This window comes from Neoarius graeffei, chromosome 4 (assembly GCF_027579695.1).
Source record: "Neoarius graeffei isolate fNeoGra1 chromosome 4, fNeoGra1.pri, whole genome shotgun sequence".
NCBI lineage: Eukaryota > Metazoa > Chordata > Actinopteri > Siluriformes > Ariidae > Neoarius > Neoarius graeffei.
This window is the reverse complement of record NC_083572.1, coordinates 76,815,602-76,887,690: the sequence shown is the minus strand read 5'-3', so window position 1 is coordinate 76,887,690 and position 72,089 is coordinate 76,815,602. Positions and strand designations below refer to the sequence as shown.

General features: G+C 41.7%; 1 protein-coding gene across 2 annotated transcripts; it reads left to right on the top strand.

Moving 5' to 3' along the window:
• The first annotated feature begins 28,553 nt into the window (after positions 1 to 28,553).
• Positions 28,554 to 47,468, top strand: lrrc8c (leucine rich repeat containing 8 VRAC subunit C). Of its 2 annotated transcripts, XM_060919740.1 has the most exons (4): positions 28,554 to 28,640; positions 37,197 to 37,338; positions 42,692 to 43,258; positions 43,685 to 47,468. In XM_060919740.1, the coding sequence occupies exons 2-4, from the start codon at positions 37,201 to 37,203 to the stop codon at positions 44,936 to 44,938; spliced, it is 1,959 nt and encodes a 652-aa protein (XP_060775723.1). In that variant the 5' UTR covers positions 28,554 to 28,640; positions 37,197 to 37,200; the 3' UTR covers positions 44,939 to 47,468. The 2 variants fall into 2 exon arrangements, with proteins under 2 accessions (XP_060775723.1, XP_060775722.1); XM_060919739.1 differs by having other exon boundaries at positions 42,692 to 47,468.
• The last annotated feature ends 24,621 nt before the right edge of the window (positions 47,469 to 72,089 follow it).

Here is a 72,089-nt window from a genome sequence, read left to right as displayed (position 1 = left end):
GCCAAAAAACAAAAACCCTAAAGAAGAAGAAGACCTCCCCCCCAAAAAAAAGCAACAAAATATGGAATAAAAGTATTTGATGGTAAGAACATCTAATCTCATCTCATTATCTCTAGCCGCTTTATCCTGTTCTACAGGGTCGCAGGCAAGCTGGAGCCTATCCCAGCTGACTACGGGCAAAAGGCAGGGTACACCCTGGACAAGTCGCCAGGTCATCACAGGGCTTGGTAAGAATATATCTTTTTTTTATTTTTCAAGAATTATTATTATTATAGCATTTTTCACAAATTGCTACTGTCATTTTGCCAGTTTGTTTACATTCTAAGGAGAATTTATTTTGTCAGACATTTTGTATAAAGTTTTTACTGTATTTATCGAATTTGCAAAAAATAAAAATAAAAATTCTCTGTTTCTCAAAATCCAATGAATGTATGCAACCCCGATTCCAAAAAAGTTGGGACAAAGTACAAATTGTAAATAAAAATGGAATGCAATGATGTGGAAGTTTCAAAATTCCATATTTTATTCAGAATAGAACATAGATGACATATCAAATGTTTAAACTGAGAAAATGTATCATTTAAAGAGAAAAATTAGGTGATTTTAAATTTCATGACAACAACACATCTCAAAAAAGTTGGGACAAGGCCATGTTTACCACTGTGAGACATCCCCTTTTCTCTTTACAACAGTCTGTAAATGTCTGGGGACTGAGGAGACAAGTTGCTCAAGTTTAGGGATAGGAATGTTAACCCATTCTTGTCTAATGTAGGATTCTAGTTGCTCAACTGTCTTAGGTCTTTTTTGTCGTATCTTCCGTTTTATGATGCGCCAAATGTTTTGTATGGGTGAAAGATCTGGACTGCAGGCTGGCCAGTTCAGTACCCGGACCCTTCTTCTACGCAGCCATGATGCTGTAATTGATGCAGTATGTGGTTTGGCATTGTCATGTTGGAAAATGCAAGGTCTTCCCTGAAAGAGATGTCCTCTTGATGGGAGCATATGTTGCTCTAGAACCTGGATATACCTTTCAGCATTGATGGTGTCTTTCCAGATGTGTAAGCTGCCCATTCCACACGCACTAATGCAACTCCATACCATCAGAGATGCAGGCTTCTGAACTGAGCACTGATAACAACTTGGGTCGTCCTTCTCCTCTTTAGTCCGAATGACATGGCGTCCCTGATTTCCATAAAGAACTTCAAATTTTGATTCGTCTGACCACAGAACAGTTTTCCACTTTGCCATAGTCCATTTTAAATGAGCCTTGGTCCAGAGAAAACGTCTGCGTTTCTGGATCATGTTTAGATACGGCTTCTTCTTTGAACTATCGAGTTTTAGCTGGCAACGGCACATGGCACGGTGAATTGTGTTCACAGATAATGTTCTCTGGAAATATTCCTGAGCCAATTTTGTGATTTCCAATACAGAAGCATGCCTGTATGTGATGCAGTGCCGTCTAAGGGCCCAAAGATCACGGGCACCCAGTATGGTTTTCCGGCCTTGACCCTTACGCACAGAGATTCTTCCAGATTCTCTGAATCTTTTGATGATATTATGCACTGTAGATGATGATATGTTCAAACTCTGCAATTTTACACTGTCGAACTCCTTTCTGATATTGCTCCACTATTTGTCGGAGCAGAATTAGGGGGATTAGTGATCCTCTTCCCATCTTTACTTCTGAGAGCCGCTGCCACTCCAAGATGCTCTTTTTATACCCAGTCATGTTAATGACCTATTGCCAGTTGACCTAATGAGTTGCAATTTGGTCCTCCAGCTGTTCCTTTTTTGTACCTTTAACTTTTCCAGCCTCTTATTGCCCCTGTCCCAACTTTTTTGAGATGTGTTGCTGTCATGAAATTTCAAATGAGCCAATATTTGGCATGAAATTTCAAAATGTCTCACTTTCGACATTTGATATGTTGTCTATGTTCTATTGTGAATACAATATCAGTTTTTGAGATTTCTAAATTATTGCATTCCTTTTTTATTTACAATTTGTACTTTGTCCCAACTTTTTTTGAATCGGGGTTGTATATATTTAACAGTTATTCCACTCAATCTCATTGTACATGGCTTATAGCCAACTCGGCACTGTTAGGACTGGGGACTGTTTTGGCCTCTAGAGGCCGCTGTTATTGCTTTATCTTGTCATGTTTGTTTTGGCCTCTAGAGGCCGCCACTGTTTTCTGTGTTTTGTGTTTGTTTTGACAGCCTTTGTTTTCATGTGCTTTTGCCTCACCTGTTCCTTATTTCCTGCCCCACCTAGTTCTAATTGCCCTGTGTATAAATACTTCCTCAGTTTGGTCCTTAGTCATGGAGTCTTTGTGCTGTTATGTTATCACCTGACACCTCTGTTCTGTGTTCCTTGCCTATGTCTTTGTGGTTTTTGTACTTTGCTTTCTTTTGGACTTTTTTGGACTTCGTATTTACTATTTTTGGATCTTCTGAGCGTTTGAATTTTTGCCTCTTCTTTTCTGGATTTTGGCTCTTTGTTTTGATTTTGAACTTTTGGTTTTTTCCCCGGTTATCTTCTGAGCGTTTGGATTATACTTTTGTTTTTGCCTTGGATTGTAAATATTGTAAATAAACTGTTTTTTTTTACTCTACTTTTGCCTCACTCCTCTGCACTTGAGTCACTCCCCTGGTGGCCTAGTGGGGGTTTGCTGGATCATTACACCAGCGACCCGGGTTCTATTCCCAGCAAAACCCTAACAGAAAGATTCCGTCATGACCGACTCAGCAGAGGCGTCGTCAACGGTCTACCTGGCTAACCTTCAGGGAATTATGGCTGCTTTAACACACTTTGGAGCTACCATGGACACTCATGGACGAACACTTGCAAGCCAACGTGAGGCCCTTGCTCACCACGAGGTACTGCTTCAGCAAATTGGGAAAACCCTGGCACAGCTGACACCTCTGCCCGCATCTCCTCATCCTGATCTGGCTCCTGCTCCACCATCTGCTCCCGCTCCAGTGCCTCCCGCCACGCTGTCTCCTTCACCTCGCGAACCCAGCCTTCCTGCACCACAGAGGTATGACGGCAAGCACGGTGAGTGCCGGGAGTTCCTTACCCAGTGCCAACTCACCTTTGAGCTCCAGCCTACCACCTACACTACAGATCGCCGCAAGATTGCCTTTGTGATAACCTTGTTAGCTGGTAAGGCACGAGCTTGGGCAACGGCCATTTGGCAGAGACAGGGACCCGAGTGCTCTGATTTCAAGCTGTTTATGGAGGAGATGCCTCGTGTCTTCGATCAGGCGGACATCAGTAAAGACGCAGCCAGAAAGCTCATGTCCATCCGGCAAGGAGGAAGCATTGCAGACTACGCCATCTTGTTCCGGAAGCTCCCAGCAGTCAGCGGATGGAATGAGACTGCCCTGGTTTCAGCCTTCCACCATGGTTTGTCTGACCCCATCAAAGACGGCCTGGCCTCTATCGGATGCCCAAAAGACCTCGAAACTCTGATTTCACATGCCATTCATCTTGACAACAGGATTAGAGAATGCCACCAAGTCCTGAGCCTCCCCGGCTTCACTGCCTCAACATGGAGCCCGTCTACCTCCTCCAGTGACTGTCCAGAGCCCATGCAATTGGGCTGTACTCGCCTCTCCGCATCTGAGAGGGAGCGCAGAAGGAGGGACAAGTGCTGCATCTACTGTGGCAAGCCTGGCCACTTCCGAGCATCATGTCCCGAGCTCTCGGGAAAAGGACCACCCCATCCAGCCGAGGGAGGGTTGTGACGGGGCCTACCCTCTCTCCTGAACTTCCTGGACAAGGAGTCTACATCCCGGTCTCCATCTCCTGGGGTGAGTCCGTCCACTCTTGTCAGGCTTTGTTAGACTCCGGGGCGGCTGGAAACTTTATTGATGTCCACTTCGCCTGAAGTATCAATGTCCCTACTGCACCTCTTGAAGTCCCGTTGTCTGTGTCTGCTCTGGATGGCCAAGCTTTAGGTGACGGAAGAGTCACCCAAGTAACTTCTCCAGTCTTCCTCCAGTCTCAAGGTCACAAAGAAGAGATATCCCTGCACCTGATTCATTCACCAGAGTTCCCGGTGATTCTAGGCCTTCCTTGGCTTACCTGCCACAACCCTTGCATTGACTGGGTAACAAGCCAGGTTGTGGAATGGGGCCCTGCATGCCATGCCTCTTGTCTGTTCTCTAGCTCTCCTGTGTCTCCTGCCGAGCCTCCTGATCTCACCGAGTTATCTCAAGTTCCCACAGAGTACTGGGATCTTAAAGAAGTTTTTAGCAAGAGCAGGGCCGCCATTCTTCCTCCGCACCATGCCTACGACTGTGCCATCGACTTGCTCCCTGGGGCTACCCCTCCTCGTGGCAGACTGTTTTCCCTCTCTCAGCCAGAACACAAGGCCATGGAGGAGTACATCAAGGATGCTTTGGCCTCTGGGTTCATTCGACCCTCCATCTCACCCGCTGGTGCTGGCTTCTTCTTTGTCAGCAAGAAGGATGGGGGGCTCCGGCCGTGTATTGATTACAGGGGCCTGAACAAGATCACTGTGCGCAACCGCTATCCCCTTCCGCTGATGTCCACAGCGTTCGATCTGCTCCAAGGCACCACTGTCTTCACCAAGTTGGACTTACGGAATGCATACCACCTCATCTGCATCCGACAGGGAGATGAGTTGAAGACTGCCTTTAGCACCCCGTCAGGGCACTACGAGTACCAAGTTATGCCCTTCGGACTCACCAATGCACCAGCAGTGTTTCAGGCCCTTATCAATGACGTCTTGAGGGATATGATCAATCAGTACGTTTTCGTCTACCTCGACGACATCCTAATATTTTCCAAGACCATGCAGGAGCACCGCCACCATGTCCGCCAGGTTCTCAAGAGGCTGCTACAGAACAATCTGTTTGCCAAAGCCCAGAAATGTGAGTTCCATGTTCCCGAGGTCTCCTTCCTGGGTTTTATTGTACGGCCGGGACAACTCCAAATGGACCCAGCCAAGACCCTGGCCGTCCGGGACTGGCCTAATCCCAAGTCTGTCAAAGAAGTTCAGCGGTTCTTAGAATTCGCTAACTTCTCCCGCAAATTCGTCAGGAACTTCAGTTCCGTAGCAGCACCCATATCGGATCTCACCAAAAAGACTGGTGGATCTTATGTCTGGTCTCCTCAGGCGGGAAAGGCGTTCAGGGACCTCAAGCACTGCTTCTGCATGGCACCCATCCTGGTCCTCCCAGACACATCGCAACCATTCGTCGTCGAGGTGGATGCCTCAGACAGTGGTGTTGGCGCGGTCCTCTCTCAGCGTTCGGAAGGAAAGCTGCACCCCTGCGCTTACTTCTCCCACCGCCTGAGCCCTGCGGAGTCCCGGTATGATGTGGGGGATCAGGAACTGCTCGCAGTCAAACTGGCCCTTGAGGAGTGGAGGCACTGGTTGGAGGGAGCACAACATCCATTCCTGGTTTGGACGGACCACAAGAACCTGGAGTACCTCCAGCAAGCCAAGAGACTGAATCCATGACAGGCTAGGTGGTTCTTGTTCTTTAGCCAATTTAATTTCACCCTATTGTACCGCTCTGGCTCTAAGAACACCAAACCAGACGCGCTCTCCAGGCTATTCTCGCCCAACAACAGGGAGAGTGAAGTTGGGCCTATTATCCCTGTGTCTCGGATTGTGGCCCCTGTCCTCTGGGCTGTTGAGGAGTCCGTCCGACAAGCTCAACGCCAGGACTCCGGCCCTTGGACGGGGCCACCGGGCCTCCTGTATGTCCCCCGTCAAGCCCGGGCCAAGGTTCTTCAGTGGGGTCATTCATCCCCTCTCACCGCCCACCCGGGAGCCCGGAGGACCCTGGACTTCTTGAAAAGACGCTTCTGGTGGCCAAGCATGGAGAAGGAAGTGAGGTCATTTGTCCTGTCCTGTGAGGTGTGCACCAGAACCAAGAACCCACGACAGCGTCCCCAGGGCCTCCTGCATCCTCTGCCTATTCCCCGGCGTCCCTGGTCCCATGTGGCGGTCGACTTCATCACGGGTCTTCCCGACTTACAAGGTAACACTGTCATTTTGGTCATTGTCGACAGATTCTCCAAAGCCTGCTGCTTCATACCACTGTGCAAACTTCCTTCTGCTCTTGAAACAGCCAAAATTATTTTAACCATGTCTTCCGAGTCTTTGGTCTCCCGCAGGACATCGTCTCAGACTGAGGGCCCCAGTTCTCCTCCCGAGTGTGGCGGGGGTTCTGCAAACTCATTGGGGCCACTGCCAGCCTCTCTTCTGGGTTCCACCCCCAGTCCAACGGCCAGACCAAGAGGCTCAACCAGGACCTGGAAACCACCCTGCAAGGCCTGGCGATGGATAACCCGACATCTTGGAGCACCTGGCTGCCATAGGCAGAGTACGCCCACAACACCCTGCAGTCATCTGCCACCAGGTTGTCGCCGTTCCAGTGCCAGTTCGGGTTCCAGCCACCTCTGTTTCCAGAACAGGAGAAGGACGCTGGGGTGCCCTCGGTCAACCAGTATGTGAGACGGTGTCGCAAGACCTGGAACAAGGTCAGGAGGACCCTCATCCAGACTTCCAGGGCCAACCAGACTCAGGCCAACCGCCATAGAAGGCCTGCCCACATTTTCCGCCCTGGGCAGCAGGTTTGGCTGTCCGTCAAGGACCTCCCGCTGTGGGTGGAGAACTGCAAGCTTGCTCCTCGCTACATTGGCCCCTTCAAGGTTGTGCGCAGGGTGAACCCTGTCGCCTACCGGCTCCAGTTGCCCCGGACTCTAAGGATCAACCCCACATTCCATGTTTCCCTGTTGCGGCCCATACTGTCGTCCACGTATGCCCCTGCCCCTAGGAACCCCCCGCCCCCCCGCATCTTCCAGGGTCAGACTGTGTTCACTGTGCGCCGTCTGCTGGACTCCCGCCGGGTCCGTGGCAGGCTTCAATATCTTGTGGACTGGGAGGGCTATGGCCCTGAGGAACGCTGTTGGGTCCCCGCCCGGGACATTTTAGATAAAGAACTTTGCCGGGACTTCCATTTGGCCCATCCTGAGTGTCCTGGGAACGTCAGGAGACGCTCCTAGGGGGGGGGGGGGGGGGGGGGGTCCTGTTAGGACTGGGGACTGTTTTGGCCTCTAGAGGCCGCTGTTATTGCTTTATCTTGTCATGTTTGTTTTGGCCTCTAGAGGCCGCCACTGTTTTCTGTGTTTTGTGTTTGTTTTGACAGCCTTTGTTTTCATGTGCTTTTGCCTCACCTGTTCCTTATTTCCTGCCCCGCCTAGTTCTAATTGCCCTGTGTATAAATACTTCCTCAGTTTGGTCCTTAGTCATGGAGTCTTTGTGCTGTTATGTTATCACCTGACACCTCTGTTCCGTGTTCCTCGCCTATGTCTTTGTGGTTTTTGTACTTTGCTTTCTTTTGGACTTTTTTGGACTTTGTATTTACTATTTTTGGATCTTCTGAGCGTTTGAATTTTTGCCTCTTCTTTTCTGGATTTTGGCTCTTTGTTTTGATTTTGAACTTTTGGTTTTTTCCCCAATTATCTTCTGAGCGTTTGGATTGTACTTTTGTTTTTGCCTTGGATTGTAAATAAACTGTTTTTTTTACTCTACTTTTGCCTCACTCCTCTGCACTTGAGTCATTCCCCTGGTGGCCTAGTGGGGGTTTGCTGGATCATTACACCAGTGAGCCGGGTTCTATTCCCAGCAAAACCCTAACAGGCATTGCCGTACATGCCTCGTCGGCTATCGGTTCATGTATGACTCGATTTAGTGGAATAACTGTTAAATATATATATACATTCATGCACAGTTGATATAACCACATGGGCTCAGGATTACTTTGGCAAACCTTTGTCAAGCATTATGATACAAAGTTACGTCCACAAATACCGGTGAAAACTTTACTGTGCAAAAAGTAAGCCTTATGTTAACTGTGAATGGTTGTCTGTGTCTATGTGTCAGCCCTGTGATGACCTGGCGACTTGTCCAGGGTGTACCCCACCTCTCACCCGTAGTCAGCTGGGATAGGCTCCAGCTTGCCTGCGACCCTGTAGAAGGATAAAGCGGCTAGAGATAATGAGATGAGATGAGATGTTAACTGTGTCCAGAGGCACTGTCAACTTCTCTGGGCTTGGAGGCATCTGGGATGGACCATCACACAGTGGAAATGTGTATTGTGGTCAGATGAATCAGTATTCCAGGTCTTTTTTGTAAGAAATGGACCCTGTGTGCTCTGGACCAAAGATGAAAAGGACCATCCAAACTGTTACCAGCAACAAGTCCAAAAGCCAGGGTCTGTCATGGGGTTGTGTCAGTGCCCTTGGGAAAGGTAACTTACACTTCTGTGATGGCAGCATTAATGCAGTAAAGTACATTGAGATTTTGGAGCAACATATGCTACCTTCAATACGACATCTTTTCCAGGGAGATTTCAACAAGACAATGCAAAACCACATTCTGCACACATTACAAATGCATGATTGTGGAAGAAGAGGGTGCCTGTCCCCTCTGTCCCCAACAGAGAATGTATGGCCAATTTTGAAATGAAAAATATGACAATGATGACTCTGTACTGTTGCACACCTTAAGACCTGTTTGCAGGAAGAATGGGACAAAATAACACCTGAATGTTTCATCACTTGGTGTCTTCAATCCCTAAACATCTTTTAAGTGTTGTGAGAAGGAATGGCAACATTACAAAGTGGTAAATGCTTTATCATCCAAACTTTTTTGAAATGTGTTGCAAGAATCAAAATTGAAATGTGTTTATTTTAAAAACAACAATAACATCAACAACAACAATCAAACTCATGACCTACAACATCAAATAATATGCTGTTATATTATTTTGAGTGCAATACAAGTCAAAGATCACTTACAAATCATCGTTTTCAGTTTTAATTTCAACTTCAGCATACCGTCCCAACTGTTTCTGATTTGGGGGTTGTACTGCTTTTCCAGAATTCTTAATTTGCACCCACATAGTTAAATTGTCCACTTTTATTTAATGCAGAATTCATTAGACCCCTGATTTATTTATGGATTAAATCCACATAAATCCTGAAGGGCAAGATCTAATGGATTATCCCAGCTCTGCTGGCCTTTCGAGTCTATTTATCAAAATTAAACTGAATTCTTTATGCCTCAGATTTTAATTTTCTCTGTGGTACTTAATTTTTAATTGACTTCCAGTCAGGACTGAATTGTGAAAATTGCTCTCTGCCAAGATAAGGGTATCCTGAATGCATTTGGCAGCCTATGATTTAAAAAAAAAAAAGGAAAGGTGATTTGTATTGTAAAAGTTTCCTGCTGGTTTCCATCAACTTAATATAATGATTTTCTTGTTCAGGCTGCTGCGGTGCTTTCAGAAGACAATTTGCAGATGGTTGTCATTTTTTCATACATGGTCAGATGTCTCCTGTCTTCTCTTCGATTTACTGTTCATGATTACCATGCTGGGAGAAATGCAGATGCCGTGTGAAAGATCATATTTCGCCCATGTAGCATATTTGTAAACAGTAGCATCACAAATACAACTACAAGCTTGGCCTGCAGGAATACAGTTTGATGTATGTTGATGCTGTACTGTAGGCTATGAACACTATTTACACAGGTTTACTAAATTCCTCCTGCATGTAGTGACGCTGCAAATATTAGATTTGGTGATTAGAAGCAACTTCTAGATTTAATATCAACAGTATCACAAGGTATAGGCTTTGGCATTTTGTCTCCATTCTCAATAACCCTTTCAGACACAAGGAAAAATGCTATGGAATTTCATGTGTACAATTGTACACATTATGTCCAAAGGGGATAAGAGCTCTTTTGGAAACCGGAAAAAGTCTGAACTTCATTGACCAGTTGATTCTGAAAGAGAGGCATCCTTTCCCAATAATAATAAGAAAACTGATTTCACTTTCTTAAATCAATCTTATAATAAATCTTTGGATCTTTTTAGTGTTCTGGACAAGAACGACAGACAGCAAGCTATATTTGAGAAGGTAAAAAAAAGAAAAGAATTTGGAAGAAAAATGTATTATCAATTACATTTACATGAAGCAGATAATTGTTAAAATGATTCTTTTATTTTTCATGCTCTTTGACATGCCTTTGGTGCCCACATGGATGTTACTTGATACTGAATGAAGTGTAAATTTGCATGTGTTTGTTCTATATCAAATGTTTTGCTGTGTCTACTCCTTAGCCACCGCTTTTGGGTTTCTCTCCTTGGTTTAGACAGTACTGGTGATAAAATAGATTTTTTACTTGCTTATATTCCTTGGTGTGAATGATCAAAATTTACTTGACAATTTATGTTTGTGACCCTGTAGAACAGGATAAAGCGGCTAGAGATAATGAGAATGAGATGAGAGAATTTATGTTAAGAAAGCAGCTCCAGTGGTATTCCACATGTAAGTAGCGTCTTTCACCCTTTCATTGTTCTGCAAGTGATTTGCAGTGTTCTGCGCTGAAACCGGTGTAAATTACTTGTGGCAAGTGAACCTAAACGAGACCGTCAATAATGGTGTAGCTCACTCCAGCCCTGTCTAGTCCAGAAGGAATGATCTAAAGTGGGCCACCTTACACAATAAATGTTGCAAGCTATATACACTATATAGAAGCTATATCCACCCTAAGAATACCGACCTATTTTCCAGAAAGAATCCAAAATGGCGAGGAATTGACCGAGAAGGAGTAATTTTTGTTGAACTGCTCATTAAGGTTTAATTAGTCCATAACTTCATTAATAATTGTAAATAAGCGAATCTGGGTAAAAGTTATATGCACCCTAGGTACCCCTATCTTCATGCCTGAAAGAATCAAAATTGGTGAAGAATTGAGGGAGAAGAAGTGATTTGTGTGGAAACTGCTCATTAGGGCTTAATTGCTCCCATATCTTCATTATTAATTGCAATTATGCAAATTTGTGTAGAAGCTATATGCACCACAGGCAGACCTACCTTCCTGCCAAAAAGAATAAAAATCGGTGAAGAATTGATTTTCGTGAAATGTGGACGACACCAGATAGAAGACAGACAGCACACGATGGCATAAGCTCATTGCCTGTCAGCCAGATGAGCTAATAACCATTGGCCCCTGAAAATGTAGCATGGCGAGTAGTAAGTAGCGCTCAGAAGCAGATGGAGCCCCACCTCTTTCTACTTCGTGACATTCCAGATGTTTTTGAGATGAGAGATCTGGGTGTTTTAATGCGACAGTTGGTGCCAAGGTACCAAGAAAAATAATGCCCTGCAATGCTGCATAGTGAATCTTCATCTTGAGGAAGTTAAGTGAGCTGTACTTGTATGGGAAAATTAGCTTTCTATCAATTACATGTCCAAGCCTCAGCAGGGTTGCTATGGGTTTTTCATGAAGTGCAGTATCCATCATATACCAAAGTGATCACAAACTCACTACAGTCCCTTCAGAAGCTTTCTGTGAACAATGAAGTAACTCAACTCAGAAGAAACCAGTCTGAAAAATAGGACACATTGTGCTGCTTGCAGCTTCTGAACTGTGACCTACAAAGTTTCATCTTCACTATGACAAACTATCCTCAAGAGGAACAGACTCAAAACAATTGAAGAAATCATCACCATTTGCAGCACCTCCCAATACTTTTTATATTAAAGCTCAAATGCAGCAAAATTCCCCATTCACACAGGGGATTTAGGAATCCTGGAGCAGCTTCACCTCAGTCTGAACTCATCTGCAGATTACCTTCACAATACTTGTTATTTGATGTGAGTCACAACAAACTGTCTGCCATCCATAATGAAATACGAGCCCTGAAGCACCCACAGATTTTATATTTCTCCAACACGGTGATTCATTAAAATTAAAATGTTTTAATTTGTTTGAGGATATATTTATGCTGCAAGTGGCATTCCTTGGGATCCAAGCACTATTTTTCAACTAGACCCAAATTTGCAATTACTGCCATAAGGTGACATATTCATCTCTGTCCACCAAAGTTTGTACACCAGATAAAGCTTTCTTGAGTTTTTGTTCATGAATTCAGAACTGATGTAAACTAAAATACTTTTATTGCCTGTACAATTTATTTGGCATAGTCTGAATATTACCTGACACAATTTGGTAATTAAGACACAGGAGGAGTAGCAAAAAGAGTTTTTTAAGCTAGGAGGACACTCAGTAGAGTGTATACCTCCACCAAGCCACAGATTATCAACATCAAAACCAAATCACTTGAACCTACTGTATGATAATACTAATGCTGTCCATCAAATTTCATCAAAATCCATTCACTACTTTTTGAGTAACATTGGGAAAAGTAAAAAAGTCCTGCGTCTGCATACATACTCGGATTTGCATCAAAATCTAATCAATTGTTCCTTGGCCCATGGTCCACCTTCCCTTAAAATTTCATCAAAATCCGTTCACTACTTTTTGAGTTACATTGGAAAGAGTCAAACAAACAAACAAACAAACAAACAAACAAACAAACAGAGGCAAAAACATAACCTCCTCCAACAAAATTGGCAGAGGTAATTTTTTGATAGTGGACTTCCTGCAACAATGAACTTAAAAAACAACAATGTTCAGGAATGATGACTGTATGCCAAATAACAGCATACAGCATACACTTTTCTGGGAAATAATTATTAGCTCATTCGGCCGACGAGATGAGCTTATGCCATCATGTGTTGTCCATCGTCTGTCCGTCATCCGTCTGGCGTCGTCCACATTTCATGAAAATCATTGCTTCTCTCTCAATTCTTCACCGATTTTTATTCTTTTTGGCAGGAAGGTAGGTATGTAAATATGTATGCCTGGAGTGCATATAGCTTCTACCCAAATTTGCATAATTACAATTAATAATGAAGATATGGAGTAATTAAGCCCTAATGAGCAGTTTCCACACAAATCACTTCTTCTCCCTCAATTCTTCACCAATTTTGATTCTTTCAGGCATGAAGGTTGGGGTACCTAGGGCGCATATAACTTTTACCCAGATTCGCTTATTTACAATTATTAATGAAGTTATGGACTAATTAAACCTTAATGAGCAGTTCAACAAAAATTACTCCTTCTCGGTCAATTCCTCGCCATTTTGGATTCTTTCTGGAAAATAGGTCGGTATTCTTAGGGTGGATATAACTTCTATATATAGCTTACAAAATTTATTGCGTAAGGTGGCCCACTTTAGATAATTCCTTCTGGACTAGACGGGGTCGGAGTGAGCTACGCCATCATTGACGGTCTTGTTTGAATGTTACAGCATCCCTTATTATGTCAAACCTGGTAGGCTACTTCAAAGTCATAAAGTTTGCATACATTTCAATGTTTCAGTTAAATTTCACAATAAAATGTGATACTGCATTGCCAGTGAACGCCTCTGAAAACATTTGAATGATAAAAATCTATTTGATGACATTTGTCAGTCTCAAGCTGAATATTATCTAACTTAAGGTTGATTAAGAGTGTATGAAATTTGTATGATGAGTAGAAAAAACATATTAAAATGAGATACAATTCTGAGTGGGTTGTTCTTAATTGTTCTTGAGGTTTTTTTTTTAATTTGGTTGAATAAAATAATCTGTAGAACTATGAATGTAGTCTCTTTCTCACTCACTCACACACAGTAGAAGAGGTATGTAGTCTGTTTTCTATACTTTTGTAAAATTCAAGTTGCAGAATTCCGAATGAGCTGGGGATGAAAGAATGTGTAATGAGTTTCTCTCATACTTGGTTAAGACTGTCATAATTAACAATATATTTATCACCACAGGCGGCACAGTGGTGCAGTGGTTAGCCCTGTCACCTCACAGCAAGGAGGTTCTGGGTTTTGAACGTCGCAGCTGACTGGGGCCTTTCTGTGTGGAATTTGCATGTCCTCCTCGTGCCTGTGTGGGTTTCCTCCGGGGCTTCTGGTTTCTTCCCACAGTCCAAAGACATGCGGATTAGGCCAACTACTCTAAATTGCCCATAGGTGTGAATGTGAATAGTTGTTTGTCTCTGTGTTAGCTCTGTGATAGATTTGGCAACCTGCCCAGGGTGTACCCCACCTCTCACCTGAAATCAGCTGAGATTGGCTCCAGCTTCATCATGACCCTGATGGATAACTTTGGCTGTGGATCAAGGCCAGTGGTCGAGTTGTAAAATCAAACCAGGGGGGATGGTGAAATTTTTATTCGTGTGTCGACCCATCGGTCGGTCCGTCGGTGGGAAACTGGTTTGTTTTTAGGAGGGTTTGCACACAACGTAGGTCTGTGGACCTTGTTCATTTACCAGACATACAGTATTTTGTGCTGATAAAGTGTGTAGTACACACTGTGTACCCTTTTTATTGTTGTAAAACACATAATACACTGGTATTTTACTGTAAAACATGCACAGTGTGGATGTCATGTGTCATATTTAGTCAGTCTCCTGGCTGACATACCTACCACATTCTCCATATTAGGGTGAAATGCAGATGACAAATTTGAAGTGTAACTTCATAGTCATGGTAGGCTCCTTTTAAATCATTTGCTAAATAATTTATTAAAACCTCAGCAGGCAATGTAAATGAACAACTGAATCTTTTCATATCAAGTCAATAGAATTTTTATTCAAAGCTGAACATTGGGAACATTGAGTTAAATACAGAGGTAGGTAGGTAACCAATAAGCTAAAACAAGCAACAGTAAATTGTAAATCAGACTAAACTTCCTAAAAGATGTTTGAGGCATTATGCATTTTTTTGTTTTTTTCCTTTTTGTTATTATTGTGTTTATTCTTATAACGTTGTAACGTTGATTCCCACTGTTATCTAGGTCACGTGACACCTTAACATTGACGGTTACTAAGGAGCTGCCTTGGATACTTTGATACTTTGCTTCGATACATAGCAGCACTTTGATACATACTGGATACAAGCTAGCAAAATGAGTTAAAAGCAGGCATCTTTGGAAAGTTTCTTTGGAAAGGGGAAAAGGCCCATTGAGGAGACAGAAGAAGAGCCTATGACGAAGAAAAAGAAAGCTGCATTTTAGCAGACACTTTGTCGAGTCCTACACCAATCCTGCTCTGCCTTACATGTTGTGACCGGCTCTCTAATGAGGCAATGAAGCCTTCAAAACTGCTAGTGTCGTTTATTTTAGCCTTCCTGTCTTGAATAACACTTTTTGTTGCCTGAAGAATAACAAACGAACGTCCAGGCTGATTAAATTAATGGCCTTATACAAGAAATCAAAGCTAACATGAACCTGAGTAAGCTATCGATAGCTGGCTAGACTCCAAACTAACATTCATTATGATAGCTGTGTTGTTATCCGCCGCCCACAAATTAGGCTACATATCGGTAACTTTACAGCATGATAGTGGGCTCACAGAAAGTGTGACTGATATTCGTAACTCTTGACTTACCTCCTGAAATGTTTTTTCTTGCGATCTTAAATCTGAACTTGCTTAGGTCTTGCTGTCCACTCCGCTTGGCCATGATGCTGCAATCCGCTGCTGTCACTGACGCCGAATGAAATAAAAAATAACGGAACCCCAACTGAATGTCACCTCCTCAAACGCTTCGCTTGCGCATGCCCTCTCTTGCGGTAGCTTATTGTATGCTCAGTTTCAGCAAAGCTACGTGGAATGGCATTTCTAATTCCAATGTTAAATAGAAGTAATGTCCACATGTATTGATAAAATTGCTCAAGGGAACGGAGGGGGGATGCCCGTTTTAGAGGGGGGATGATTTTGACCATTTTTTATTCCAGGGGGGATGGCATCCCCCCCATCCCCCCTCAACTCGAGTACAGATCAAGGCTAGTATAATTACATGAAACAAAATAATATCTTGGTGTTAAAAAAAACCCTGATTGTACCCATGATTGTTCACACTAAGGACTCTTGTACAGCTTTTCTCACCTCAGCATGCAACATGGAGCTACACTACAGTAACAGCAGTTATTTATATTTATTGAGTGATATACAGTGGATATAAAAAGTGTACACACCCTGTTAAAATGATAGGTTTTTCTGATGTAAAAGAAGACCATGATAAATAATTTCAAAACTTTCCCCATCTTTAATGTGACCTATAACCTGTACAATTCAATTGAAAAGCAAACAAATCTGTTAGAGGGCAAAACATAAAAAATAAAAATGTACAATAAGCTGGTTGCATAAGTGTGCACACCCTTAAACTAATACTTTGCTGAAGCACCTTCTGATTTAATTACAGCATTCAGTCTTTTTGGGTCGGAGTCTATCAGCCTGCCACATCTAGACTTGGCAATATTTGCCCACTCTTCCTTGCAAAAGTGCTCCAAATCTGTCAGATTGCGAGGGCATCTCTTGTGCACAGCCCTCTTCAGGTTACTCCACAGACTTTCAATTGGATTTAGGTCTGGGCTCTGGCTGGGCCGTTCCAAAACTTTTCTGGGGTCATTGTCATGCTGAAAGATGAAATTCCTCTTCATCTTCAGCTTTCTAGCAGACACTTGAAGGTTTTGGGTTAAAATTGACTGGTATTTAGAACTGTTCATAATTCCCTCCACCTTGACTAAAGCCCCTGTTCCAGCTGAAGAAAAACAACCCCAAAACATGATGCTGCCACCACCATGCTTCACCGTGGGTATGGCGTTCTTTTGGTGATGTGCAGTGTTGTTTTGGCGCCAAACATACTGTAGGTATCGCCTGTCTCGTCTTTCAGGACTACAACTCCCATCACCAGCTTCCGCGTTGACCTACGTCACGCCTGGGCGGGATCACCTATGTCACATCCTCTGTGAAGCCATAAGTAACTGAACACATTTCCGCTCTTCCTCTTTTCTGTCTGGACCAGCTGTCTGCAGGCACAAAGAGACTCGCTCCACCAAGCAAACCCAGATAAAGACGTCTTTCTTGCAAGACCCATGATTTAGCGCGTTTTCTTTCATTTACCTTTGGCCACGGTAGACTCTAGAATCGTGCGATTTTAAACTCAGATTGAGTTACAACCGGTTTTCATTTATTCATTATAAGTACGTACGGACTGCAGCCCAAGCAGTTAATTTAAAGTTAGAGGCGACCGGCTCCTTCTAACAAAGCACTGTGCACATTGTTTTGATCAGAGATTTTCTTCCCACAAACTACAAAGCGTCGGATCAAGAATTCTCTGCCTTCTACAGAAGTCTTCACGAGCTCCTGTAAAATTCAGCATCTTCGTAGCTTCTCTGTATTCCTACACAGAGGCAAGATACTGGAGCAGATTTGGCATTTTGGGCAAAAAAACTAGTCTTAGGAATTAGTTTTATTTACGTAGTGTGAATTTAAACTCAGGAACTGTTTAAGTGTACACACTGATTGTGTTTCCATCATTGTTCTATTTTTGATCTCTCAATTGTTTATTTAATAAATAGGTTTTGCATGCTCCCTTTTCCTTTCTAACACTTTAATTTCATTATTTACACATATTTTGACCTCATCAAGATTTCAGTGAATTTGGTAATGTTATAAGCTAGTGGGTTAGCTACTACGGCTAATTCTTTTGTCTCATTAGCATCCAGGGCTAATTGTATTGTCTCCAGGGACCATAAGGCCTCACCACGTGGTCAGACACGCACACAAAAACACCTTAGTTAGCATCCCACGCTAGCCTTTTGTTTAGGCCAGGGGTGTCCAAACTGATCCATAAAGGGCCATGTGGCTGCAGGTTTTCATTCCAGCCATGCAGCAGCACACCTGATTTGGCTTATTCAATCAACTGACACACCCACCCTTTAATCAAGGGTGGGTGTGGCTGCAAGTATTTGACTGTGTGAAGACAGTTCAGTTGATTGAATGAGCCAAGTCAGGTGTGCTGCTGCATGGCTGGAATGAAAACCTGCAGCCACACGGCCCTTTATGGATCAGTTTGGACTAGGGTTGCCACATCTGAGTTGTAAAAAACCGGGACACATCGGTCGGCGGCCGCGCCTGCGCGCACGTACGAGCGCGGGGGTTGAGGGCTGCGGACACGCACATCTACGATGCCTTATGCCTTATGTGAATGTTCACGTTTAAAAATAAAACAGTTCAACTGGTGCAGTTAGGCGTTTAGTTAAAATTCATTTTGTCTTCTTAACCCTTAAATGGGCACTACCACAAATATTATTACAAAAAATAATTTCATATAGGAATGATCTTATTTGGACGCCAATATTTTTTTTAACAAATATTTAATAGTAGGCTAACAGCCCCCTGAAGAGCATGCATCTTACTTTGAAGCTTTAGGCCAAGTTTTAATTACATACAAAAATAAAAGAAAATACATTTGACTCCATAAACAAGTTTTGACATTTGTCTCTTCATAACAATAGTAGGGGTTAACAGAGTAAACAGTTATTTTTATAGGGATAATCTTTTTTGCCCCCCTCCCTTCTTTGTCAGTGCAGGTTTTGAACAATGTTGAATGTCACATGTCTTTTTTTCTTTTTGACAGGTACCGGATCTTCTACTTCATTCTGTCCGACTCCCTCATCGTCTGTCTCTCCTCCCATTCCGTTTCCAAATCAAAATAATACAAATATAATCAATATAATTTCTCTCAGTCTGCTTCGTTGTTGTTTTAGCCTTTTCTCTGGAGAACTGAACTTTAAAAGTTAGACTACCGTATCATACCAAATAGCCCTAATCCTTTGTTTTAATCACAAGATAGAGGTGCTATGTTATTGGGACAACTGATTTATTCATTTCTCACGCCAGTGTTCAGGCATTCTTTTTTGATATATTTAATGATTTATTTAATGATTCATTTATTGATGAAATTGGCCCAGGCTTTAGAACCAGCCTTTATCAGAATCAGAACATAGGAAGTAGACAGCCAGCCTACTCGCGCACCGACCAAGGGAACTCTCACCTATTGTTTGGTATTACGGTATTCCAGTATCTTTGATTTTGCGCGGCCGCCGTTGTATTGACCACGATCACCTAGCAACGGCGACTGGCTGCGTGCGCAAACATTCGGTGAGGCCACACAAGTAGCTGCCTACAATATGCCCGCTTACGTGAAAACTATTAATATGTTAAGTGGCTGCGAGAAACATTAATGATTTGTGTTTATTTCAATGGGGGATAATGTGAGGAAGTAAAAAACCGGGACAAAACGTGTCCCGGGAAGGTTATTCCATTTTCCTGGACATTTTCCATTTTCCACAAAAAAAACGGGACAATCCCGGAAAAACCTGGACGTGTGGCAACACTAGTTTGGACACCCCTGGTTTAGGCCATAGGCCTCACAACACACCTTAGCTAGCAAACCGAAGCTAACTCCTTTGTTCTACAAAGAAACACGTGGTGACCCTTCCCCCCTCCGTTCTTTATCACGAGGTCCTTTGTCTCAACTTTAGATAACATTCCAAGCCCTGATTCAATTCAAACTTTATAGCGCATTCTCCTGTGCCCACATTCAAACCCACATATATCACGGATGACCATTTGAATGTATTTCAATTGCTAATATTTAATTTTTTATCACACACACACACACACACACACACACACACACACACACACACACACACACACACACACACACACTCCTATGGACACACACATCTCACTGTTTGCTGCTGACTATTTGAAGATTTCAACTGCTATTATTCATTTTTATCTTTGTTATAATAAATTCAATTAATTGTTAAACTGTGTCTGTGTTGTTTCCATATTCTTTGAAGTCATTCAATCTCAAAGAATTCCAAGGTGCATATGAGTTATGTAATACGGTAAGTGATCATAATAATTTGGAATATACCATAATTTAGCTGTTTGATAATTTATTATTAAGCACCAAAATTAAAGGTATTATTTAATGAGACCAATGTAATGATTTAATGAGACTGATTTAATGATTTAAGGAGACTGATTTAATGAGATTGATCACTTAAGCCCAATTGCACCTACAATACCTTTTGGAATTGTGGCCAAAAAGTTCAACCTTGGTTTCATCAGACCATAACACACTTTCCCACATGCTTTTGGTAGAGTTGATTTTTTTTTTTTTGCAAAATTTAGCCGGGCCTGGATGTTTATCTTTGACCCTACCTCATAGTCCAGACATATGGAGAATACAGGATATTGTGGTCACATGTAGTACACAACCAGTACTTGCCAGAAATTCCTGCAGCTCCTTCAGTGTTGCTGTAGGCCTCTCGGCAGTCTCCCTGACCAGTTTTCATCTTGTCTTTTCATTAATTTTGGAGGGACGTCCAGTTCTTGGTAATGTCACTGTTGTCCCATATTTTCTCCACTTCTTGATGACTGTCTTCACTGTGCTCCATGGTATATCTAATGCTGTGGAAATGTTTTTGTACCCTTCTCCTGACTGATACCTTTCAACAATGAGATCCCTTTGATGCTTTGTAAGTTCTCTGTGAACCCTGGCTTTTGCTGGAGGATGCAACGGAGTAAATGTCTGAACTTTATTTGGGGTTAATCAGAGTCATTTTAATTGATGGCAGGCGTGAACGCAGAAAGACTGAATACTGTAATTAAATCAAAAGGTGCTTCAAGAAAGTATTAGTTTAAGGGTGTGCACACTTATGCAACCAGCTTATTGTATATTCCCCCCCAACAGATTTGTTTGTTTTTCAATTGAATTCTACAGGTTGTAGGTCACATTAAAGATGGGAAAAGTTTTGAAATTATTTATCGTGGTCTCATTTTTTTTACATCAGAAAAGAGATAATGAGATGAGATGAGATGAGATGAGATGAGATGAGATGAGATGAGATGAGATGAGAAAAACCTATCATTTTAACAGGGTGTGTACACTTTTTTCCTCCACTGTATATTTAATGAATGTAGCATTGAGGAACGCTTGATCTTTTGTTCCTTTCAGATTGATGCTCTTCCAAATGGTCTCCTTAAATGCAAGTCACTATCTTATTCTGCACCACACAGTCAGTCAGTCAGTGCGTTTACATGCACATAGAGAAAATCGAATTTCTGCCGTAGCTCGACTGAAATCGAAGTTCTAAATGCCATGGAAACACCTTAGCTCGGCTGAAATCGAACCGAACTGGATTTCTCGTAATCGAGCTACTCGACCTAGATTATGCGATTGTAGCCGAGCTACTTAGTTGCATGTAAATCCTATCGAGCTACGTAGTCGAGCTACTTACTTCAGCACTGACCCTTCCGGAAGTGACGAGTGACGAGACCACAAGCGGGAAACACAACAGCCTCGGCCGGCATGACAACAGTAATAGTAGCAAGCAGCAGAAGAGGTCAGGAGGAACAAGGAGAATGAACGAACGAAGAAGAGAAAATGGCGAGCAGAACATGGAACTGATAACTTTGTTTATACTCTTGAATAGCTCTTCTTCATGATGACAACCGGAAGTGTACCAACATGATGGGGTGTGTAGCGCCACCTGTGGCTCGGGTGCACAATGTACCTCACACAATAGCTCGATTTCCTTGTGTGCATGTAGGATTGGATTTCTCTGGCACCCCTGCTGGGACCCTTAGCTCGATTACTGACAGTAGCTCGATTTGGATGTGCATGTAAACGCACTGAGTGAGTTGACAGACTTTACTCTGATGGCTGGAGACTCTACCTGCTGAAATAGAGGAATGCCAGAACCTCAAAACAAATAGACTTTTAGTGGATAAGAGGATCCTGAAGAGACCTGAGGGATGTGAAAGAGGGCTTTCAGAAGACAGAAAGGGACTGTGTAGGCATACAGACTGACGGTGCAGGTAATTCACATGGTTGTAACCCAGTAACCTGACACAGAATCCAGTGACAATAGACTGCCCTACATGTGAATGCACTATCAATCTGACTTTCTCTACCATGGTAACTTTGTTTGCACATTCATTCTATATAAAACTACAATGTAAACAGATCATATTGTTTTAATTGGATTTTCCAATAAATTTCTTTATTTTTCAGACTATCACAAAGCTATCCATTCTTTGTTTCAAAATGTTATGGCACCCAAAATCAATTACTTACTGCACACATATTTCCATATCTGTTATTGTATTATACTGTACAACGTACTATACTATTACACTTGAAATTATATACCATACAGTAACAACAAAAAGATTCAAGATTGCTTTATTGTTATTGTGTGAGATACACAATGAAGTTCAGTGCACTGCCTTATGAAATGGTCCTCAGTATATACATAGATAAAAGAGATTTACATAAGAGATACAAGATTTACAAACAAGAAGAAGATGGAAGGTAGAAAAAAAGAAAGGTAGGTATGGAAGGTCGTAAAACTGGATGGAAGGTAGAGTATCATTCAAATACTTTAGCATAATGACAAAGTGGTCAACTTGTATTCAAACACTTTTAGTAAGCAAAAACATATTCTAATAACTAATCGTCCCTCTATCAACATGATCAAGAGACATATGTACATACATATCATTATTAGCTAGGCATTCATAATATTTATATTATAAACTGCTATATAGCTTACTGTTTCTTGTCTTTTTTGATGAAAAATGTTCGAAATTTCCCTTGTTTCAATGTTTTCATCACCATTGTCACTGATTGTTCTGCTGTTGTTGCATGATTAAGCTACTGATAAAATGACCGCTTTCTGGAGCATTTTATTGATTTGACCTAGAGTCTTTGTCTCAGGTCACGCTATACAAAGGATCGTGAGAATACAGGTAATTAGGTCAGGTAAGCATCACTGCTTACCATAGATAGTCAGATCCTGAACCATTGGTCTGTTGGTCGAGTGTGGCTATAGCCCATGTAGCCGGCTAGTAGTAAAGTAAACAAACGCTCTGTGACTGATGCCAAAAGTACACATATATTTCTGAAGAAGAAGAAGCCTTTATTTGTCACATGTACACTCAAGCACGGTGAAATTCGTCCTCTGCATTTAACCCATCTGAAGCAGTGAACACACATGCACACACACAGGTGAGCAATAAGCACACACATACCCAATATTATGTTCCCATTCTGGCCCAAGTTTCCCAAAAGCATTGTAGCACAAAGATCATCGTTAAATGGTAGCATGAGCAACACAATGAATGCTCTCTCTCCTAGTTAAGAGGCTTTTGGGAAACCCACCCCGACCGATGCACATGCATCGGCCTGGATCTGTCCCTGTCTTTAGAAGTGATGTATCCATTAGATCTCAGCCTCGGTAAGTCAAGTGGTGGGTCAGGATGTCAGAATCTCAGATTCTGTCACATAATTTGTACTCCATCCATCCATTATCTGTAGCCACTTATCCTGTTCTACAGGGTCGCAGGCAAGCTGGAGCCTATCCCAGCTGACTATGGGTGAGAGGCGGGGCACACCCTGGACAAGTCGCAGGGCTGACACATACAGACAAACAACCATTCACTCCTACGGTCAATTTAGAGCCACCAATTAGCCTAACCTGCATGTCTTTGGACTGTGGGGGAAACCAGAGCACCCGGAGGAAACCCACACAGACACGGGGAGAACATGCAAACTCCGCACAGAAAAGCCCTCACCGGCCACTGTGCTCAAACCCAGGACCTTCTTGCTGTGAGGCGACAGTGCTAACCAACTGCACCACTGTGCTGCCCGTAATTTGTACTCAGTGCACGATATTTGAACCTCAGAGAGAGTAAAGCCCGGCGCACACGGGCGATTTTCCATTGCAAGCGTATTGCGATTTTTGGATGCAAGTTTCCCCCCTCATGTGCGTGTTATCTGCGACCAGTGGGTGGCACGGTGGTGTAGTGGTTAGCATGGTCGCCTCACAGCAAGAAGGTTCTGGGTTTGAACCCAGCGGCCGGCGAGGGCCTTTCTGTGTGCATGTTCTCCCCGTGTCTGCGTGGGTTTCCTCCAGGTGCTCTGGTTTCCCCCACAGTCCAAAGACATGCAGTTAGGTTAATATGGGATGGCCTTGGGCTGAGGTGCCCTTGAGCGAGGCAGCTAACTCCCAACTGCTCCCCGAGCGCTGTTAGCATGGCTGCCCACTGCTCTGGGTATGTGTGTGTGCTCATTGCTCATGTGGGTGTGCATGTGTGTGTTCACTGCTTCAGATGGGTTAAATGCAGAGCGGGAATTTCACAAGTGTGAGATGAATAAAGTTGTTCTTTCTTTCTTTCTTTCTTTCTTTCTTTCAGTGGGCAATTTGGGCAGGCGGATACAAGTTACGTGGAAATCACATGACTATTTCGTGTCAGGGTTGTAGGCAGCATTTTAAAATCACTGAGGTCCGTGATGTGCGTGCAAAGTGCGCGCCGAAAAATTTTCGACATGTTTAAATGAGAGGGGTGAATTACACGTCATACAAGAGATCTATTCCTGAAATTACTTTTAAAGGTGTTTGAACTGAATATCATCAGTTTTGAAAAAAAAAAATCATGTATGTGGCAAGAGTGAGAATAATTTAAGCTTGTTTAATGGTTTTATCTGGCCCAAGCAGTGAGGACAAAACTGCGGTGCTTCGAAAATGTAAATTTAACAGCTTCATGAAAGTGCGCTGATGGTTCCCATGAAAAAAAACGTGTCTCCTGCACTGCGTTCCTCCCCCGAGTCACGCGCTCATTTGTTTTTGTGTTCTTGGTCTCAGAGCCGCACGAAACAAACGCAGAAGACAGAATCAACATTTAACATAATTAACAATGCACTTTTTATGGAGACGTTTTAATTTTATTCTTTATTTTTTTATCCAGTTGAATATTTAGTCTACAAATGTATTTTCAGAGGCGGCACGGTGGTGTAGTGGTTAGCGCTGTCGCCTCACAGCAAGAAGGTCCGGGTTCGAGCCCTGTGGCCGGCGAGGGCCTTTCTGTGTGGAGTTTGCATGTTCTCCCCATGTCCGTGTGGGTTTCCTCCGGGTGCTCCGGTTTCCCCCACAGTCCAAAGACATGCAGGTTAGGTTAACTGGTGACTCTAAATTGACTGTAGGTGTGAATGTGAGTGTGAATGGTTGTCTGTGTCTCTGTGTCAGCCCTGTGATGATCTGGTGACTTGTCCAGGGTGTACCCCGCCTCTCACCCGTAGTCAGCTGGGATAGGCTCCAGCTTGCTTGTAGAACAGGATAAAGTGGCTAGAGATAATGAGATGAGATGTATTTTCAGCTCTTAAATATGACCGAGGTCTGGACCTCGGGGGCCTCATAGCTGGCTACAGCCATGTTTTGCATGCAGGGATTTGCTTAGCCTTTGGAGGTGATCGCTTCCTTATCGCAAAGACATGTACATGCGGCGATATCTCTGCAACAAGTCAGCGACTGGTGATTTTTTGTCGCAGAATATCAAGCATGTTTGATACTTAAAAGCAACAAAAAAATTGCATCGCAAATATCCGCACACGAAGAGATTTTTCGATTGTGTCAAAAAGTCGCATGACCAAGCGACTGAAAATCGCCCGTGTGCGCCGGGCCTGGGGACATTGTTTTTCTTTTAAAATAAAACCTGTACACATGATACAGGTACAAATTTGAATAAATGGACACTCAAACATGTCTTGAATGGATATTATATTATACACTATATTGCCAAAAGTATTTGCTCACCCATCCAAATTATCGGAATCAGGTGTTCCAATCACTTCCATGGCCACAGGTGTATAAAATCAAGCACCTAGGCATGCAGACTGTTTTTACAGTTTGGAGCTGGCCCCTTCCTCTTCCAACATGACTGTGCACCAGTGCACAAAGCAAGGTCCATAAAGACATGGATGACACAGTCTGGTGTGGATGAACTTGACTGGCCTGCACAGAGTCCTGACCTCAACCCGATAGAAAACCTTTGGGATGAATTATGCCCCTTTTCCACCAAAGCAGTTCCAGGGCTGGTTTGGGGCCAGTGCTTAGTTTGGAACCGGGTTTTCTGTTTCCACTGACAAATAACTGGCTCTGGGGCCAGAAAAAAACGGTTCCAGGCTAGCACCAACTCTTTGCTGGGCCAGAGGAAAGAACCGCTTACGTCAGCGGGGGGGGGGGGGGCGGAGTTGTTAAGACCGACAACAATCGCAAGACCGCGAAAGGTCACCATTTTTAAGCGACGAGAAGCAGCAGCTGTACAAACGCGAAGTCATCCATTATTGTTGTTGTTGTTGCTGCTTATTCTTCTCCGTGTTGTTGTTGTGTCGATGTTCGCGCCAAGGTTTATGCAAACGCAGCGACGTAACTGACGTATACAGCGATGTAATGACGTGGCTCCCCTTAGCACCGCGAGCTATGGAAAAGCAAACTGGTTCTCAGCTGGCTTGCAAGTTGAACGAGTTGTGAACCAGCACCAGCACTGGCCCCGAACCAGCCCTGGAACTGATTTGGTGGAAAAGGGGCAACAGAGCGGAGACTGAGAGCCAGGCCTTCTTGTCCAACATCAGTGTGTGACCTCACAAATGCGCTTCTGGAAGAATGGTCAAAAATTCCCATAAACACGGTCCTAAACCTTGTGGACAGCCTTCCCAGAAGAGTTGAAGCTGTTCTAGCTGCAAAGGGTGGACCGATGTCATATTGAACCCTATGGATTAGGAATGGGATGTCACTTAAGCTCATATATGAGTCAAGGCAGGTGAGCGAATACTTTTGGCAATATAGTGTACACTACCGTTCAAAAGTTTGGGGTCACTTTGAAATGTCCTTATTTTTGAAAGAAAAGCACTGTTCTTTCAATGAAGATCACTTTAAACTAATCAGAAATCCACTCTATACATTGCTAATGTAGTAAATGACTGTTCTAGCTGCAAATGTCTGGTTTTTGGTGCAATATCTCCATAGGTGTATAGAGGCCCATTTCCAGCAACTATCACTCCAGTGTTCTAATGGTACAATGTGTTTGCTCATTGCCTCAGAAGGCTAATGGATGATTAGAAAACCCTTGTACAATCATGTTAGCACAGCTGCAAACAGTTTAGCTCTTTAGAGAAGCTATAAAACTGACCTTCCTTTGAGCAGATTGAGTTTCTGGAGCATCACATTTGTGGGGTCGATTAAATGCTCAAAATGGCCAGAAAAATGTCTTGACTATATTTTCTATTCGGGCAGCACGGTGGTGTAGTGGTTAGCGCTGTCGCCTCACAGCAAGAAGGTCCGGGTTCGAGCCCCGTGGCTGGCGAGGGCCTTTCTGTGCGGAGTTTGCATGTTGTCTGCGTGGGTTTCCTCCGGGTGCTCCGGTTTCCCCCACAGTCCAAAGACACGCAGGTTAGGTTAATGGTGCGTTCATGTGCTATGGGAATTATGGTAAATACCAAACGCCGACATGGAAAGCACACATGAACGCCCCCTCTTGTGGTATTTTCCACTGGGCAACTCGTAGAAAATTTTGATACACGAGTTGCTGAGATGAGATGAACTTTAACCTTTTCAACATGGCGGCGAGCGGTACAAGACTAGCTTATGAACCAAGAAAGAAGTGGTTTTCACCTACGGAAAGCTGACTCTCACCTTTTAAACGAGTCATGTTATGTATATTATATTATTATAATATGTATATTATAGCCTAATACAAACTATTCTGTGGCTGTCCAAAGAACGCCAACAATGATCTAGATACTGGCTACACTCATTGTGGCTACAGCCAAATTTCCAAAAACTGCGTGGCATTCAATGTGTTAAGAAAATCTCTACTTGTCATGATGAGGAAATATTCAGCATTATTTACCTTTTGACTTTTGATAACTCATATTCCTGCTGCAGCTGATGAACAAGGCAATCTATAATTGTTTTAGCCAAATAACAGGCCTGATTCTGATTCTGATTCTGGTCCACCATCTTTAATTTGTCATCAACAACAAAAGCATGTGAACACAACACACTGGTAAATACCACTTCCCAACTGGAAAATATCATCTTCCCATAGCACATGAACGCAGCATAACTCATCTCATCTCATCTCATCTCATCTCATCTCATTATCTCTAGCCGCTTTATCCTTCTACAGGGTCGCAGGCAAGCTGGAGCCTATCCCAGCTGACTACGGGCGAAAGGCGGGGTACACCCTGGACAAGTCGCCAGGTCATCACAGGGCTGACACATAGACACAGACAACCATTCACACTCACATTCACACCTACGGTCAATTTAGAGTCACCAGTTAACCTAACCTGCATGTCTTTGGACTGTAGGGGAAACCGGAGCACCCGGAGGAAACCCACGCGGACATGGGGAGAACATGCAAACTCCACACAGAAAGGCCCTCGCCGGCCACGGGGCTCGAACCCGGACCTTCTTGCTGTGAGGCAACAGCGCTAACCACTACACCACCGTGCCGCCCGCAGCATAACTGGTGACTCTAAATTGAGCGTAGGTGTGAATGTGAGTGTGAATGGTTGTCTGTGTCTATGTGTCAGCCCTGTGATGACCTGGCGACTTGTCCAGGGTGTACCCCGCCTTTCGCCCGTAGTCAGCTGGGATAGGCTCCAGCTTGCCTGCGACCCTGTAGAACAGGATAAAGCGGCTAGAGATAATGAGATGAGATGAGATATTTTCTATTCATTTTACAACTTATGGTGGTAAATAAAAGTGTGACTTTTCACGGAAAACACAAAATTGTCTAGTTGACCTCAAACTTTTGAACGTATAAAGGAGCTTGTTTTTTGGGTTTTGTTTGCCTTTAAAGAAAATACTGAGTTTGACGATGGCAGCCTCCGGCGGTGGTGGGGGTCACTGCAGCGCGTTTGTGATTTGAGCAGGAAGAGAGAGAGAGAGAGAGAGAGGAGGTTTCCACTGCAGTCCCAAGGATCTGCTGCCTCCCTCCTTCATCAATCCCCTAAAAACCCGCTCGTGCGCTTCCGTTTTCGGGGTAAGTGCTCACATTTGTCTTGTTTTTAAAACTACTCTTGAACACCGCTTTTAAAACACAGCCTTTAACCATTGCGCAGATTCACCAATAAGCGTTTTGGTGTAAATAAATGCTTGAACTTTGTTTTGTTGTTTGTCGCGCGCGCCAACATTCATCAGGAAAACGTGTTTCAGTCCAGTAGCACGTGACATGTTTGATTTGCTTTGATATGTAACATTTTGTGTATGTTGTGTCTCTGGACCATCATGTCAGCCTGCTGGTTTGAACCTAACAGTACTGGGAAATCCGTAGAAGTGTGCGTTTATTAATTTAAACACACACACACACACACACACACACAAAAAAAAAAAAAAAAACAGTAGCCACATTTTATTCAAAGATGCATCAGTAGCACTACAGGCCAGGACTGTTACTGAAAACGTGGCCCCTCTGTAACATATTTGAAAACACTTCTGAGAGTGTGCTGTAAAGCATCACATGTAGCCTTCTCAGCTCTTAATTGTGTTTACACACAATAGATGCCCAAAAGAGAACGTCAAGGACGTTTTAAATCCCCTTTTTACCTATTATTCTATGAAATGATCCACCCACAACAGAGCACTGTATCCTGGAGGTGATTCGGCAACACATTGTCTTTCTTTGTTTTGTTTTGTGTCTTTTCACCACCCATGTATGAGATCAGTCCCATTTCCTGCCAGGAAAGGGAATGACAGGAGAATAAAGGTCTCTGATGCTGGAGCGGCGGCACGGTGGTGTAGTGGTTAGCGCTGTCGCCTCACAGCAAGAAGGTCCTGGGTTCGAGCCCCGGGGCCGGCGAGGGCCTTTCTGTGTGGAGTTTGCATGTTCTTCCCGTGTCCGCGTGGGTTTCCTCCGGGTGCTCCGGTTTCCCCCACAGTCCAAAGACATGCAGGTTAGGTTAACTGGTGACTCTAAATTGACCGTAGGTGTGAATGTGAGAGTGAATGGTTGTCTGTGTCTATGTCTCAGTCCTGTGATGACCTGGCGACTTGTCCAGGGTGTACCCCCGCCTTTCGCCCGTAGTCAGCTGGGATAGGCTCCAGCTTGCCTGCGACCCTGTAGAAGGATAAAGCGGCTAGAGATAATGAGATGAGATGAGATGATGCTGGAGCTTGGTGTAATCTCATAGAACAGTCAGCAGCCCATGAAGATTTTCAGAAATAATCCTGAATGTAAATGTTTTTGGAAATCCAACTTGGGTGGTTGAAGTGTTCGGGCATTAAAGCAATGTGTAAACGGCTCACACACGGTGCTTATTGCGCTGCTTCTCGTCTGTCAGTTTCTGATGTAGTTGTGTGGTTGCCCCCCCCCCCCCCCCCCCCCCCCCCCCCCCCCCCCCCGTCCCATGAAGCCAGACAGTCCTCATCTCGATGACTTTTGGGCTGCATCACTACCCTTTGTCATAATTGTAACCTGTTATGATAACCTTAGTCAGAGTTTAAAACCCATGTGTGTATCACTATTATTAATGCTGTTGGCTTCACTCAAACACCACCTCTTGAGTTTCAGACGTAGTTCCGTGTGTATTTAAAGAGTACACATTTACTAGATTTAACACAGCTGGTCTGCTAGAACATCCGTGTCGTTTTCGTGAACACCCTTGAGACATGTTTAAAAAAGGAATACACAGTGTCTAAATTTGTTACTGTTTTTACCCAAGATACATTGCTCTCTTAGTTATCAGGCGAGAATAATTAATGGGTTGATCTTTTTGCAGACACTTTGCTCGCCTTTCACAATATCATACTATTGGTATTGTGTGTGTTGGCTGTCTAAGCTAAATTAGGAAGGTGTGTGAGAGAGAGAGAGAGAGAGCGAGCCCAAACCCTGGCTATGTGCTCATGCAGCATTTCACAGAGCTTTTTGTGTGTTTATTACGGCAGACATGTTTATTCCGAAGTGCAGTAAACAGATTTCATAGGAAATCCAAGGCTTGCAGCAGAGATAAACTCTGATGAGCTTAGATTTGAAAGATGCATCTTTAGTGTAGAGGTCAAGGTAGATAGATTATGTTGTAAGGAAATCTCAAATGGTTATTTTGTGTATTTATTTTTTATTGGTACAAAGAATGCCAATAATAAACAGTATATCTGGATGTGGCATGTTGTTCCATATTTATCTACAAGGTACTGATGATCTGAAAAGCATTTTTGTACATCATTTGATAAACTACTGAAGCTGGGTCTGGATTTTATGATTATAGTACTCTTAAGTCTCTTTCTTGTCACACTGTATGAGCTGATGTATATAAGACTTTGTCTTATTAAAAAAATGTAATAATAATGAACATCTGTCCTGTTGCTGCAGTGTTCGAGGAACTTTAATGCCATCTACTTTAAAGGTGTGAAAATGTAAGCAGATACATTGCTGTACTGAAAATTATGATATAGAGTTGTCCAGTTCTTATTTGGCTCCATCCCTTCAATAAACCATGTGATCATTTTAATGAACCACACAATTATAGAATATAATTGTGGCACACCTTTGATTGATTGATTGATTTCTTATTATTTTATTTATATGTTAGGGCTCGACATTAACTTTTTAATCCACTTGTCCAGTCGGACAAGCAGCAAGATTTTTCACTTGTCCTGACCATAACCTTTTTATTACTATGTATTTACTAGTTCAGTGAAAGGAAAGCGGTGAGCAAAGTTTATCAAAAAGCAGGTATAGTGATGATAATCATTATGCTTTCATGATTTTAAATTTTTCAATAAAACTCAGACTTTAACTGTAACAATAAACAGAAACCATCCAATCCCCCATTATGGTGCATGTGTTGTAACCCATTACCTGATCTGCAGTTTTAAGAGTAAGGGCCTCTGCATGCTCTTGCGACAAGGCTTTCACAGATAGCTTTTCACAGACAGTTGTAATTTATCGTTGAGCGGGGAGTAATAGGCGCGTGCGCGATGTTATTCACCGCTACAATGCAAGGGGGCGCGAAGTCGCGAAATCGCTAGGAGTATTTGGTGGGTGTGGTTAGTGGAGTGTTTATCCTCCGGTTACTTATAATGACTAGAACTGGAGTCGTATAGATGTACGTACTTCCTCACTTCCTCGATCAACCGCTCTTCGTGCTGCTCCATCTTTGCTCGTGTTTTTAAAAATGGCGGTGGTGAAAACAAACCAAACCGGGAAAGTAGGGAAGCGGAAGTGTGTGTACAGCGGATGTAGAGTGGACCAATCAGAGCCCTCTTGTCTGCGACGCTGTCTGCGAGGCTTCTGCGGTGGTCACAATTTTTGGGAGGTGCGCGCAAAGCGTCTGCGAAGGGGGGGGCTACGCAGACGCCATCTGCGACACCATCTGCGAGGACTGCGTTGTCAGCATAAATTGGCCTTTAGACTCACCCAAATTCAACGCCATCTGCGACACCATCTGCGAGGACTGCGTTGTCAGCATAAATTGGCCTTTAGACTCACCCAAATTCAAAGCTTCTGGAGGAAATAAAGCTAAATCTTGATTAATCCAGTAAAACTTGAAGTGTGAATCAATTTAAAGAAATGAAACCGAAAGAAAACAAGTTGGACATGATAAGGGTGACAGAATCAGGTTGTGAATGAAAACAAACCGGAAGTGAGTTCGACATTGTCATAAAATTCCCCTGAAATATTTTACGACGTTTGTGATGGTTAATGTGGACCATACAAAAAAATACAATGAATGTCCGAATGAAATGAAGATTCACCACAGACATTTATTTTATTGAGGTATTTGATTGCCATTTCTCCAATTTCTATGACTTCAAAGTCTAATTGTCTATAATTAGATATTACAGTGTGATTATTTTTACACACACACGCACACACACACACACACACACACACACACACACACACACACACACACACCTGCTGTACCCAGCTTCCCTGGAATTTCGAAAATAATAACATGGCCGGATCACTGACTGAACTAGTTTTGTTGAAACTTTATTGATGTAACTCTGGAAGAATTAATATTAATTTTTTGGTGATTTTCAACAATCCCTAAAAGATGTGGTCCCTAAAAGCTATAAAAGCATAAGGTATCATTACTATCTTGTCTGGGGCGGCTATATGTAATAGTCTGTTGAGTAATTTTCTCTCGTTTGTAAACCAAATTAGATCGGCCTATATGTAGAAAATGTGACAATAAAATAGGTAGACTACTTATACTATTTATGTAAACTGCTTATTACTTAACTCATATTTTATATTCTATTGCAACTTTAAGCAAGTCTTTAAGGAATTTGGCCTTATCTTGTAGCCTTAACAGCTCGCCAGCGAATATAAATAATATGCACATGAACAAATGACACTGTTAAACACCTCAGCATGTCTTTTACAGTTGTTTACCCCACCATCGGCAATGCTAAAGTCATTGGTACAAACAGTACAGTGCGCAACACCATCATTATTTTTTACCCCTATTAGGTAAGGGTACACTTTCATTTAGTCTGAGGTGGAGTGGGTTTTGTATTTTCGTTTTTTGGGGCAGTCTGCCATGACGCTCCTGGATATACTGAACTGATGGACTCTCGGTCTGGGAGAGAAGACATAAAGACCACCCACACAGAAGACTGATTGGTCTACTTAGCAAGACAGAACAATCAGGATGCTCTCTTTCTCTCTCTCGCGCTCTTGCTCGCTCTAGATTCTGGGATATTGTATCTAATTTGCGGGCGTCAGGGAGCCGCTATGCGAGAGACTCCTGGAACTTCCAGGAGAGTTCAGAATAATTCACCTTGTCCCATTGGACAAGCGGATGCGGATTTGACTCGCCCGGACCAAACATTTAGTTGTCCCGGACAGTCAGACGACCGTTAACGTCGAGCCCTGACATTACATTGCAGGCACTTAGCAGACACTCTTATACAGAGTGGTGTACAACGTACCCAGAGCAGCCTGGGGAGCAGTTGGGGGTTAGGTGCCTTGCTCAAGGGCACTATAAGGGCATTATAGAATATAATTTTGGCACCCCTTTGATTGATTTCTTATTATTTTATTTGTCATAGGACTTTGAAAATTCTTAACCTTTGGAAGCTTGAATTACAGATGCATTTTTAATTTTCACAGATGTTATGGCTAGACAGGCATCAGTAGCATAGTTGCACATGACATTTGTTTATATTAACTGACTAATCTCGTGTGACAGTATACAACAAAAAAGTTGAAAAGAATAGCCTCTGTAAACATATCTCTCAATCATACCAGCAGTTCCTTCTGACTATTTTTTCCTGCCAAGTGTTCACGATTCTGACATTCTTGATGATTGCCATGACAATTTTATTTTAAATAGCATATTTTACTTTGGAAGAGATTATCTATCTGTATTATGTCATTTGTAAATACTTTGCAGGAATGTCGGATCATTAATCTGCAGTGTAGACACACAGGCTTATTTAAAGATACCTCAGCCCTCTCAAAATATGACAAGAAGCGATAGGTAATTGAGAAGTCATTGGGGTATTTTGTGTGCTAAAATGGCATTCTTCTCAAATGTATATAATAATCCGCAACATATTTCTAGGGTTTAGTTGTCATATCCTTGCTGACTGCTTGTAAAATTCAACCACATAATGCTTTTCACACATACCAAGAACAGAGAGCAGGATAGTGTCTGGGTCAGTCACGTATCAAATCAAAGACGATGTGTTGTTATCATAGGACAGAGGAAATATAGATGAACTTAGACTAAAGAGCACTTGCATTAGGTTTCAGTCAGACACGACTGGATTGCAGCCAGATGTGCAACTGCATCAGTATGTCACGCATATGTCAGCAACTTGTGATTTTTTTTTTTAATATGGGCTCCACAGGTCTTCTTGGCATGTTAGTTAGGCAGAGGAAACCTTTGATACAAGTTTGAAAGGGTTAAGGAGCTGCAAAACAAATATATGGCTAGAAGGCAATTACTTGAATGTATTTGCATGATGTGTGTGATCATGGCATTTTTAGTTTTACTGACGTTTGCATGCAAGTTGGAACATATGCAAAGCAGTTAATAGTTTATATAACTTTTATTTTTTTTAAATTATTCAGTGTTTACTATGGAAACAAACTAATATGGAACGGGAAAAAATAAAACACCTAGTAAATAACAGAATAATGTGCTTACATACAGGCAACTATTTGATGGAGTGCAGATTTAATTAGACATTTTGACATCATTTGCTAGTCTAAATCTATTTCTTGTCCTGAATTGGAGTCAGTTTTGGAGATGTGCTGACACCACAATATGCAGATGAAATTGTGGTCATGTACACTGTCAGAAATAGCGGTACAGTAGGAGTCCATTTCAGTACCCCAAGGTACAGTCTACACTAATGTACCCCCTAGGGCTCATTATTGGACCTTGGGGTAACTGTGTGTACCTTTTTTTAGGGCCAAAAAGGTACATATATGTTCCCAAGCAGTATATAAAGGGTACAAATAAGTACCTTAGAGGGTACTGACCCAGTGACAAGCCTTTGTACCCTGAAAGGTATAATAATTAACAATTATTCCATGAAATCGAGTCAAACGTGAGCTGATGGCCTACGCGCTGAGTTGGCTTTAAGCCATGTATGATGAGATTGACTGGAATAACTGTTTTATTATATTCACATTCACTGGATTTTCACTGGATTTTTATTTTTTGCAAATTCGATAAATAAAAACGTTATACAAAATATCCGACAAAACCATTTCCGCTTAGGCGGACTTCTTAAAAACCTATTGATGGCTGCACGAATTGAATTTAGTGGGGTTTTTTTGAGCTTCTGAACCAGTCTAAAAAAACTTCAACAAATTTTAATGCTTAAAGATGAAGAATGTAAACAAACCTGCGAAATGACAGTAGCAGTTTGCAAAAGAAAGAAAAAATTCTTGAAAAAAAAAGATGTTCTTACCATCAAATACTTTCATTCCATATTTTACTGCTTTTTTGTTTTGTATTTTTGGGGTTTTGTTTTCAAGCAGAGTTTTTATTTCGTTCTCGGTTGGTTCAGCAACACGCGCCGCCATTTTGTTTTTCTCTACTCATGATATATGAGCTGATAGCCTAGTAGTAGAGTAGCCAATCAGAGCGCGCAATTGCTCATATCCATTGAATATGGATATAATAATTAACTTTATTTTCTGAGAGTGTAGTTTATCACAATGCTTAAAAAATGTGTTAACATTGTCCATAAAGCCTGCTGTTACCACAGACAAGCCATCATGTATAGTTTAGCTGTAGCATTTACAATTTTTTAGACTTTGCATTTTTTAGACTTTGCATCTGCTTTTTTAGTTAAAGCAGGGGTCAAATATGAATAAAGCTTATTCAGTAGAAAAGGCAGTTCAATGAAGGGGAAAGGACATCAGACATAGGATATACACATTTTCTTCTAGTAGCTGTTACTGTCAATTTGCATTGAATGTTTAATGAGAAGGGCGGCACGGTGGTGTAGTGGTTAGCGCTGTCACCTCACAGCAAGAAGGTCCGGGTTCGAGCCCCGTGGCCGGCGAGGGCCTTTCTGTGCGGAGTTTGCATGTTCTCCCCGTGTCCGCGTGGGTTTCCTCCGGGTGCTCCGGTTTCCCCCACAGTCCAAAGACATGCAGGTTAGGTTAACTGGTGACTCTAAATTGACTGTAGGTGTGAATGTGAGTGTGAATGGTTGTCTGTGTCTCTGTGTCAGCCCTGTGATGACCTGGCGACTTGTCCAGGGTGTACCCCGCCTTTCGCCCGTAATCAGCTGGGATAGGCTCCAGCTTTCCTGCGACCCTGTAGAACAGGATAAAGCGGCTACAGATAATGAGATGAGAATGAGATGTTTAATGAGAAATTATGAGCCTTTGCCTTGTGAGCTAAGAAAATGAGTGGGTGGGATTGTGGACTCTTTAGTCAGTAAAAATGGAGGCATTGCTTTTTATTAAATTAATTATGACCACACCATATTTTGCCTTGCTATTTTCTTACTGTTGTTTGGTTCACGTCTAGTCATCTTATCCATCAACATACACTAGGGTTCTTGTGGTAAAAAAAAAAAAATTGTTTTTCTTTTCCTCTGTATGCTAGAATTTTCTTGTAACGAATGTTGGCACCTCTGCTGCTCTTTGAGGCCAGGCTGTTTCAACCTGGAACCTTAGCTCATCAATTCAGCACTTGGTTTCTTGGTAAATAATCAGTACTCTTTCTGAGTTAACTCTGATTATTGGGACAGAACATGCTGTTGTGGGTCAGGCGCTCATCACAGAACATTGCTGGACAAGAAAGTGAAATGCATGCAGTGTGGAAGATGTGTGAGTTGATTGGACTATGATGATGCCCAACATGGGGACTGTTTCAGGAAAATGCCTTCCAGCACCATTAGGATAGTTCAAGGGTGGTGATTCATGAGAAGCGGGTATTCTAATCTTCCTTCCTGTTGTACTGATGCTGAAATATGATATGCCTGGTATTTGACATGACTGAACGATCTTTGCACAGCATTTGTTCCTGTCAAGAGAGCAGCTTTCAGAAATGAATTACAAGCCGTGATACAGTTCAAGTTCATTAATTTGAGCTCATGTTTCCTCACTGTGTCCCTGCAGAAAAATGATTCCGCTCACCGAATTCCGTCAGTTCTCAGACCAGCAGCCAGCATTCCGAGTCCTAAAGCCATGGTGGGATGTCTTTGCAGAATATCTCTCCGTGGTCATGCTCATGATTGGCGTGTTTGGCTGCACGCTCCAGGTTAGTGCCAGAACTTTTATCTTGAAATTCTCTTCTCAGCATTTGGATATGATTTGAATGTGGCTCCCACTCCTTTCCTTGCAGAATACTTTCTCTGTTTGGGATTCATTCAATGAATAGCTTGACTGAAGGGCAATTAAAACGTTCTTTGCAGATTGAGAATAAACAGACAGTGTGACTATGGACTAGAATATAGCCTTCTTCTTGTGCAAGGAGTGGAAAATGAATGCCTTCATGCCACAGTCAGATCACTCCAGCTCCATCTGTTCACAGACGGGCAACGGTTGCCTGATGTGTGATTAATAGTGGAATGTTGGTTTGCTTACAGGACGGAGCAGCAATTACAGCGGTCACACACAACACAGATTAGCCCCCTATTTCCTTGCTCCCTCCTCGGCCCTGCACTGCTTGTAAAAATTTAGTTTCTCCTGCAGTGTCCTTCCTTTCTCCTCCTCCAGCCAGTCATGTGTCCTGTCTGTTTCTTTATCCAAGTTCCTGTGGATAATCCTAATAATCATTTAGATTAACCCTTTGGGGTCAAGAACTTCTCCGGCGAAGCTCGACAGGTTTAGAGTGAGTAGGTCATGTATTTAGATAAATATCTTTGAGTTTTTTATCATACAAGCATGATAAACATATTGACAAACTTTATACTTTACAGTTTACTATGTGCCCACTTCCAAATAATATTATAGTTTTAAAATAACCTAAATTAGATGAAACATGAAACTTGTCACCTTACTCAGGCTACGTTTACATTACGTCGAATCAGCGGATCATCAGATTAACGTTCTTAAAACGATTCGCGTTGACACTAAAACCGTTAGCCGTGCACACAGCAACGCCAATACGCGGATACGCTCGGCTCCGCAGGCATCCTGCGCTCCAAATCACTCCGCCCTGAACAGCGAGTGCCCTCTGGAGGGTGCGCACTCCGGCCCTGCGCAGCTCACACAGCGCGCGAGTGAAGTGAACAAGCCACGATTCGGGACTGAGCCGCTGTGTGTGAGATCCCAGCGCAGATCACTTATTACTTGCAAGTGGAAGGATGGCAAGCCTAAAGACAATCATAACTACACAATGGGCAGTATTTGCATCAGTATTTGCAGTATTTTCATACTTTTATACTCTTTAATGAAAGGTGATACAAGGCGGAAGTCTGCGCCGTTTTTCAGCAGTCGTGTCACATGACCAACGCCAGCGAATCAGGAAGGTGGATGTCACAGTGACGTTGTCCAATGAGACGCCAGCTAGAGCTCAGCACAGCGTATTCGCGTATTCTCAATGTTTACACAGCACCGGAGCTGATACGATCTAGATTGAATACGTGGACGCTGGCGGATTCCCGTTTCCCCGCTTTTTCAGGGGGGTTAATGTAAACGGACAGTGCGTCCGCGAAGAAAACGAGACAGATACGGTCTAGTGTAAACGTAGCCTCAGTCACACCAGAGTCAGAGCACTAAACGTGTAATTACGCATTCATAAAAGACTATTCACATGGTAATGGCATGATAATCACTTTCACTCTTTTGGTTTCAGTTGGTTTCTCTTTCGTGGTGGGAACGCCCACCATAAACAGGATACCTCCAAATAGTTTAGGCTATTTGGAGGTAAAACTTGTTTCGACATGGCACGTGGATTTTATGTGCTTCGGATGATTCAGGACAGTGATTCAATTCATGATTAATTTCATGATTCAGGACAGCAGTTCAATTCAATTTTGAGAACTGCAACACTGATGATGAGTGGTGGTTTTCATTATTTATTTATTTATTTATTTTTACTTTGAGTCGATCCTGCTGAAGATCAATTTGAGTAAGTGTAAATATTTCTTCTGTTTCTGATGAGATCAGTTGATACAGTGGTGCTTGAAAGTTTGTGAACCCTTAAGAATTTTCTATATTTCTGCATAAATATGACCTAAAACATCATCAGATTTTCACACAAGTCCTAAAAGTAGATAAAGAGAACCCAGTTAAACAAATGAGACAAAAATATTATACTTGGTCATTTATTTAGTGAGGAAAATGATTCAGTATTACATATCTGTGAGTGGCAAAAGTATGTGAACCTCTAGGATTAGCAGTTAATTTGAAGGTGAAATTAGAGTCAGGTGTTTTCAATCAATGGGATGACAATCAGGTGTGAGTGGGCACCCTGTTTTATTTAAAGAACAGGGATCTATCAAAGTCTGATCTTCACAACAAATGTTTGTGGAAGTGTATCATGGCATGAACAAAGGAGATTTCTGAGGACCTCAGAAAAAGCGTTGTTGATGCTCATCAGGCTGGAAAAGGTTACAAAACCATCTCTAAAGAGTTTGGACTCCACCAATCCACAGTCAGACAGATTGTGTACAAATGGAGGAAATTCAAGACCATTGTTACCCTCCCCAGGAGTGGTCGACCAACAAAGATCACTCCAAGAGCAAGGCATGTAATAGTCAGTGAGGTCACAAAGGACCCCAGGGTACCTTCTAAGCAACTGAAGGCCTCTCTCACATATGGCTAATGTTAATGTTCATGAGTCCACCATCAGGAGAACACTGAACAACAATGGTGTGCATGGCAGGGGTGCAAGGAGAAAGCCACTGCTCTCCAAAAAGAACACTGCTGCTCATCTGCAGTTTGCTAAAGATCATGTGGACAAGCCAGAAGGCTATTGGAAAAATGTTTTGTGGACAGATGAGACCAAAATAGAACTTTTTGGTTTAAATGAGAAGTGTTATGTTTGGAGAAAGGAAAACACTGCATTCCAGCACAAGAACCTTATCCCATCTGTGAAACATGGTGGTGGTAGTATCATGGTTTGGGCCTGTTTTGCTGCATCTGGGCCAGGACGGCTTGCCATCATTGATGGAACAATGAATTCTGAATTCTACCAGCAAATTCTAAAGGAAAATGTCAGGACATCTGTCTGTGAACTGAATCTCAAGAGAAAGTGGGTCATGCAGCAAGACAACAACCCTAAGCACATGAGTCGTTCTACCAAATAATGGTTAAAGAAGAATAAAGTTAATGTTTTGGAATGGCCAAGTCAAAGTCCTGACCTTAATCCAATTAAAATGTTGTGGCAAGTAGTTCATGTGTGGAAACCCACCAACATCCCAGAGTTGAAGCTGTTCTGTACAGAGGAATGGGCTAAAATTCCTCCAAGCCGGTGTGCAGGACTGATCAACAGTTACCGGAAACATTTAGTTGCAGTTACTGTTGCACAAGGGGGTCACAGCAGATACTGAAAGCAAAGGTTCACATACTTTTGCCACTCACAGATATGTAATATTGGATCATTTTCTTCAATAAATAAATGACCAAGTATAATATTTTTGTCTCATTTGTTTAACTGGGTTCTCTTTATCTACTTTTAGGACTTGTGTGAAAATCTGATGATGTTTTAGGTCATATTTATGCAGAAATATAGAAAATTCTAAAGGGTTCACAAACTTTCAAGCACCACTGTATGTGTGCGCTGCACAGGAAAAATGACTGAGCAGTTTTTCCAGAGTTAAAAGTATTTTCCTCAAAAATAGTTAATTTTGCTCAATTTTGAGTTTAGAGATTAAAATTTGGAGTTTTAATGGGAGCAAAATTAGAGTAATTGTGTAACAGAGTAACATAGTTGGTTGTGTCTCTGAACTTAGTGAAATAGTACAAGAGTTAATTTCAAGAAACACTGAATAGAGTCAAGTACCAAAATAAAGTCAAATACCAGATAAATGAAGATGTTGTAAAAAGCAGTTTTAGAACTGTGTTGGAATGTGTGAAAAAACATGACCATTGTGACTTGACCTGATGGGATTAAGAGTTGGTAGTGGGAGGGATTTTCACTCTTCTCATTGAATAGAATGGAAATTTTTACCCTTCTCATTGAATATCCCTCCCACTGCCAACCCTTTATCCCAAAACAATAGGACATAATTTTTTTCTGATGGCCAGTTAATTGTCCGAATCAGTGGAGCAGATTTAAGTTTTTGTGCTTGATCCATTCCTAAAACTGAACAGAATCACCTCAAGTGATCAAAACAGTTCATCACAATGGGTAAGGTCATGCTTTTTCACACATTCCAACACAGTTCTAAAACTGCTTTTTACAGCATCTTCATTTATCTGTTTTTTTTTTTAAAGTACAATCATGACATACATACTACATGGATATTATTGTAGCAGAACTTGTGCTGAATACAAAAAGTCATATGACATTGAAAATACTGCTTAGATTTGTTGAACTTGACAACAAAATCAGAGCATGCCAAAATCAGAGTGCCAGAAAATACCCTTAGACCCCAGAGGACTAAACAAACAGCTGTGATTAGATCTGTTGGATCTGGGTGGGACTATCCACCCTAAGCTCATCTTGTGGAGTGTATTGTGGCAGTCCTTAGAAGTGCTTGCATTATAGCTTGTAAGCACTGCTTGATGATTTGCATGAATTTATGTCACAAAGCCTGGAAAGTGATGTCTGTCATCACTGACCTTATTAATTTTTTTTCCTGTCATCATGGAATAGTATTCCTGTTATGAATAGGAGAGATAAGCTCACAACCCAGCTAAAATGCTGTGTGGTTAGAGGATGATTGAGTGGGCCAGGGGCACATCATGCAGATTTTGAGTTCTTTTAGGGCTGATGCTCTAATATGTGTTGCATATTAAACAAGCTCTGGATACAATGCTGTTGAGCTTTGCCCCAAAAGTGTTTAGCAGTCTAGCTGTTCCGGGTGGTTTTCGCTCTACTCTACAGCTGATGGTGCCTTTTATTTTGGAACAAACTCCAGACAGGGCCTCCCACACAAAGCAGATTATAATTCACCTCCCAGACACGGACCAGGCAAGGAGGGAAAGACCTTTCAGTTTTATGGCAGGAATTCCATAAGTAATTTGGGTTCATAACCAAATACCAACCAGTAGCCATGAAATTTGCTGCTCTGTTTGAGAATGCTTGTGCTGTAAGTGTTTGAATGTGTTTGTGCCATTTAAGTGAGCATGTCTCCCTCTGGAGTCTCTTGGAGTCATGAGCGTAACTACTCATTTCCTGTTTGAATCACACTGATGTCAATACCCAAAAATAGAACTTGACCATCCCATGCTGTTTCCTTTCCTAAATAATTATGTTATCTAATTATGTGACCTCATTTTTGCACAGTTTTATTTTTTGGTTTGGCATGAAAATGGCCCCTGATGATTTATTGCTTTTTATACTTTTAATGTTCCTTGTTTTTCTTATCTTCCCAGAAGAAGAATCACTCAGGAACTCAAGTGGTTGAAAGGCATTAGAAAATCAGTGCATCTGAGTGAAGCTCAATTACACTGGCTTCTCATGTTTTATTACTGACATTGTCTTTCCATTACCATTTCAGGTCATGCAGGACAAAATCATATGTCTTCCTCAAAGGGCGTATGCCTCAAACCAAACGGAGCTCGCAAGGGATCCGACCAATTCTTCTTTTCCACCTGTCTCCCCAGTGCCTGTATCCGAAATGACGGGACTCAAAACCAACTTGGATCTGCAGCAGTACAGCTTTGTAAACCAACTGTGCTATGAAAAAGCTCTGCATTGGTATGCCAAGTATTTTCCTTACCTGGTGCTCATACATACACTTGTGTTCATGGTGTGCAGTAATTTCTGGTTCAAGTTCCCTGGCTCAAGTTCAAAAATTGAACACTTCATTTCCATATTGGGAAAATGTTTTGATTCTCCGTGGACTACAAGGGCTCTGTCTGAGGTGTCAGGCGAGAGTCCAGAGGAGAAAGACCAGAAAAAGACCAGTGCAAGTAGATCAAACCTTAATACCTCCACCGGGGAGGGTAATCTGGAGAAGACCCAGTCATTGAGATCTATTCCTGAAAGGATTGTGGTGGACAAACCAACAGCAAGTGCACTTGACAAGAAAGAAGGAGAGCAAGCCAAAGCATTGTTTGAGAAGGTAAAAAAGTTCAGACTTCATGTGGAGGAAGGGGATCTGTTGTATCTCATGTATGTTCGACAGACTGTTATTAAAGTGATCAAATTTGTTATTATCATTGTCTACAGCAGTGCTCTGGTGTCGGAGGTTAGACTTACAGTTCTATGTGTAGCAGATGTAGAGAATATGACTGGCTACAAAACATTTTGGTGCAAGCACACTATGGCCCATCTCTTCTCCAAGCTCTGCTACTGCTATTTGTGTTTTGTAACTGTCTATGGATTAACGTGCGTTTATACATTCTACTGGCTTTTGTACCGTTCCCTGAAAGAATACTCTTTTGAATATGTGCGGCAGGAGACTGGAATTAACGACATCCCTGATGTGAAAAATGATTTTGCTTTTATGTTGCACATGATTGACCAATATGATCCTCTGTATTCCAAGAGGTTTGCAGTGTTTCTGTCTGAGGTGAGTGAAAACAAACTCAAACAACTCAACCTGAACCATGAGTGGACCGTAGAAAAACTTCGCCAAAAACTGCAGACCAATGCCAGCGACCGATTGGAGCTTCAGCTCTTCATGCTTTCAGGGCTCCCAGATACAGTCTTCGAAGTCACCGAGCTACAATCCTTGAAATTGGAGATTATTAATAATGTCACAATCCCTGCAGCCATTTCTCAGCTGGAAGATCTTCAGGAGCTTTCTCTGCACCAGTGTACCCTCAAAATCCACACAGGGGCCCTCTCTTTCCTGAAGGAAAACCTTAAGGTTCTGCGTGTGAAGTTTGATGACAACCGTGAGCTTCCTCTATGGCTCTACAGTCTTCGAAACTTGGAGGAACTCCATTTAATTGGATCTCTGAGTCCAGATGCATCAAAGAATATAACCCTGGACTCTTTACGTGACCTCAAATCCCTTAAGACCTTGACACTCAAAAGCAATCTTACAAAGATCCCCCAGTCAGTTGTGGATGTGTCCAGCCACCTGCAGCGTCTGTACGTGCACAACGATGGCACCAAGCTGGTCATGCTGAACAACCTAAAAAAAATGGTACATCTTATAGAGCTTGAGCTGGTGCATTGTGACCTTGAACGCATTCCACATGCCATCTTCAGTCTGACGCATCTGCAGGAGCTGGACCTTAAGGAGAACAGCTTGCGCTCTATTGAGGAGATCATCAGCTTCCAGCACCTCCGGAAACTTACATGCCTAAAGCTCTGGTACAATTCAATCACTCACATCCCTGAGCATATCAAGAAGCTGAGCAGTTTGGAGCGCCTCTATTTTAGCCACAATAAGATTGAGATTTTGCCTTCGCACCTGTTTCTGTGCAATAAATTGCGCCATCTTGATCTTTCCCACAATGACATCAGCTTCATTCCTCCAGAAGTAGGTGTTCTTCAGAGCCTTCAGTACTTCTCCGTCTCTAGCAACAAAATCGAGAACCTCCCAGATGAACTTTTCTTCTGCAAGAAGCTGAAGACCCTCAAGCTCGGGAGGAACCTGCTTTCTGTGCTTTCACCAAAGATTTCCTACCTGGCTTCACTGACTTATTTGGAGTTAAAAGGCAATCATTTTGAAGTTTTGCCAGCTGAGCTTGGCTGCTGTCAAGCCTTGAAGCGCAGTGGCCTTGTGGTAGAAGACACCCTGTTTGACACTCTACCTTCAGACGTCAGGGATAATATGAAAGCCGAGTGATGTTTCTTAGTTTTGGCAAAATTCCTCTAATGAAAAAAAAGGGCAGCATTATACATTCTTGTTAACTGAACGTGTATCCCACTCCCACACTCAATATTTTGACGTTTACGGGTGAGTACCTGCTTTTAAATGCTTAGATTTTTGAAAGAAAATGTTATCTTATGAACAAAATGAAGTTTCTTTGGAGTAGAGTTTAGTACTGTATTGTACCTCAGAGTTGATGTAGATGTTTCAAGGATTTAAGAAAATGTTATATTAGATCATTCATTTATACAGTATAAGCACCTTATTATGTAGAATTCTCTACTGTATCAAAGAAAAGAGGTTCGCCTCAGTGTTAATGTATATTCAAAGACGGTCGTTGCATTGCATGTATTATATTACTAATAATGGTAAGGATTTCATTGTCTAGGTGCAGGTTTTACAAAACAAGGACTGAACCATGCTAGCCTGCCAAACTGCAGTATTTTGCCTTTGTAAAGACCAAATGATCTTTGCAGCCCTTTAAGGTTTCTAACAAGGGTGATAGATGGAGAAGGGCTTATCTTGTGAGTGGTTATATGCCGTATTTAGATCAGCTATGTCACAACTCTTTTGTTTGGAGTCTGTTATGTTAAATGTCTCATTTCCCCAGTATTTTTCACTAAACCAAGCTCAGTGAGTGACTGGTTCCAGTAATAGAAAGGGACTGGAATACTGGGCTACTACAAAGTTTCCACCATGTACAGTTTATCTGCTGCATACAGGGTGTTTCAAAAAATTTGATATTATTTGAGATCTAAATATCCCAGAAACTACCTAGTCTAGGCTTAATGTTCAGCAATATAAGATTTATTTCTCAAAATTTGAATGAGAAATTCAAAGGTATGTGGATTCCATGATCCTTTTGCCCTGCACACACAGCCTTCCTCTTTGAATTTTTTGTGCCGTGTCCAAATCTGCATTGCAGTTGGTGCATTTTTAGAGAATTCTCTCATAAATGCATGCTGCACAGTCTTGTTCGATTGTGTTCGAGCGGACTCTAACACACAAAACGCCTTTTCTTTTCCAGTGAATGGCATTTCTATATCTAAAAAGATTAAAAACAAAGAACATTAAACATAAAATTTTGACCTGTTTCCACACATGCTGTTAAAATTTGAGGTCAATTGAGCGAGAATTGGCAAAGTTATTAGATTGTGAAATGATATAAAATTTTTTGAAACACCCTGTATTTCACCATTTGTGACAGCAAAACTATGATTTTCTGATTTTCACATAAACAGTCAGACCAAACACGAATAAATTTCACCTTGCAGAAAAGTTAATTTGTTGAAGGGGAAAGGACATGAAAGTCATTCTTTTGGGTTGTGTATGCTGAACGATGTGTCAGTCTCCTGAGCCAATAGTAATGACACGTGGATGGAACTACGGTCTCTCTGGTCAGTAAAAAAAATGGAGGAGCTGCTTATTTTTTACGTAGTGGGCACACCAGACTTTTGCCTTCCTCTATAGTTTGTTTGTTTGTTTGTTTGTTTGTTTGTCTCTTTCTTTCTTTCTTTCTTTCTTTCTTTCTTTCTTTCTTTCTTTCTTTCTTTCTTTCTTTCTTTCTTTCTTTCTTTCTTTCAACTATTGCTTTGCACACACCTAAAAAATTGGCTGTCTCATACACTGACAGATGTTTGGGTATTCAGTTTTTTCTAGGTGTACTAGGATTTTCTTGTTCGCAGTTTTGGCACCTTTGCTACTATGACACTACTACAGTTTGCAATGAAATGTTAAAATCCCATCATATTGTTCAAAAGAATTTAGCATGTTTATAATATGTATGCATAAGAAGTGAAGAAACTGTAACTAATTTATATCGAGTGCTTTATTGAATTCTGTAACTTGTTGGGTCATGGAAGTGTTTGAAGGTTTAGGCACTGAAGGATAGAAGGAGTGGTGGCACCACAATAACTTTAGTGTTCTCAGGTAATCTGTCTATTCCTTTTCTTTGTGCATCACTGTTTTTACTGGTGTTTTTGACAAGCTGAAGGGAATCCTGTCAAAATATACCTCCTTGAAATACACTACGAGTGCTACTTTGTGCTATTGTAAGCTATTTATTCACAGTTTTTTATAGTATTGCTAATATAGCTGGACTGATAGATTTCCATTTTTGCTATACTGGCTTGGACAGCCTTTCTCTACAGTGATATTTGGTCATTATATCACTGCTCACTAGATCACTACTCGCAAATAGGTTCTTGCCAGATGTTTTTTTTTTTTTTTTAATCTGCCACTACCTCTCTGCAGCTCACATACTAGCTATTCAGCTATATCCAAATAATAATTGTTTTGCCATTTGTTTTACTTGGGATATAACTAGACTGTTTTCATCTAAAAGCTTTTGTTTGGATAGATATCATGTACAAAAGTTTTTTTTTAATTGGTTTGTTTTGGAGCTGAAAAAGTGTGCCTATTAAAAAGGGAGCATTAAACTTAGACTCTCTTAATTGCAATTAATTGCCTTTGCACTGTTAATGTTATACTGTAAGATTTTATACTCAAGAGCTTGCTGTAGTTTTCCTTTTCTGTGCAAAAAAAATTGGTTAATACAAAAAATAAATATATAGAACAGTATTCTGGACATGCATTTTCTGTCTTTTGTTTTGTTGCTGGTAAATTTGTCATGAAAAGTTTACCTGATTCCTGATTTAAAATGATGCAACAGTCTCGATATTTACTGCTGACACTATGGCCCTACTGACACATGGGTTTAGCAATAAAGTTAACTTTGTATAAAGTTTTCACAAAGCTATTGGTGGGAATCTTGTAGCTAAAGCAACAATACGATCTGTTTAAAATGTTCTATATGAAAATCACATTCATTGATGTAACGCTGTTTAATCAGACAAACACACTAGAGAGCAAGGCAGCATTCACTTCCTGAATAAATGGAGTTTTGAATTAAAGTAAGTTTGCTTATTTTACAGTATTCTAAAATGTTGTATGGTAAATGGTTATAAGAGATGCAATGATATATATATATATATTAGGGCTGTAACAATATGCGTATCGAAATCGAAATCGCGATACGCAGAGCCACGATCCGTGTCGCGATACAAGAAGGCAGAATCGCGGTACACCCTTTCAAACTTCTCCTCAGCCCAAAAACAGAGGCGCTTCCAAACTTCAATTTATGAATACTTTACTTTTTATTTAAATTACATTTTAAACTTACTTAAATTACTTTTATTTTTTATATCTATTAGTAAGTCGTTTTTTCGCCGACCTGCGACAATCTTCTGCGAGTCACGCAACGTCCACACTCGCCACTGGCAGAGCATTCATTTCTTTTAAGCGGTCGCCATTCTGGTTGCGACGCGGGGAGCGAATCTGTAAACAAGCAGCTCATTGGCTGGCTAGGTGTGCCACAAGCCAATCACAATCACTTGACCGGAAAGGCATGCAGTGTTGCCAGATTGGGCAGGTTTAGGTGCTTTTTGGCTGGTTTTGAACATATTTTGGGGTGGAAAACGTTACAGTATCTGGCAACACTGAGCGTCTGTTTCACCATAAAAATTCCGTAATTTCCATCTGTTTTCCGCGATCACAGAAAATCATTGGCCCTATGAGAGTGAGACAGTGAGAGAGCCACCCCTATACCCCCCCCCAAAAAAAAAAAAAAAAACTTAATGGATTTACACGATTTGGAAAAATGACTTTTTCAGAACCGAAAAAAAACAGAGCTTCTGGCTCAACAGTATTATTTTGAGAAATAAAACAATCTTTGGATATATATTTGTTCATTTTTGCATACATATTACTCATTCTCTGCAGTGGTCTGAATTATTTGTTATTAAATAGTTAATGTAAGTAAGTAAATGTTAATAAGTCAAATTTACTACTTTAAAAAAACATTTAAAAAAAATCGTGGGTGTATCAAATCGTGGGTCAAAAATCGCGATACGAATCGAATCGTGAGTTGGGTGTATCGTTACAGCCCTTATATATATATATATATATATATATATATATATATATATATATAAAATTTTATTTTTTGGGGGGGTTGTTATTGCTTAAACAGGCATTCATGCTGCTTATTGTGACTGCTTAAATATTGCAAAATACAAGATATTGCTTTGGAAAGAGTGCATCTGACACTGTTGCTGTTCCTAGTTACCGCCGCCAACTTCGTTGGAGGAGGTTATGTTTTCACCTCTGTTTGTTTGTCCGTTCCCAATGTAACTTAAAGGGCTGATGACACGAACATGACTCTATGCAATTTCTTAAATAAACTATACAACATGGCAAACATGTTAGATTTCTGTTATAATTACGTGAAAATAAGCTGTTGTTACGCAAATATCCAACTTTTAATTGCACAGCGCAAGAAAACTGGTTCCGTGGCTCGCGGCCATGTTGTGACGTCAGTGGGAGAACACGCTGCGGTTCACTGGCTGTTCTACTCTGGTTCTACTCAATGGAAATGGCGCATGAAAACGCCGGTGAACTCTCTAGTGCTAGCTCTTCCTCTTCTGGGAGTCTAGAATTGTGTTGATCTCTTCCGAATAGAATCTATGATAGCCTACCCTCTTTACCCTTTGCCTCTCGTTGCTAGGCGGCAGTTACATGAAAGCCACAAGCTTTCACAAGCAAATACATGACTGATATCACGCCGACTTTATGATTACATTTATGATTATCATGTAGAATCTATAGCTCTACGTACCTTTATCTTATGTCGTTTCACAACACATGTTCTGACAGGAGGACTGTCTTTGGATCCGGCATAGCTACTAGTAGACCCCGTCCAGAATACTGGCAGTGTTGCCAGATTGGGAGGAATCCTGCCCAGTTGGGCGGTTTCAAGTGCATTTTGGTGGGTTTTGAACATATTTTGGGCTGGATAACAGATACTGCTGACATTTTCCAGCCCAAAATATGTTCAAAACCCACCAAAATGCACTTGAAACTGCTCAACTGGGCGGGAAACCTCCCAATCTGGCAACACTGTGTAGGCACTGCTGATGGTAGTAACACACGTTTGTGCTGAACTGAACACCCAAGAGATTCTTTTAAGCTGGGAAGGGTGTCAAAACAATCCAAATCGAAGTGTTCAGAGCACAGGATGGATGTTGGTGAGGGCTCCCACTTGTCACGAGTGCGCCTGACTTGCTTCACCCACTTCGCATGCAGCTTGGGATCTCTGGGAAACTTGAATAAACTTGTCGGCAACACAACGCAAAGGCATAATAACTAATATATATATATATATATATATATATATATATATATATATATATATATATATATATATATATATGTGTGTGTATATGTATAATAATAATACTAATAATGACAAACTGGTAAGTTAGGAGGAAGGTTCTTTCGCTGACGTCATATAGCTCCTCCTCCTCTTTCGTCTCCTGGGTGCTGCAGCCCTGTCAGATTTGCCCAAATAGCCGCGTTTTTTATCATAACTTGTAAAATAGGCGCCTTCGTGAATTAATATATGGATCATCGGGAATTACTTTTTATGTTATAAAACATCGCCAAAGATGTCAAAAACGTGTCATCAGCACTTTAAAAAGTAGTGAATGGATTTTGATGAAGTCTTGAGGAAAGGAGGGTCATTGGTTAAGGAACAGTTAGTAAGATTTTGATACAAATCTAAATTTGTGGCTTGGCAGAGGTTTGCACTGTACCGAGTGCCCTTCGAGTTCTGCTTTATTTTCTGCTGAGAAGTTGGAGGCAACAAAAGAGGCCACATTAGTTGTTACCTTTGCTAATAACAAGCCATTCAAGTTTTTTTTAAATTAAGACAACTTTTGTTATACATTTAATAATAAAAGCTAGCGATATCATAAACTGACGTTTTGACGTCACTGACATCATCATCAGCGTAAAATAAAGTGTTTAAAGTGATTAAGAGTCAGTTGAAGTTTTTATGAAGTCCAAAGAGAGTGCATCAAGTAAAAACCTTGGCATGTACGGAATCAAACTGGATGTTTAACTTTGGCTTTTTTGTTTGGATGAGCAACATCTTATAAATCAAACAATCCAGCTTCCCAGTGCATTTTCCCAGAGTAATAAACCGATTGCTCAAATCAGGAACGTCTCGGAGGCCATGCTAAGTCTTAAAGTGTTTACCAGTAGTTGAGTGGCGATGTTCTTCAATTCATTGGTACAGTTGGTACACACTTATTTAAGTGTTGTCTGTGTGATGCAGACTATAGTGACTACACCTGCAAGCATCTGTATCAACGAATTACTAAACTATACTAAATGACAACTCGTAATGTTTGGTTTGTATATAAATGATGGAGAGACTCTTGATTTGATTAAGCACACAATGCTTAAAAAATCTGACTAAAAAGCTAAATGAGAGTTTGTGACTGAGGGCATTTAATGTGATTAGGCACCAAGATGGCAGCATAACACAGTAAAAGAATCAGCAGCAAGTCCATGGACTAGGCACTGAATTCCTGTGTTTTTTTCCCTCCAAAATGGTATAATTGTCTTTCATAGTTCCTTAAAGTTACAGCACATAGTATCGTTTGGTTAAAAATAGAAAAAAGGAACATCATTATTGAGTCATAGGGGAAAAAAATACTCTAAAGCATGGTGTTCCTGGGCTGCTGTAAGTCACCCTGATTTTTCTGAAGTAGGAACTCGCAATAGCTTAGTCAGAGCTGTCAGGGGAAATTTGACAGGAAATTTTACATGCACAGGTCATGTGCCAGTTTAGATACTTCCTGTATCACCGTGCCTGAAATTTCTGGTACGTCTTAATACGCAGCTACAGGCATCAAAACAGAGAAGACTTGAACCTTAAACAGTTTTTGTTCTATGGACCTCCATGAATAGTAGATACACTGACAAACCATAACAGAGAGAAGTCTTTCTCGTTCAACAAGGCCCTGGGTTGTAGCTAGCATGCTAACTCGGCAACTACGACAGTCACATTTTTGAGTACAAGTTTTTATTCTCTTAGCACTTCTGTAACACTTGGAAAACCTTGAAAATAGCACCAGATATAATTATATCTTCTGTACTCAGCTACATTCCAAACCACATATTACCATATGTATAAGTACACCAATAGTGTGTGTGTATACTATTTAGGCATCCTATTTAATGTGCAGGATGCATTGTGGGACACAGCCCTGAATTAATTGTGCTTGCTTTTCACAGCCTTCAGATAAATCTGCCCTGATGAAAACATTGCAGTATGACAAGTAGCTTGCAATAACATTTTTCTACCAGAGAGGGCAGCATTTCAAAACCTTATAATCTCATCTCATCTCATCTCATTATCTCTAGCCGCTTTATCCTTCTACAGGGTCGCAGGCAAGCTGGAGCCTATCCCAGCTGACTATGGGCGAAAGGCAGGGTACACCCTGGACAAGTCGCCAGGTCATCACAGGGCTGACACATAGACACAGACAACCATTCACACCTACGGTCAATTTAGAGTCACCAGTTACCCTAACCTGCATGTCTTTGGACTGTGGGGGAAACCGGAGCACCCGGAGGAAACCCACACGGACAACATGCAAACTCCACACAGAAAGGCCCTCACCGGCCCCGGGGCTCGAACCCAGGACCTTCTTGCTGTGAGGCGACAGCGCTAACCACTACACCACCGTGCCGCCCCTTATAATCTCTAGTCACTTTATCCTGTTCTACAGGGTCACAGGCAAGCTGGAGCCTATCCCAGCTGACTACGGGCAAAAGGCAGGGTACACCCTGGACAAGTCACCAGGTCATTACAGGGCTGACACATAGACACAGACAACCATTCACACCTATAGTCAATTTAGAGTCACCAGTTAACCTAACCTGCATGTCTTTGGACTGTGGGGGAAACCGGAGCACCCGGAGGAAACCCACACGGACAACATGCAAACTCCGCACAGAAAAGCCCTTGCTGGTCATGGGGCTCGAACCCGGACCTTCATGCTGTGAAGGAGGTGACAGCGCTAACCACTACACCACCGTGCCACCCTAATCTTATAATCTGTATCTTTAAACATATGCTCAGTGCAGTTTCCCAAAAGCATTGCAGCACAAAGGTCATCGTTAAATGGTAGTGTGATCAGCACAATGAACACTCTCTCTCCTAGTTAAGATGCTCTTAGTGTTAAGAGGCTTTTGGGAAATTCGGCACAGTCTGTTACAAAAAGCAAACCTGAGCTGTTCTTTTTTTTTTAACTGCTGTAAATTGTTGAAACAAAACTGGACTTAATCATGAGCAATTCCAGCGTTATGGACGTGACACTTGAACTCAAAATGGCAACAAATGACCCAGTGCATGTTTTATTGTCTCCCAGTATTTAAACAGGTGTTGCATATTTTAAGGCTGTACCATACTGGAGAAGTGATAGAACAAGAACAATTCCCATAGTACATCTAGGGCATGCCAGAAAATGCCAATAAAAGATGCGTTATGGATGTGACAGAAAAAGTATCACTTTTCTTGGGTGACTGTACATTTTTATCAAACTCTGTGAAATCGTAAACCTAATGTCGAAATGGAGATATCCATTTGATAGAGGGGTCCAAGGTGAATATTAAAAAATCTTTGTTTAAAATATTTTGTATTTCATGCAGAGTTTCAGAAGGAAAAGTCAGCGTTATGGATGTGACGAAATTCCTTTAGGGATGTGACGCGTCTGAAATAGACATGGCATATGTTTAGAAAATCAGCAATTTAACCACCATAACCCTTTGAAAAACTCTCTAAATATCAGCTAAAACTATCAAAGTTCTTAAATAATATTTAGGATGGCTATTGTTTTGCTGTTTTGTGGATTTTAGCATACATTTCTGTGGCTTGTGGCAATAATATAGAATTGTACATGATCAAAGTTGATTTTAGCTTGGGGTTTACATTATAAGAAAGAAAGACTGACAGTGACATATTAGGTTGGTTACAAATTGGTTCAGCTTGTTCACATCTGTAAAATACAGGCCTAGGTGATATCTCTGGGAGTGGTTTTGATGTATTACATGTTGCTTTATTTTTGCATGGTGAGGTTGACATTTACATGGAATTGCCCTCATGTTAATGATTAAGTGATTAATATCTGAAATGTGGAGAGGATACATTTTCTCTAATTTTGAAAGCAGAATGGTCTTTGATTTTGCATGTCTGACTTTATCACAAAAAATACATGGTGCTATATTAGGTACGTATGTAAGAGAAGCTCATTCCTTACCTCTGCACAGATCAAATGTTGGAGTGCAATTGTTACAGTACTGGAAATTATAACAGTGGAACAGATTTTTGTGTGTGTGTGTGTGTGTGTGTGTGAGAGAGAGAGAGAGAGAGAGAGAGAGAGAGACTGTGGTGAAAACTATCAATATAATTGTCTAAATCTTGTTGAGTAAAAAGTTAAAGATGTGAATTGAATCCCAAAGAAAATTTGTGGATTGAAGTGAAAAACCATATCTGAGCAAGGAGTACCAAAAACCTGCCTGAGTTATATCAGCTTTGTCAGGGAGAATGGCTAAAAATGGCAAAAGTATTCTAAAACACTTGTGTAAGGCTAAGCCAAGAGTTTGATTCAGGTTCAAGCAGTTTAAAAAAAAAAAGAGACAGTGCCACCAAATAATAAGTGTACATAAACTTTTGACCCACTGAAAATCTGATCTAGTAAACAAAGTCTCTTATCTATTATTTTGAAATGACAGCTTATGGAAATAAAGTAGACACACAGGGAGTGCACGCTAATGTGAAATGTGTATAGTTGTGCAAAACTGAGCCTGTGTGTCTGTAAACTTTGGCCTCAACTATAATCCAGTGCGTGCCTCCAATTCCATACGATAATGATTCACTGAGCAGAGAATAAGGATTTACACTGGCCATCCTAGTCCCATGACCTCAACCCAGTTGAAAATTTGTGGACTAGAGGAGAATCCACAAGAAAGGACCAAGGATTCTGAAAGCTCTGGAACGACTTCATATTGAGAAATGTTTTCAGGTCACTTCTCTCACATCATCGAGGTTTTAAAGTGGGGGAAAAATACAGTTGTTATCATTGTTGGCAAAGAAAACTTGCATAAAGTGTCAGTAATTGTGCCAAAATTTCCTTTGTACATTTTTATATTACAGAAAGATTAGATTTCTCTTAGAGCGGCATGGTGGTGTAGTGGTTAGCACTGTCACCTCACAGCAAGAAGGTCCTGGGTTTGAGCCCAGTGACTGACATGGGTCTTTCTGTGTGGAGTTTGCATGTTCTCCCTGTGTCTGCGTGGGTTTCCTCTGGTTGCTCTGATTTCCCCCAAAGATGTGCAGGTTAGGCTCATTGGTGGCTCTAAATTGACCATAAGTGTGAATGGTTGTTTGTCTCTGTGTCAGCCCTGTGATAGTCAAGTTTATTTGTATAGCGCTTTTAACAATAAACATTGTCGCAAAGCAGCTTTACAGAATTTGAACGACTTAAAACATGAGCTAATTTTATCCCTAATCTATCCCCAATGAGCAAGCCTGTGGCAACGGTGGCAAGGAAAACTCCCTCAGACGACATGAGGAAGAAACCTCGAGAGGAACCAGACTCAAAAGGGAACCCGTCCCCATCTGGGCAACAACAGACAACATGACCATAACATTAACAGTTTTAACATGAAGTCAGTTTTGTTGATGTTATAACTCTTCACTGATGGAAACTTGAGTGCAAAACTGTTCATCAGCGATAATCTGGTGACTTGTCCAGGGTGTACCCCGCCTCTCGCCCATAGTCAGCTGGGATAGGCTCCAGCTTGCCTGCAGTTATGGATGGATAGATTTCTCTCATATCTTCACTGTTAGGTCATGCTTATAGAACTTTTTTTTTTCATAGCCTTTTCCCCTTCACCAAGCATTGAGTTATGTGAGAAAGTGAATACAATGTTATGATTTATTCAATTGAAGGTATATAACTGGATTGTAAGGTCCACCGTTGTTACTGTAAGCCACGTTTGTTTTTGTTTTTACGTCTTAGGGAACAAAACTGTACTTGTAGTTCCTTTTTTTCTGATGGTGTAATGCCAAAACATGACATGCCTGTGCAGTGTGCTTATCTTGCTGCCAATGCATACATCTTGTGCCTTCTTTCCTTTTTGTCGAAAGAGGGCTTTAATCATGAAACAGTACAGCCGGATTCCTCAGTCTGATAGAGATTTCATTTCTCTACATGCAAAATATGCATGTAGAGACATGAAATCAGTCTATGACTGAGTGTAGTTGAAGCAAAGGACTTTAGGCACTGTATTATTCAGTACTTGGAGCTGAAACACTGCCATTCTCTTCAAGCATGGCCAGTGAACCTGAGGATTTCAAATGTGTTTAACCTTGAGACGGAGTAAGAAACACTTCAGTCCTGGGCTCATGTGATTATAAGAACTTGTGGGGGAACAACAGTTCTGCTGCGCTAAAAACCCCCCTCCATCAGTTGTATTCATGCACTGTTAAACTCAAGGCGTGTTTATTATAGTTGCCTTCTTTTTGTTTGCCTACAGCTCCTACTTATCAGTGTTTTTCATATGAGTAAAACGTATCATTGATGCAATGTCCAAATTTATCAGCACTTATCACACATGAACTGCTTTTTAAAGACTCTGTTATCATGGCCACATTTGTTACCGCAAACAACAGGGAATGTGCATCACGGGTAGAAGTCATTTATCTTGAATAATGTATCTATTCAATTCAGCTGAGGGAAGATTCAAGCTTTCAAAACGTTTTGTTCATAAGATACAATACACAAAAAGGAGCTCGAGTCAATGAAAAGCACACGTCACCTATCAATTGATGCTAAACATTCACTGCATGCGTGTTGTGTACATGAACAGATATTCTTTGTTGCTGTTGCCAAATGTCCTTTGTGCTGCCTTTAAACACACACACAGATCCCATTTCCCCAGCAGGCTCAAATGAGTGGTAGACCATTTGTATTTCATCTAGTTAGAACTGGCTCAAACCTGTCTTTTCTAAACTGTATCTCTAGCCGAGATGTCTCCGTGTGTGCTTAGAGTTTGCCAGCACAGCAGATTTAGAGCTGGAACGTGTGATTCACATTGTCAGTATGTGTTCTGCTTAAACCCTTAGACAATGAGCTTAAGATCCTTATTTTTTTGTCCTTCGTTCTTTGTGTGTTCTCCGAGTTCCCAGACAACTGTTAATCCAAACTGCACAAAAGCTGACCAACTCTAAACTCTAATACGGTCACTACAAAAACAAACAAACAAGGAAAAAAAACCCTCTGTGCTTCAGGATCACATTTTTTTCTTATGTTTCTTCATTTTGCACAATTTCTTTTTCAAATCCAAAGTTACTTACGACAATGGCATGTCATGAGTTCAACATCCAGTGTTATTTCTTCATTAAATATCAGAGCCAGTCATATTTCAGTATGCAAAGGAAACCATGCCAAATTATTGCTTGCCCTTTGATACACTGGTTTAGCAGGGGACATGGCAGATGTTTGTAATGGCTGGGGTGCACATTCACAGAACCTGCAGGTGGATTTTTGCCTTTTTGTTGCCTCAGGATGTTATTTTGGAAAACCATATCAGATTTAAACTCACAACCATCTGGTCACACTCAAGGCCAATTTATGCTGACAACCCAGTCCTCGCAGACGGCATCGCAGATAGCGTCTGCGTAGCCCCCTCACCTTCGCAGACGCTTTGCGCGCACCTCCCAAAAATTGTGACCACCGCAGAAGCCTCGCAGACAGCGTCGCAGACAAGAGGGCTCTGATTGGTCCACTCTACATCCGCTGTACACGCACTTCCGCTTCCCTACTTTCCCGGTTTGTTTTGTTTTCATGACCACCATTTTTAAAAACACGAGCGAAGATGGAGCAGCACGAAGAGCGGTTGATCAAGGAAGTGAGGAAGTACGTACAACATCTATACGACTCCAGTTCTAGTCATTATAAGTAACCGGAGGATAAACACTCCACTAACCACACCCACCAACTACTCCTAGCGATTTCGCGACTTCGCGCCCCCTTGCGTTGTGGCGGCGAATAACATCGCGCACGCCTATTACTCCCCGCTCAATGATAAATTACAACTGTCTGCGAAAACCTATCTGCGAAAGCCTTGTCGCAAGAGCATGCAGAGGCCCTTAGGTTACATAAAATAATGTAATGGGAAGGTCGGGTAGGGCCAATGCTGTCCCTTTGTCACATTTTCATATAACAGCATTTGAAATTGGCAGAAGAATATTCCAAACTGAGTTACTGAAAGACTATGCTAGCTCTTCTAAAAGTGCTGTCTGCCCTCTTCCACATACAGTACATGAGCTCGTAGACACCTACAGCTGGTGATTTTGCTGTACTTTTGCTATGACTGACAGGGAAGAAAGAGTATCCTATCTTTCCCTCTGTATGGCTTTGTAGCATTATCAAGATTCAAACTCATGATCTCCTGACAAATGGTGAATGCTTTTCTTTTGCTCCACTCCAAAGCCACTCTGTAACCACTTTATTCTTGATGAATCCATAACCCATACCGGATCTAAGGAGGGAATACACCATCAGTGGGATGCCTACTGCAGGGCACTATGCACACCCTGGATTGGATGTCCATGGCAGGACACTATCCACATACACATTCATACACTCATTCACACTTAGGATCAATTTAGCATAGCCAATCCACCTACTGGCATGTAGGTGGCATGTTTTTGGGAGGTGGGAGGAAACTGAAGAATTCTGAAGAAAACCATATGGGCATGTGGAATAACAATTCCACACAGACAGTAGCTGCAGATCAGGATCAAACCTGGGACCCTGGAACTGTGTCAGTGCCATCCATTGTGCAATCATAAATTTAAGTTCACTTATAAACCTGGTCTCTGACAAATGCCTGCCATACCTGGTAACTTGTAGTAGATGGCATCCTATATGTATAGTTACGGTGTGTTCTATTTTTTTCCATTTTTGTGGCTACTGCCTCATATAGAGGCTGTAGCCACTATGTCATTGTGTTGTAAGAATGTAAGAATGAGTGTAACAACAGCGCACTGCGCATGCAGGTGTTCCTATTAAAAATGACCGGTGAGTGTATTTAATTCGGTTCACCATTCGAAATTAATGGACTAGACTAAAGAAGTCACTTTCAGACATGTTTATGCTTATTACCAAGGGAAAGCGCGCTCCTATTTTAAAATATGCTCCAGGTTGTCCCCTTTTCCTCGCCTTCTTCGGCTAGTGGTCCCATGTGTGATGTAGATGTGACGCACTTCTGAGTTGTTACGGGAAGTTGTCAAAAAGAGTATTGAGACCACTGAGCTCTAGCGCTGGGCCTTTTCTGGGAAATAAGAGTTTCGGTCATGGTGACAGCGTGTGTATGTCAGCCTCGGTTCAGAGGTTTCAGTTTCGAAAACTGTAAGAGGTAAGAGTAGAATAATATAAAGTACAGACGGTATATTTTACTTCTGTGATTTTTAAATTGTTCATTTTTGGATTACGCTTCATTTTTGTGGCTACTGCCTCATAGAGTAAATATATATGCTATATTTACTGTATGGACATGGTATCAGAAAACAATTTTATTTATAAGCAGTAGCCACATGTACCCATAGGGTACCTATTTTTTAATGAACGGACTTAATGGTGCACTTTGGGGTTTTTAAAGTGGGCCTATTTTCATCGCTAAACATTGTATATTTTAAATTTCTACTTATTTTATTATTCTATTTATGTCAATACTTTTGCCTGTTTTAAAATTCTTTTATCTTAACTGTTCAACCACCAAAGCAAATTCCTTGTATGTGAGAACGTACTTGGCAATAAACTCAATTCTGATTCTGATTAATACTTTTTGAACATTATCCTGGAATAGCTTTGATAGCTCTTTGGTTTCCATGATGGTGTTTGTGTTGGTATGTTCTCTAACAAACTCTGGGGAACTCCTGGAACAGGTGTATTTATACTGAGGTCATGTGACTAGCCCAAACGTATTCGCCAAATGATGTGACTTTCTGTTGATAGACGGTTTTAGCTAGAATTCTGGCTCGATTGAATTCTGTATGTGGGTATAATAAATAAAAGTTTATTCCATACATACATCATACAGAATGATATTTATTTAGCCTAATGGCTAATGATGCTCAGGTGCACCCTTAAAACATATACGCAGAACCATGGCTTTACTTTTTGTTGATAAATGCCTTGAGACCTCAAGAATGGCATAGGAATAGTTTTAAGCATTAACAATAAATTGAATATAGTAATTTTTACAATCAAAATGATTTATATAGGTAGCAGTCTGAGTGAGTGACCTTGACATCCGTGATGTCACAGCAGGAAGTCTATCGGTCTCGTCGCCATTTCCACTATATTAAAACACAGACCTGACTGCAACGCCAATCCTCCATTTTGAGCTCATTTATCACCATGTCACGTAGATGTGTTGCTGGCCGGTGCAGTAACACGACAGAAGGTGGATTTACGTTGCATTCATGGTCCAAGAATGTTCAAACTGCAAAGATTTGGACGCATTTTGTGAGAAGTTCATGGGCACAATGGGTGCCTATGAAGTGGTTTCTCCTCTGCTCTGCACATTTTACTGAAGACTCGTACGAGACCTCTGATCTATTGAGGAGCGTTGGCTATAAGCCCGTATTGAAAGAGGGTGCAGTATCAACAATTTAAATAAAACTACAAGAAAAGGAAAGTAAATTCAGTTGCACCAGTTCTCCCGGAGTGTGAGCCGAGGGTTGTTGGTAAAACCCGGGACGGAACGGGACATATTATCGCTCAGGCAGTGACTTCCCCTGCGGTTGTTGCTAAAACCGGTGACTTCCTGTTCCGGGTTTTAGTAATTGCCTCAGCCCAGCAGTAATGGCGGAGTACTCAGTATGGAGAAAATGGAGAATGAATGGCCCAGCCATCTGATTTCTCCGCTGGATATGCTTGCCTCAGCAGTAATATCTCACCCTTACATGGAAGAAGCGAATGAACAGAGAACTGAATGAACAACTGAAAGTCAGATTGTTTCAAAACAATCGGCCACAAGATCGGCCTTCAAGAAGCGAGAACACAGACGGGTAAGCTGCGATTCTCATTTGTTTACCTGCATTTAGATTAATACATGTAACTTGTATTGTGTGTTTAAGTTCCCGGGATAAGATTATTTAATTTGCTTCAGAATGTGATTGTCTCAGTTCTGGGTTCTGGGTTCGAGCCCAGTGGCCAACGGAGGTCTTAATGTGTGGAGTTTGCATGTTCTCCCCGTGTCTGTGTGGGTTTCCTCTGGGTGCTCCGGTTTCTCCCACAGTCCAAAGACATGCAGGTTAGGCTAATTGGTGGCTCTAAATTGACCGTAGGTGTGAATGGTTGTGTGTCTCTATGCGTCAGCCCTGCGATGACCTGTTGACTTGTCCAGGGTGTACCCCGCCTTTTGCCCATAGTCAGCTGGGATAGGCTCCAGCTTGCCTGCGACCCTGTAGAACAGGATAAGCGGCTACAGATGATGGATATTCTTTAAATGGTACTGTTGCTTGCTGGTTTTTGTGTGTTGAACACGATGGCGAACAGGTTGAGACCGTCCTGTAAATCATCTTGCACATATCATGTATGTTTTGTGAATAAATGGTTTCTACCATTTAAGTGTTAACATAATTTTGACTAACCCTGTATATAGTACGGCATAAATAGGCAAGATAACATACACCAAAATGCTGATTTTACATAAGACTTTAGAATGTTCTTCAAAATAATTAGAAATCTTTCAAATAGCATATTTCATAAAATGTCAATTCATTTTCACTAACCAACTTTCTCCTAATGTTTTTGTTTGTTTGTCTGTCTGTTTTGGATTCCCCCCCCCATTTTCTCCCGAATTTGGTCATCTGCCAATTCTCACCCACTCGCTAACTTGCCCCATCACATAACTGCTACCACCCAGGGAGGGTGCAGGCAACCATGTGCTTCCTCCAAGACAAGGGAAGCCAACATGGTACTTCTGTAAGTCACCACGGATAAGGGCATCTGCCAAATGCCATAAATGTAAGCTGTCTTTTCAAACTGTCTCATATTGCATCAGAAAGCAGTATAACACACTCACATGAAAGGTCTAACTGCCTTCTACCACAGAGATAAGCTTACGGACATTCATGATTCTCTAGTATCCTAATGACTTATAATGGAGAGGGTAATGATGCCCCTCCCACCCAGAGAACACAGTTAATTGTGTGTGGAGTAATGCTGTATTTGGCTTAACTTGGAAGTGGGAAGTCTGAACTCGAAACTGACTCGTTTTTTGAGCTTGTTGCATTCAAACTACAACCTCAATTCCAAAAAAGTTGGGATGCCATGTAAACTGTTAATAAAAACAGAATGTGACAATTTTGCAAATCTTGGAAACCCTATATTTACTTGAAAAAAGGAAAGACAAAAAAATCAAATGTTGAAACTGAGAAATTTTGTTGTTTTTTGAAAAATGTGCTCGGATTGAATTTGATGTCAGCAACATGTTTCAAAAAGTTGGGACGGGGCATGTTTACCACTGTGTTGCATCACCCTTACTTTTAACAACACTGTAAACGTTTGGGAACTGAGGAGACCAATTGCTGTCGTTTTAAAAGAGAAATGTTGTCCCATTCTTGCCTGATATACAATTTCAGTTGCTCAACAGTTCGGGGTCTCCTTTGTTATATTTTGCACTTCATACTACACCAAATGTTGTAAATGGGAGACAGGTCTGGACTGCAGGCAGGCCAGTTTAGCACCCGGACTCTTATGACGGAGCCATGCAGTTTTAATATGTGCAGAAAGCAGTTTGGCATTGTCTTGCTGAAAGAAGGAAGGCCTTCCCTGAAAACGATTTTGTCTGGATGGCAGCATATTGCTCGGAAACATGGATATACAGTGCCTTGAAAAAGTATTCATACCCCTTGAACTTTTTCCACATTTTTCCACCTTACAACCACGAACTTAAAAGTTTTTTATTGAGATTTTGTGTGATAGACCAACACAGAGTAGCACATAATTGTGAAGTGAAACGAAAATGATAAATGGTCTTCAAAATTTTAAACAAATAAAAATCTGAAAAATGTGATGTGCATTAGTATTCAGCCCCCTGTACTCTGATACCTCTAAATACAACCCTGATTCCAAAAAAGTTGGGACAAAGTACAAATTGTAAATAAAAACAGAATGCAATGATGTGGAAGTTTCAAAATTACATATTTTATTCAGAATAGAACATAGATGACATATCAAATGTTTAAACTGAGAAAATGTATCATTTAAAGGGAAAGATTAGGTGATTTTAAATTTCATGACAACAACACATCTCAAAAAAGTTGGGACAAGGCCATGTTTACCACTGTGAGACATCCCCTTTTCTCTTTACAACAGTCTGTAAACGTCTGGGGACTGAGGAGACAAGTTGCTCAAGTTTAGGGATAGGAATGTTAACCCATTCTTGTCTAATGTAGGATTCTAGTTGCTCAACTGTCTTAGGTCTTTTTTGTCGTATCTTCCGTTTTATGATGCGCCAAATGTTTGCTATGGGTGAAAGATCTGGACTGCAGGCTGGCCAGTTCAGTACCTGGACCCTTCTTCTACGCAGCCATGATGCTGTAATTGATGCAGTATGTGGTTTGGCATTGTCATGTTGGAAACTGCAAGGTCTTCCCTGAAAGAGACGTCGTCTAGATGGGAGCATATGTTGCTCTAGAACCTGGATATACCTTTCAACATTGATGGTGTCTTTCCAGATGTGTAAGCTGCCCATGCCACATGCACTAATGCAACCCCATACCATCAGAGATGCAGGCTTCTGAACTGAGCGCTGATAACAACTTGGGTCGTCCTTCTCCTCTTTAGTCCGAATGACACGGCGTCCCTGATTTCCATAAAGAACTTCAAATTTTGATTCGTCTGACCACAGAACAGTTTTCCACTTTGCCACAGTCCATTTTAAATGAGCCTTGGCCCAGAGAAGACGTCTGCGCTTCTGGATCATGTTTAGATCCGGCTTCTTCTTTGAACTATAGAGTTTTAGCTGGCAACGGCGGATGGCACGGTGAATTGTGTTCACAGGTAATGTTCTCTGGAAATATTCCTGAGCCCATTTTGTGATTTCCAATACAGAAGCATGCCTGTATGTGATCCGTTGCTGTCTAAGGGCCCGAAGATCACGGGCACCCAATATGGTTTTCCGGCCTTGACCCTTACGCACAGAGATTCTTCCAAATTCTCTGAATCTTTTGATGATATTATGCACTGTAGATGATGATATGTTCAAACTCTTTGCCATTTTACACTGTTGAACTCCTTTCTGATATTGCTTCACTATTTGTTGGCGCAGAATTAGGGGGATTGGTGATCCTCTTCCCATCTTTACTTCTGAGAGCCGCTGTCACTCCAAGATGCTCTTTTTATACCCAGTCATGTTAATGACCTATTGCCAATTGACCTAATGAGTTGCAATTTGGTCCTCCAGCTGTTCCTTTTTTGTACCTTTAACTTTTCCAGCCTCTTGTTGCCCCTGTCCCAACTTTTTTGAGATGTGTTGCTGTCATGAACTTTCAAATGAGCCAATATTTGGCATGAAATTTCAAAATGTCTCACTTTCGACATTTGATATGTTGTCTATGTTCTACTGTGAATACAATATCAGTTTTTGAGATTTGTAAATTATTGCATTCCATTTTTATTTACAATTTGTACTTTGTCCCAACTTTTTTGAAATTGGGGTTGTAGTATTTTTAATCATTAAATTTTAATATAAACTTTAAGTGTCATTTATAAGTTTTATTCTGTGGTGTTGTGTTCAATCACAAGGCTGACTGTGTAGCCAACTGAGTGAGTGTGTCGCTAGAGTTTATGATCTGTGTCACTAGACTTTAAATCTCTTTAATGGCTTTACGGGGAAGCCATAGCCTAATGGTTACAGAAACAGCTGTGGGACCAAAAGGTTGCTGGTTCAATTCCCTCGACCAGCAGGCCTAGCTTAAGTGCCCTTGAGCAAGGCACCTAACCCCCAACTGCTCTGGTAAGAGAAGTGGTGTCTAATTAGCCAAAGAAAAACTGATGATGTAGATTATCATTTTGGGGATTGAACCTGACTGAATGACTTTATTTCGGAAAGTCACCTTTCATGTCTGACAACTTTTTAAGCAGACTGGTGTCATTGAACACCAGCGTGTAAATGCCAACTGTGTTGCACTTGTGCAAGCTGATGTTCCCCATGTCCCATCCATTATCTGTAGCCGCTTACCCTGTTCTACTGGGTCACAGGCAAGCTGGAGCCTATCCCAGCTGACTCTGGGTGAAAGGCGGGGTACACTCTGGACAAGTCGCCAGGTCATCGCAGGGCTGACACATAGACACACAACCATTCACACCTACGGTCAATTTAGAGCCACCAATTAACCTAACCTGCATGTCTTTGGACTGTGGGGAAACCGGAGCACCCGGAGGAAACCCACGCAGACACGGGGAGAACATGCAAACTCCACACAGAAAGGCCCTCACCGGCCACTGGGCTCGAACCCAGGACCTTCTTTCTGTGAGGCAACAGTGTTAATCACTTCACCACCGTGCCACCCCCTCAGTGGTGATCAGTCACTGGAAAATAATGATCATCAGTGATTCAGTGAGGCGATTTCAGTGATTGGTCATTGGGAATTGTGGTCATCAGTGATTAGCAATGGTGATTAGCAATTGGCTGCTGGGAAACAATTATAATCAGTGATTTTACATGGGGGGGGGCAGCACGGTGGTGTAGTGGTTAGCACTGTAGGTGTGACCGTAGGCGTGAATGAAAGTGTGAATGGTTGTTTGTCTCTCTGTCAGCCCTGTGATAACCTGGCGACTTATCCAGGGTGTACCCCGCCTCTCGCCCAGTCAGCTAGGATTGGCTCCAGCTTGCCTGCGACCCTGAAGAACAGGATAAGCGGCTACAAATAATGGATGGATAGATGATCACCACTGGTACCAATGAATCACTAATCATAATTGTCACCCAGTGATTATTCATCCCACTTATTATGAAGGAAACTGGAGCCAATCCTAAGATGAGGGTTAAGAAAAGGGGTAGGTTGCTTGTTCGATTCCCTGAACCAGCAGGAATGGCTGAAGTGCCCTTGAGCAAGGCACTTAACCCCAAACTGCTCCCCACTGCTGTGGGTATATCAGAGTCCTGTTGTACGTCGCTCTGGATAAGAGCATCTGCTAAATACCTGCGATATAATGTAATGGGTCACCAATCTATCGCTGGACAAACTACCACACTCTTATTCACGCCTATGGACAATTTAGAGTAGCCAGTTGACTTCATCCACATGTCTTCGAGCTGTGGGAGGAAACTGAAGGAACCCCACACAGGCATGGGGAGAACATGTCAACTCCACACAGAAAGGCCCCAGTCAGCCACAAGGTTTGAACCCACAACCTTCTTGCTGTGAGGTGACAGTGCTAACCACCACACCACCATCTTTGTTCTTCATTTTAAACTCCCTTCTTGAGTTTTTCTCTCCATAACTGTTTCCTTCATATCTATTTCTTGACTGCTTTGTTCTTTATGTCTGTATTCCTCACATAAATTATAGTGTTTTGTAAATACATAAATTGTTGGTTCGACTATTTTGTAAATACAAAAATAAGTAGTTTCTGGTGCCATGATCAAAGACTTAATTATAAGAGGTAATTTATATTCTATTATTTTCTGTTCGGATAAAGCTACTTGGTAGCCATCTAAAAGCATGTTCTTGATATTCAAGCTTAATGTATATTTTGAAAATAAACCAACTACTTATTATACAATTCTTACTAGTCTTTCTGTCTTTCTTTGATCAGAGGTTTCAGTGTTTCAGACAATACTGAGCACAGGCGCCTGGATTTATGGTCCTGATAAAAAGGTGTGAAAGGCACCTGTTATGGACAGAATTATGTTAATTCTTTCTGAGCTCGTGCTTTCGTGCCCTTTGCTCGCTCGTGAGTAATGTGTATTAATATATTACTTTAACTCCACTTTTATCAATATGTGTGTGTATAATTGTATCCATACGCGAAAAATATTTGAATGTTACTGGTATATACTTAACCCCTTCAGGCCTGATTTTTTTTCTACTGAGTAAACAAAAATTATGCAGCAGATATTTACTCTTGGGCGGCACGGTGGTGTAGTGGTTAGCGCTGTCGCCTCACAGCAAGAAGGTCCTGGGTTCGAGCCCCAGGGCCGGCAAGGGCCTTTCTGTGTGGAGTTTGCATGTTCTCCCCGTGTCCGCGTGGGTTTCCTCCGGGTGCTCTGGTTTCCCCCACAGTCCAAAGACATGCAGGTTAGGTTAACTGGTGACTCTAAATTGACCGTGAGTGTGAATGGTTGTCTGTGTCTATGTGTCAGCCCTGTGATGACCTGGCGACTTGTCCAGGGTGTACCCCGCCTTTCGCCCATAGTCAGCTGGGATAGGCTCCAGCTTGCCTGCGACCCTGTAGAAGGATAAAGCGGCTAGAGATAATGAGATGAGATATTTACTCTTCTCCAGTGTTGAAATGAAGTCTGAATATTTTTTTTTGCGCCAACTCATGTTTTTATTCTTTTTTTCATGTCCGTTACAATGGACGCCACGACTAAATGAACATAAAATATCAAGAAACCTTCAGAACAAATTGCCATATTATTTTAGTGAACATGTCATCAAATGATCAGATATGAACTAAAGATTTTGAAAAGTGTGTGTGTGTACTGTAGAAAGAAGGTACAGTATCAGTGTGTGCGTATTAACTTATTTTCAATGAACTGCTTTCAAATAATTTCGGTTTAGTACAAAGCAAAGGTGAATGTTGCATTTGTCACAAAAGACGTGTTTTTCCTGTACAGTATAGCCTCTTGCATCTGGTAGCCTCTTTCTTGTTATCATAATTCAGCATGTGGTCCACCATGTCAAACTAGACTTCAGATAGAGGCCTTATATCCTGAGCTTGTTTGGGCTGATGGACATGAACTGGCTCAGGAGACATGCTGGGTCTTCTACATTTCACTCCCACTGTTTTTTCCACTCTCACAAGATATTTGGCCACATTCATTTTGAAATGAAGGAGATCCAAAATGGTAATGAATAGCCGACAACGCTATTTAATCTCTTCCTTCCTGGTAACCATCAGATCCTCATGCTCCTGTCATTACACTGTCTTCTACCTCAACCTCAGCTGCTACCTCAAATTATTCTGGCATGCATGGAAGCTCTCAATTGTCCCTGTCCCTCTATGAAGCCAATAAAACAATGTCCTTTACTCACTTCAAACTCATTTGTACCTATTCTCAATCTTAAACTTTTATACATTTATTTTAGGGCTATCATGAAGATAGATGAAGATATTAGAAATGCCATCCTAACTTCTAATATTACCACCTTACTCCTGGTCTCATCTGCCTCATTTCCTGAATCCAAGCAGTCAATATCGGATAGTTCTCCATTTATCAGAAGTTCAAGGAAGTCCATGACTTTATACTCTAAAAGTACATGATAAAAATTAAATTGATGACAATTAATATATTGTCAAACTACATGTTAGTTCTGAAAAGCTTACAGAAATGCATACCTAGTATACTAACACTAAATCAAGTGCCTGTTGTTGTCTTTCAGGACCAGATTAAAAAAAAATCCTGTGCTTTACAACTTTGAAATATATTCAATCCATCTATTATCTGTAGCCGCTTTATCCTGTTCTACAGGGTCACGGGCAAGCTGGAGCCTATCCCAGCTGACTATGGGCGAGAGGCAGGGTACACTCTGGAGAAGTTGCCAGGTTATTGCAGGGCTGATGCAGAGACAAACAACCATTCACACCTACGGTCAATTTAGAGCCACCAATTAGCCTAACCTGCATGTCTTTGGACTGTGGGGGAAACCGGAGCACCTGGAGGAAACCCACACAGACACGGGGAGAACATGCAAACTCCACACAGCCGGCTGCTGGGCTCGAACCCAGGACCTTCTTGCTGTGAGGCGACAGTGCTAACCACTACACCACCGTGCCGCCTGAAATATATTCAAATGAACTTTAAATACAATCACTTGATAAGCTTGAGATTATATTCAATGCAAATATACTAGGCTCTCTCTCTTTGGCAGTACAGCGATATGGCTGCTCTGACATTCATCAGAGTTTCTGGGGAACATTACAGTTGTGGCTTCCCATTGCCTTCTTACATTAATGGCATTTAGCAGATGATGTATAAACAGCCTGGGGGTGTAGTTGCGGGTTGGGTGCCTTGTTCAAGGACACATCAGCCATTCCCGCTTGTTCAGGGAATCAAACCAGCAACCTTTTGGTCCCAAAGCTGCTAACTATTGAGCCACAGCCTCATAGATTATTATAGAGGTTTTCTCAAAAGCATGGTGAGCCATGCTTGTCTTGCGTGATGGCTGAAACTCTGTCAGAGCAAGTTACAGGTCATGACTTCATTGTGATTGGATAATAAGGAACCAATCAGTGATCAAGTATTATTAAAAAATTTTTAAATAAAAAAAAAAACATGCATTTTTTTTGGTTAAAAAAAAAAAAGTAATGTCCATTCCAGTGGATGCAGGGTTCTGAAGGGGTTAATTGAACAGGGTAGAGTTTCTACTATAATACAGCCTCAACAATAAATAAATCTGGTTTTGTTATAAATCAACGTTGCTTTTGTAAAAGTTATGTCGGTCCAGAGGTGTACAAAGTATCCAACTTCATTACTTAAAGGTCATAGGCAATGGTCCGAGGTGAAACGTAGAATATCAACTTTATTGTCTAGAAGAACGACCCAAAAAGTGAATTAAATTTTCCTAGTATTTAATTTGCACCCTAAAATTGAATAAAACGGTTAAAATATACTGTTTTGCCCAATTCCCAAAGGTTTGTTTACATCTCACTTATGCGCACTTTCACCGCCAGGGGACAGTCGTCGTGACGTCATTTAAGCCAAACAGACTGGGAGCAGCTCTGTGTTTACTTCCGAACCGAGCACGCGTGTACAGACTTTGGTCATGAGAGATCGTGTAAAATGTCTGAAAGCGATAGCGATTTTGAAGTAGGAACTCTCCAAATTAAGTATTGAGAGGTGAAACCATATATGTATGAACCTATGGCCGTTGCGAAGCAATCGGTGAATGTGGCTCACTGGTTTGACCGTGCGGCCTCAGAATCGGACAGCGACTCGGCGGACTCTGATCGCGGTGACCCCGGACCTCAACAAGACTCGCGCCCAAATGATTTATCCTGGTAGTTATGATAAATTCCTACTTTCGTCATTATACTAAATAAGAGCCCTTTTGAAGAATAATTAAACCGCCCTCCCTAGTGGATATAGGTAACGATTACTTGACAGTGCGCTGGTAGGCCACATTAGCCTGCCATCTGTGGCATTATACTATTTATAGCCTACTCTAAGCGAGGAAATATCCCTTTGTCTCATTTCCACAATGATTGTACAGGATCCCTCAGGATTCTTGTCAATTGCAAGCAAAAGTAAAAATGTTTACCTCCAATCTTCTCCTTTTTGCTTGAGCGTTGCTGGTCCGTTTCTTCTTTGACTGCTTGATTTTGTTTCACGCACACAATCCACTCTCTCCGCCTGGTCTCCTCTTCCGGAAAAAAACAACCCTCTGGCTTCACACGCACAATCCACTCTCTCCGTCTCGTCTCCTCTTTCGGAAAAAGCCAACCCTCTCGCTCCGCCTCATCTCCTTTTTTGGAAAAAGCCAACCCTCTCGCTCCGCCTCTTCTCCTCTTTCGTAAAAAGCCAACCCACTCGCCCCGCCGCTTCTCCTTTTTTGGAAAAAGCCAATACACTCGCTCCGCCTCTTCTCCTTTTTTTGAAAAAGCCAACCCACTCGCTCCGCCTCTTCTCCTCTTCCAGAAAAAGCCAATCCACTCTCTCTGCTTCTTCTCCTCTCTCAGAAAAAGATAAAAACTTCTTCCTGAACCGGTCCCATTGTTACAGTTCACTGCACAACAATAAGGCATGGTTTTTCTTTGGAAATTCCTGAACGCACGTCTGCACTCAAGCCGAACGGCAATGTAAGTAAATGGAAGTTAATTCAACTCAAGCAGTTTGTTCGGCTTAAATGACGTCACGCGCTGAGTGGTCATGAAAATAGCCCAACAGAAATTCGCCGCGATCCGCGCTAACTTATTCTAACTTATTTTAATTATTATGAATGAATGAATGAATGAATGAATTTATTTTATTTCGAACATGTATAAAAAATGTATGTAACTATTTGTACATACAAAAGAAAGAAAACGATATACAATTTTAATTATTACTTATTAACAATACTTTTTGGGACCAGAAGAAAATTACAGAGGGTTTTTTAACATATAAAGTTTCAAATATGCATAAAATTAAAACCATTGCCTATGAGCTTTAAGTCAAAGTACAGATCCCGCTGGTCAAATGTTACTCCAATACAAGTGAAAGTTGTACAGTCAAATTTTTACTTAAGTTAAAATACTGAAGTACTTGCTTTTAAAAATACTTACGTATTAAAAGTACATTTTCTGTCGACGCCTTGTTGTGTTATTGCCATAACGCTCACCAGGGTGTGATTTGTCAAAAAACCAGAAGGGGGGATGTTTTTTTTTTTAATCATGAAACGTCACAAAATTAAGGTAACAATAGGCTAACAGCTCAATAACATCCAATGATATCAAATGAATAACACTAAATGAAAACGAACACTAAACCAGAGATAGTAAATTCATTTTCCTATCTCTCTGACTAAATACACGAACACTAACACACATAGTTCGCATTGCTTGTCGCGTTGCTGTGATGTTTCTCTCCCTCCAGATTAAATGGACAGTGACTCGAAAATCACTGAAATACATGAATACTAAATGAACAGTTTGCTCTGATGGCGCAGTTCATGTGGCCTTTTCTGCTTTCCCGTCGGTGCGCTATCCGCCGCGTTTCGCCCTTCTTTAATCCACATTTCTGCGAATTTCTCAGCAGGGAAGGAACGCACGTCTGGCCCATTGACAGCGAGGAAAAGAAGGCTGTCAGTGTGGATACATTCATTCTGTTGCGCTCATCAGTAAGGATGTGATTCATGGCGCTAAATCCACGTTCACACTCTGATTATCTACAATGTATCTATTTGCTGGGGATGTTCGTAGGGTTGCCAACTTTCTCATATCCAAATGAGGGACACTTTGTTCCGGGTGCGGACAAGTACCGGTACAGG

Bases quoted from the DNA above. Each gene is read 5' to 3' on its own strand.
- lrrc8c (XM_060919739.1), top strand. From the start codon at position 37,201: ATGATTCCGCTCACCGAATTCCGTCAGTTCTCAGACCAGCAGCCAGCA. The intron at 37,339-42,691 runs GTTAGTGCCAGA...TTACCATTTCAG, and splicing joins TGTTTGGCTGCACGCTCCAG to GTCATGCAGGACAAAATCAT.